Here is a 56,182-nt window from a genome sequence, read left to right as displayed (position 1 = left end):
GTGTATGTGTGTGGTGCATGTGTTGTTGAACACAGAGAGGGGAAGAAAGTGTGTGTCACTGTATTGTGTGTGTAAGTGTGTTTGTGTGTGTGTGTGTGTGTGTGTTTGTGTGTGTGTAGGAGGGGGCAGGGCAGGGGCCACTATTAATAGCCAGTTTTTCCCCTTTCTGCCAGAGTGCACTGGGCTTTCTGAGCCGGGGGCCGAGGCTCGTCAGCACTGGAGGAGAACAAGGTTTCTCATCAGCTGAATTCAGCCACACACACACACACACACACACACACACACACACACACACACACACACACACACACACACACACACACACACACACACACTTCCCACTGCTCACTACTTAGAGCAGCGTCGCCTCTCAGCAAGACAGAGGAACGATAATTGTTTTTAAAGTCTCCACAGCCAATAAACGACCTTTAGCACCATAACTCAGCTCTGAGTGGAAATCACTCGTGATTTGAGCTGCTTGTTGGAAGAAGCAGCTCAATACGTAAGAAAGAAAATCTATCAATCAGTTATCTGTTATTTTAGCACCTCGAAAAAAGGTAACAATGCTTCCCTAACATGTCTAAAATCGACAAAAACTCATTTTTAATATTTAGTTTACCCAGATGTTTCCAACTATTTTCCAAACCAGATAAATCCTTGGTTTTACTCAAGGTAACAGGATGTTTTATTTTGGTCGCCTTTTATTTTCGTCACATCTGCTTCAACAGCGGCTTTGTGCGTCCTGGCTAAAACTTCCGGACCAAACAACGTATGACGAAGGAAAAACACTGTTAGCCTGTTAGCCCATTAGCTGCTGTTCTTTCCTTCCACTGTACACTATCGTTATGGATCTCGATTATTCTATGTACAATGAATAAAACTATACGTTATCCATGGACATGATTTGAGCCTGAGCTGCGTCAGGTATGGTTTTCATTGCCGATGGTGAAGACAACAATTCCCATGATCCCACACTGCTTCACGATGACATCAAACTAGGTCTTTTGTATAAAAATGGACTTATTATTATACATTTAACAATAATACCAGGGATTCATTGTTCACTGCAGCTCATTGGCTGATTCACTTCCAGATGACAGCTGAATATTAACACTGTGCTTGAGTTAGAATGATGTGTAACCAATTCCTTTTCTATAAATAGGTAGTTGTATGAAACCGGCTGCAGCCTGTGTAGTCTGCCAGCGTCTCCCTCGGGAGTCGGGCCTCCCGTTCTCTCCCGTTCTCTCCTCACCCTTCTGTCTCCCTTCATCCTTCATCTCTGCGCCTGATGTTATGTTCATCAAAAGGCCAAAGAGGCATCATGATAGAGAAAGGTTCCCTACAGTCTCGGGAAGGAATCGTGCACCCGCTTCTCAAAAAAGAAAATAAATGCAGGTTAAAGGTCACGCAGCCGTGATGATTAGAGGTCGTGTAGCTTCTAACTCCTCAAGGAAAACTGTATATTTAACTGAAGCAGGGCTGGAAATATACTAAATACACTCAATCTTATCTCCTTGACATTCAAGCTACTTGCTTATCCAGCACCTTTCCGACAGAAATCCACTTCCTGTGAAGCTGCTGCTCGTGACAAACCCGTTTCATCTTCATCAAGGACGAATCAACGACAGCCCGTCTGTGCTGCTCTGCTGCTGAAAGCTTATGCTGGAGGTTATTGTGCAAAAACACTTCCCCACAAGCATCAGTGCTGCCTTTTAAAATCATCACTCTGGTTTATGTGCTGTGTGTTTCCTCTACATGTTTGAGATGCTCGTGTTTCTGGACCATGCGATATTTAATGCTTTTCTTCCATTTGAGACTAAAGCTGCTAGTCTGTTAAAAGCAGAGGCCGACATTTCCTGCACGAGCTGGAAGTGGTTGACCAATCACAACAGAGAGTAGTGACTGACCAATCACAGTAGACTGGGCTTCATCAGCATGTCGGCATTAAAGTGTTTCAGACAGAGGCTGAAAGAGGAGCTGCAGCAACGGACATTCTGAGGAGTGTTTTCTAAACATTAGAGCATGGAAACAATTTCAAGTGATGACACAAATTTAAATAATGAACCTGAATATGAGAAGAATATGTCAGAATATCATGCATACAAAACGCACACACTTCATGATCCTGCAACAATGCGTCAAGTTAAAGGGGCCGACACACGCGAGCGAATCAGGAGGAAGCTCTGCTCTGACTGTAGGGAAGGAAAAGGCTGAGTGTGGGGGGGGGGGGGAGGGGGGAGGGGAAGAGGACACTAGGAACCATGGGATGCAGAGAGGCACGAGCAGAAGAGGCTCTGGAGCATGAGTCAGGCGTGTTGCGTAACACAAGGAGAGGGGAGGGGACCGAGGCCGGTCGTGTCTCCCTACTGGCCCCCCCCCCCCCCCTGGCATGACACAAACCCAGTCAGAGAGGGGGGGGGGGGGCTTCTGAGGTAATTGTACTTTACTTAAAGTATCTTTAACACTAATGCTAATTTGGATCCTAGAGGGAAATATTGTAGTTCTTGTTCCAAACATTCATACATTTATCTGGCAGCTGCAGTGACCAGTTTATTTCGACCTCATGAAATATTGATGAAAACAAAATAGCTTTTCTCCCCTCTGTCCTTTCCCCTTCCTACAGCACCACATGAAATTCATGTGGCAGCAGCAGAAACACAAGCTGGGTCTCAACTCAGCCTCCTAAGACGTTCTGCTCTTTGTATTCAGTTCATGTCTGAAAGCAGCTTATACATTTATATCATATTATTTGGAGATCGGTTTTTATATCAACCTGTTTTGAGGTTGTGTGGATTTCACAAAAACACATTCAGTCAGATTGTGAGATACACGGCATCTGCTACATTCTCCGAAACAGCTTTCAGCAACCCCGCAGAGAACGGGTACGAGCTTTGCATGCTGGGAAACGATTCACATCAACGCTTGATGTCTATTTTCAACTGGAAACTCCAACGTACTCTTAATGGAATATCTCAGTGTGACGGCTCACAACATTTTATCCTGGAAAACACAAACAACCTCTCTGTGTATCTCTGTGGAGAAGAGTTTCCCTGCGTAGGTCCTGACAGGTTTACTTATATGTAGGGTTGCAAAATTCCGGGAATATTCAAAGTTGGAAACTTTCCATGGGAATTAACGGGAATTAACGGGAATATACGGGAATTAACAGGAATTAACCCTAATTATCCCTAAGCCTAAACTGGAAATGTTGTGGGTAACTTATACTAACTGTATTAACCTTGTCATATACAGACATAAATATAAACATTTTGTTGTGTCATAGGCGGATTTGAGCCCTGAGGAAACTTTGGGCACTTGACTTTATGCTTCTGCATCGTTGTATCATTCTTAACATAGGTCTTTGCACAGTATTTGCAAATGTACACAGCCTTTCCTTCTACATTGGATGGGGTGAAATGTCTCCACACATGAGAGAGTGCACGTGGCATTGTTCTGTAGAATAAGATGAGAAAAAAAATTGTACAAAAACACTAATGCAATGCCAGAGATATAAATAGTTAGCCAAACAATTGGAATCGTCTGTAAACATATTTTACAATTGATGGATAAAAGAATGGAAATAGGCTAGATGAACAGATGAACAATCCTCAATCAGCATGCTAATATATTTCCCCCAGTAATATCATCGAAAAATTCCCAAAATTCCCGAGCTTAACTTCCCATGGAAACTTTCCGGAAACTTTCCGGACATTTACCGGAAACTTTCCGCCCCTTTGCAACCCTACTTATATGTCAGTTCTTTATATAAATTAAACCCTATCATCTGCCCGTTGCTCCAACATTTTGAAAGAACTCACAATCCCCTTCGCACCCAGACACACAAACAGTCCAGCGAGCAAACAGCTGAACTGAATCGGAGAACATTGTGTTTGGATTGGCCGGAGTCGGTTTGATTTTAAAACGCTGCTGCTGCTCAGCGGCTGCACGGGCAGTTGACTCTTAAAGGGCTGTAGTTCCTCTGCCAACTAGGCTGAGGAAAGGCAATTACTGCTGAGTAAGCTGCGAAGGTAACGGCCGAGATGAGACAGAGATAGAATGGCAAAGGGAGCAATAAATGCCCATTGGAGCCACTGGGATGAAAATAAACAGAGAGAACGCACAGAAAGCAGCGGATGAGTGGAGAGGAAATGAAATAGTTGCTCAGACAGTAAAGCAACCGTCTCGTGAAACCTCATGTGTGTAATCCTCCGATTGTTTTATACACGTTTTTATGGTGTTGTTTGCTGCAGGTGGATGCATAGGGAGTAATGTCGGGAGCTCTTACCCAGCATGCCCTTGTTGGGCTCAGATAGACACATGTCCACCTGAGCGCTGGGCAGCACGAAGCCGACCACGAAGATCTCCACGCCGTCGGCCATCAGCGCCAGCCCCAGGACGAAGTAGAGCGTCCACTGGAACCTCCCGTGGCCGCACTCCTGCAGGATGGTCTCGTACTGCTCGGCCAGCTCCTCCTGGTCTTTCCTCCGCTCGCTCTCGTACGCCGAGCGGTCCCTGAACTGCTGCTCCTGGGCGACCGTCGGCCCGTCCAAGCCGCCGCCCTTGCCCGACTCCGCCCTCGGGATGCCCTGGTACTCGCCCTCGTAGATCTCGTCGTCCTCGTCGTGTCCCTCGGTGGAGTCGCTGTGGCCTTCCTCGTCGTTGGCCCGGCTGTCGTTGCGGTAGTGTCCGTCGTCGTTGCCCGCCACGCCGGCGTAGTCGTCATCGTCTTCCTCCTCGAAGCGCTTGTAGGAGCGCTTGGTGTACTCGTCGCCCATTTTGTCCACGCCGCGGCCCACCTTCTTGCCGACCTGCTTCTTGGCCACCTTGGCGATGTCCTTGGCGCCGCGGAGGAAGTCTGAGCGGCTATCTCTGTAGCGCCCGTCGTCCTCCATCTTGGATGTGTGGCGGTGGCGGTCAGTCGCTGCTGAATCAGGAGTTTCCGGAGCGGCCAAAGCACATGAGGGTGTGGTGGGGCTTTCTGTGAGCCGGGGAATTCAGCACCGCGGACAGCTCCCTGCTCCACTGCACTGTCTGAGCCTGAGGACGAGCAGAGGAGAGAGAGAGAGAGAGAGAGTTAGGATGATTCAAAACACAGAAACTTTAACACTGAGGCCGAGACGTTTCACACAAACACTTCAACGGATTACACAAATGCATAAGTGACAACACAACTGCAAAATGAACTTTTTTAACCCACAAACAACGGCTCACTAGACCACAGAAAGTAACTCTGACCATTTCATTCTTATCATATGTTACTTGTCACTTACTTACATTGTGGTTATGTTACCGTTGTGTGGCTTTTGCAGTTGTACTGTTTCTTTTGCCCTTGTGTTGTGGCTTTTTCAGCCGTGATATTGCCTTTGCAGTGTTGTTCTGGCTTTTTTAGTTGTGGCTTTTGCGGTTGTGTTGCAGCTTCTGCTTTTGTGTTTTCCATTAAGCCCTTGTGTGAGTCCTCTCCGCACTGTAATGCATGTGAAGAGGAAGCTTCCATGGTGAGCATTTGTTCAAACAATCTAAACCCGAACCACTTCACACTGAAACACGAAGGACCGCTGACATTCCCGTGGCGTTGACATTATCTGGCTCAGCACTAATGGCTGTAAAGAAAAACAGGACACGGCAGCTTTAAGGAGCTCGTGTCTGAGTGCAGGAGCTCCGTGGCCTCGGCCGACTGAAGAGCAGTCACTTCACATCTCTCTCCTCAGCACAAGGCACAGTGTGGCATTTACAGCAGCGCACCACAGAGCCCACATGTAATGGACCATGCTGCGACATGGGGACGTGTAATTAACAAGCCGGGCTGCGATGTGGAGGGATGTAGGTCAGAGTATATGAAAGGTAGAGACACTGCTAAGGTTAGTTTGAAGATTACAATCTGTTAACTCTGATATTCATTACGAAGTCTTTAGTTATCTATACAGGAATATAATAGTCATTTTGGGAGAGTACGAAATTAATCGTTTCTGTTCTTTTAAAAGATCCTCCCATTGTTCTCGTATTATGCGTATTGATCTATAGATCTGTGTTTATCTACATCTATAGATCTACAGGCATGTTTTACATCCATTCCTGTGTCATTCTTTCTCATGCCTCTCCACCATTACTATTCATAACGTCCTAATGACATTTCCTACATCCTTTCAGTCTGTTCATTATCCTCATCGAGTGGAGAAGAGAGGAGAAAAGGCTCGATCAAAACAGAAAAGGGCCATCATGAATCTATCAGCGGGAAACCTGCTCTTTTCACTGTCCCTCTGTCACTGTGATGCTGCTTGTGTTCGGTTCACTGACGGGAACACGCTGCGCCGAGGAAAAGGCTGCGAGGACAACAAGTGGGAAAAACAAACTCAGCAGGGGGAACGCCATGTGTTTCTGTGAGCGACTCACACGCTATCAATTGTTGACTCAAACTACAAATCACCTGCAGATGATAAATGCAGTTAACTCCAAAAAACAGCTCTAAGGAAACACTCTGGTATTTTGGGAAATATTCGTGTTTGTTGTCTTTCTAAGAGAAAAGGAAACCACTCTTGTTTCTGTTTGATAGATAAGCAGGAGACAGTTAGCTTAGCCTAGCATAATGACTGGAAACAGAGGGAAACAGCTAGCATGACTTAATGCAAAGGTAGGAAAATCTGCGATCCAGCACCTCTGAAGCTCATTAATTCATCCAGGGTATATTTAGTGTTTAACTCAGTGAACATTTAAAACCAACTTGTGGAAGCTTATAGTTTTCAATATTTGTTGCTACAGATGCATTTTGGTATTGACCCAATATACCACAGTCTACGGGTGGCTACATTGGACTGGTTGCCACACGACTAAAACTTAAAGAAGAAATTGTTAAATCTTCGTCTTTTGCTCTTTCTTAATACTGAAAACATTCTTATCTTTAATCCCTAAAGAAGAACTGAACCTCTGCTCATCAAACTTCTCCTGTAGCTGCAGTGATGCACAGATGCATTCGATGCTGCGAAATAACCGTTTCAGACGTGAACTCTGACTTGTTTACAAGCAGAGGGAACCATTTCTCCCATTCTGAAGCCCTAACTTCTACAGGCTCTCCACCAGGAACCATTGTTTACTCCTCATCTGCAACAACAACACACCTCCAGCCTGCATGTGCTCAGGAGACCAAGCAGAGACGACTTGCCTCTGGAAAACAGATCTCTGGGGCTCCAGCTGGAGCAAAGTATTCTCGGAGCTTCCCACAGTCTGTGTAAAGAGAGCAGCAGCAGCTCAGCAGGGAAGAGAGAGAGAGAACATGTTCATTCTGAAGCAGCCGGCAGCACACAACCCCCCCCCCACTGATTGAATACACTGCAGAACACTGACAAAGACAACAGCAGCGTCCAACCCTGTCTGACAGCCTGCTGCATTTGTTGTATATTCAGAATAAAGTGTTAATAACGTAGTTGTAGACAGATGTAGATATTTATCCACTTCCTTCCACTGTGCAAAAATGAAGCTAAATTATTCTGGGTACACGTGGTGCCATTTTGCGGCGATGATGTCATTGGGGGTGTGTGCAGAAGTGATGACGGCGTGGAGCTGTGGATTAGACCAATCACGACTTCACGAGTCAGTCTCCGCTGTAAATGACAACATTTCATTTCCTTTTTAACAGCATGAAATAAGTAATTAAAACCAAACTCATCGGGAACTTGAACACTCTAAGAAAAAGTGTGATAAGAACAACCTCTAATGACAGAACCCATCTTTGGGAAAAAAAATATTTGACGCTATGCTGTAGCCAGCCACCAGGGGGCGATCAATTTGATTTACTTTATATACTGTCTATTGGAAATATAAAAGTCCAAAGTAGACAAACCTGGTTTTGCAGCTTAATGTCAACTCATGTCGATTTTCCAATGAGAAAATACTTTAAACATGATAAATGACAGATGTGTTTGATATTTTGTGTAAAACTCAAACGGTTGTTGAGCCACGACTGCAAACAACTGGTTCAATTAAAAACTACAGCTCTTCATCCCCTTTCCATTCACTATTTCCCATTTCTTTTTCCCATTTTCCTTCTCTGCTTGTTTTATATTCCACTGGTGTTTTAAATGTCTTCATTGCGGCTCAGGGAGGATTCATTAAAGTCCGTTCAAGTTGAAAAGCTGCCCAAACGAATCTTGTTTCCGTTTAAAATATAACGCATGAGAAAAACCTCTCAATCTTTTCCTGAACGTGTTTAACATGGTGATGTCAACATGTGCTCTGTGTCCACTGCTGTCTGGACGTGGAGGAAGTGATCAGACTGTCCTGACTCGGCACCAATCAATAGATCAATGAGCCGTGTAATTAATATTGGTCCCGATGTAGAGGCGGTGTTAAATTACACTGGATAACCGCCAGAGTAACCTCGTTGACACTTTTACTGTCGTTGTTCCTGTTCGTTAAAATGTTTTTTAAACCTCCTCTCGAAAGTGCACAGTGATTTGATTACAGCAGGGAGACAGCAGGAGTCACAGGTAGAGAGGAGGCAGTGGGGGAGAGGGGGGGGGCAGGGGGAGGAGAGGGATCTCTGAAAGCTTCCTGTGTCGCCTCGGGGGCCGTCGGGCAGACACACACTTTACTGCCGAGCCAACATCACACGACCCAAAGGTCCTCTCCTCCGGGACATCTGACTTTCTAAGAACGTGTTCGCTGAAAGGAATCTGAAACTTAGACCCAAGAAGAAAGGAGAACATTTTGCTGTGGGGGGGTCTCTGCTGATCAGGAAAACACGATACGATAAATACAGAAGTTAACGAGACTTAGAATAAGTAGAGACTGGGGGGGGGGCAGAAGAATAAACTCCTGCACATGCAAAGAGAAAGAAGATTCTAAGAGTGCACCAGTGTTAGAGCCACATATATAACATTCTCACCATTATAATGCTAACATGCTTACTTTACAAATTTAAAGGTATTTAGTCGTAAATCAAAGTATATGACAAGTTAAATTTTTAATATGGGGGGGTCAAAAACTTAATCACAGGAACAAGCAGCTGGAGCTAAATCAATTTCTTCTGTTCATTGATGATTAGAGCTTCAGTGAATTTTCTAACCGCTCTGTCCAAAGTGACTTCTATAAACTTGTTTTATTATATTTACAAGAGTTTGAATTTTCAGCCTCACAAACGTGCTTCAGGCTTTAGATTAGATTTGGATTCAAATGCTCCAGGCCCAAGTGAGGCTGCAGCGTTCCTACTACTGTAGATCTGACATTATTTGGTTATCTTCACTTATCCAATCCATTTACCCTTATTTTGTGGTCATGTTATAAAAACCGTAGTTGTGCAGCTCTTTTGTTTCCACGGCTTCGCGCCGTCACAGGCGACATCACGAGCGAATGCTGTGAAAGACATTTGGAGCTTTGTCATCAGATCCTCGTCCTCCGAGCTGCTCACTTCAGTTTCACTCAGGGACCAGTTCCCTGGACTTGGAGTCTGTGGTTTCTTGTTTCAGGTCATTTTGTCCCATCAGGCTGCAGCTCCACCTCCTCCACCTCCTCCACCTCCTCCACCTCCTCCACCTGCTAGGTCTTCCTCTCTCTGACTCTAACACGTTGTCTATATCCATCTCCGCACAGCGACCCAATCAATTCTCTGACCCTCCCTGTGGAGCCCGACGATTGGTCGATGCTCACTCGTCACCATGGTCACGACCTTTACACCGGGAGACTCTTGAAGCCGATCTGAAAGCGATGCAGCAAACCCATCGCCGTCCGATCGGCCTTTCACAACCCGCAGCTACTGAGAGGGGAGTGGCTGTGAGTCGACTCTCTGCCTATGAATAACAAACACTTTACATGCAGGGATACTGTGAAGCCAAATCTCACCAAGATCACTGATTCTCACACATTCACGTTATATGAACAATGTCTTTAAATGCAACCGGTCCACTGAAGACTAATGAGAAAACAGATAAGCTCAGATTGTTCAGATTGTCTTTTTCCAAACTGCTCTGGCGTCTGTAATGAAGTGTGAATTGATAATAAATTAATAGTCGACGGGGGGGTTGGCTGGTTGTTTGCTGCTGATGAAAAGACTGAATTATGTAATCTCATTTTCTTCTGGTGAGCAGAGAAGACGCCAGAGGGATGGGAAGACACAACACACACACACACACACACACACTCACACACTAATGCAACACACAATGTGGCAGGCTAAAAGCATGCTAATAAAAGAGAGCTGGTGAAAACGTGTGGGAACGAAATGATCGACAATGTTTTACAGCTGCTTCAAGTTCACGCTACTGAACATTCACACAGATTTACAGAATTTAACAAGATCCAAATTGCAGACTACATAGTGTGGTAGAAAGAATGGTAGTAAACTAACCCTAAAAAACAAGACCAATGAGCAAAACCATGAAGAAGAAACATGAGGGAACAAGTAGCACTGTTTGGAAACATCAGGGAACCGAACAGATGAAGCGACAAAGAAGACAGAGACTAAACAAACTAGGAGAGTCGATGATTGGCCACACACTGGCAGCACTGGGAGAAGTCCAGCCCACATTGGTGGACCATTAAAACATCCACAAAGCGTTTTATGGTCGTCTGTAGATGGGTACATTTTGGCATAAACTAATTAGATACCACTTTCTCTGTGTATGTTCATACAGACCTGGCGGCTGTATAAGAGCATCATGCTTCCGTGCCCCCCCCCCCCCCCAATGACCAATCAGCTCCAGATGTGTTAATCATGTGACGATACCCTCCCAGGTAATATTCACACCAAGTTTGTCGAGAACCCGTCGATGCATTGTTGACATTTTTTGAAATCAGCAACCTCCTGTGTCGTTCTTACTTCGGTAATTACAAGAACAGATGAACAAATAATGACGAAAATGAAAGTATAACAGAGTTTGATGGAGCCATTAGTCGTGTACGTATAATATTATAAATACTGTATATTAACACAGAGCGAAAAGTTTCAAATAATGAGAAGGTACGGCTCTATTACCGTTTGTTTAAGTTGGGAGCTCATTAATCTTCTACATGTTCTGACTCTTTGATGAAGAGTCTGTCCACATCTCAAGGATCCACCTCAGAGGAGCAGGTTTCCAGCTGCCACTAACAGAGTCGTAACCACATTAGTCGGACTCGGACAAGACGGTTCCTTCAACCCCGGAGAATATTAACCTCTGCTCATAACTCGGGCTGCAGAGCCGTCAGCATTTATCTTTACTGCACCATGAAAAAAATTCAGAGCATCTGCTGAACTGAGCTGTTTAAACCACGTTTCCTCTTCCACCACATTTCATTTAGTGGAAAATACAAGAATCGTTTAGCGCTGGACAGTTTTTTGGCAGCGAAAAGGACGAGTCGGTTACTGGCCCAGCGAAGATGGATGAGGAGGAAGAAACCAGCAAACAGATCTTACACACGACGGTGACGCTCGCCCGAAACCACTCTCTGAATAAACTGGCTTTGATGAAATCCCATCACACTCACAGCTCCATTTGTTCTCCTGACAGCAGGAGCTACACACAGTTAATATCTTCTCTTCTCCCAAAAACACAACCAGGGCAGAACGTCATATGTTTATTATCTGATGCTATCACATGAAACAAGACTGAAAACCTTATGTCCACTTTGGTTCGTCACTTTGTGAAATTATATCTTTCCACCAAGATGTCGTCCCAGCATCTTAAAGACCAAAGACACACATTTTCATTTTTAAATAGATTGGAGCCTCTTTCATTCCTACTCTTCCCCTCGAGTCGGTTTCATCTATTCCATGAGACGTGACTCAAACTGCAGGAATCTGGCCGAGCAACATCAAGAGTGATGCCCAAACTGTAAATTAGTCAAAAAAGAGCCAAAATCATTAAAAAACAGAATTCCTCTTCACTATTCTGCAAGGAAACGTTTAAAATATGAAGAATTCAGAGAAAACACACGGTCAGACGATGCAAACTCCACAAAGAAAGGTTTAGGTTCAAGCCCAGAACCTTCTTACAGTGAGGCTAACCACTGTACCACCATAACGCTTATATAGAGAAGATGGGACAGTAAAATATCATCTTGAGAAACCAACAAGTGCAGAACTACTGTTTGAGAAGGCAACATTTTGACTATGAGCTCATGTGTTTACAGAAGAGCTCGATCCTTCAGGATGTTTTCTACTGGTGACACACCCACATTTCTCTGGGTGTGGCCCCGGGACAGATGTTTCTCAGGTGAAGTTCTTGCTGTTCCCTCTCAGGCCGGTTGGACCACAGCTGGAGCAGTTTGTAGAAATAAACGCAGGATCAAACAGAATTAAACACATTCATTTTGAAGATGCATCCAATTAGCAGCCCGGCGTTTGCCGTCAGGATGAGTCACTCCTGTCTCCAGATATAACCTCAGCTTTCATCACCACCAGAGATTCACACAACCGCTCGTGTACACAACACGCCAACACAACCTCATGCATTCATTATCACTCTCCCATTACGAAACAAATGATTGTGTACTAGAATAGGATGAAAACAAATTGTCTGTTAAAGTTTTGCAGATTCAAGATGATGGGATCACCTGTTTGTAGATAAATATAACCAGATTAGAAACATAGAAGCAGAATGAAACCAGCAGATCTTCACACTGGAGAAGCTGAGACGGGAGAATTTTGGATTTAGTTTGGAGAGTTTATACGGAAATTGATTGACATCTATAAGAATGTTTCTTTAATTTGTATTTAATTTTAATATATGCAGAAACCCCCCAAATTATCAAATGAAAGATCTCAGTTGGAGAGTTTTTCTGTTCTCATGGGTGGAACAGGTTGCATCCTGGGTCGGGTCAGCACACGTCTGCTGTCGTGATGGAGTCAAACTGTGCCTGTGATGGAGGTTTGTGTGTCTGTGATGAAGACTTGTGTGTCGGCTCTCTCGTCTTTTCTCCACTTTCATTTACTTGCTCAATTAAATCCCGATGCTCAGTCGACGCCACAGACGCTGCAGTTAGTGAGATGTGAGATGTGAGATGTGAGATGTGAGATGTGAGGGTGTCTGAGAGCGTGAACGTGTGCCCCAGAGAATCAAAGAATAGAAAAAGAAACGCAAGTGTGTGAGAAGAGTGAGATTACACTGTAAATGAATCGTGCGTGTGTGTGTGTGTGTGTGTGTGAAGTGGGAATGATGAGGTCACTCGTGGATCCTCCCAGCTGCAGATGGCTGCTAATGTCATGCAGCGCTGAATTAATTTCACTTGACATCTCTGATCGCTCTCTGTGACGCACGCGTTTCCTCCTCTGACAGATCTGAGACGTCTCTGAGTCTCAGCACAACCCCGACACTGATAACCGAAAGAAGATGTGTAGAGAAAACAGGGAAATAAAATATGATGAATTAATTCCCGAAACACAACAAATCCATTTTGACACCGAAAAAACAGAAACAAAACACAATCGGCGTCAACATTTATCTAATATTCACCATCTTTAAATATTAAGTATGTTTTTATGTTAATTTTGTGAGAGTGTAAGGTTTTTTATAGACTCTCTGTCAATTTGTTTTTGTAGAGCATCCTTATAGTCTCTTAGCAACACAAAACACCGCTATCGTCATGGTGACAGATGAGGTCTTGGTCATGTGTCCTGTCTGAGGTCAACTAGAGCAAAAGTAATTGAGCTGCATTATATCTCTGATTTATCCTGCTAACGAACAAAAAGAAACATGAAACTAGAACTCAGAGAGCGTAAACAGTTCCCTTATGAAACCACGTTAAAACTCTCTAGAACTGGACTTGTATTTGGATCTGCAGCAAATTGCATGACTCATACATTTCCAGTTTCTCAGAGAAATCAACGAAAATGTCGCAGCATGTTCCTTCATCTCACAATGTTGAAGACAGCGAAGAAATTGATACCATAATATGATCTATTCCACATCCTTCCACCCAGTTTCGTAGTAATCCTGCAAACTAACAAACAAACGCTGAAGAAAACATCACCTTCTTTTCAAAAACTGTCTCACAACTGGCTTTAAGTTCAGGTTTATCTGCTTCTTTTTGTCTTACAGTCATTTTTCTCTTCACAGTCCCACTGGAAACCAACAGGAGAGATTCCTGTTTATCTCTTTCCCCTTCACAACCCAACAAGAAGCACATAAAACTCTCCTGAACTCCTCAGACGTCAATAAAATCCTGCTTGTTTTCCTGCTCAGCCTCAGTTGGAGTGTTTCTCTGCTCTCCTGGGTGGAGCAGGAGCGTTGCATGCTGGGTCGGGTCAGCTCGGCCCACGCGCCCGCTCTGTTTGACGACGTCCCCACAAGACTCAGTCAACAAACACCCCCGCTCATAATAACGCACGCCGTCCGCTGCCATGATGGAGTCAGACCACAGAGGGAGATTACATCCAGCCGTATGTTCGTTTAAGATGCAGCAGCAGAGGGAGACGAGTCGGCTCATTGTCTTTATACGAAACATTAACTGATGCAGGAGGACGAACAAACTGCTGAGACACAGGAAACAAGCTGTTGAAACAGAGACGTAGATTTAACGTACTCTATATCAATCAATCAATCAAATTTTATTTGTATAGCCCATATTCACAAATCACAATTCGTCTCATAGGGCTTTAACATTATGAGACATCCTCTGTCCTTAACCCTCAGCAAGAGTAAGGAAAAACTACTAAAAACCCTTTTAAAAAGGAAAAAATACGTAGAAACCTCAGAAAGAGGGGTCAAGTTAGTAATATTATGTGTATATGGCTAGTATAATAAGTATAATGGCTAATATGTGGCTAGTTAATTCAATCTTATTGTTTATAGTGTTTTAAATCCCTGGTGAAATATCTCAGCAACCCATGGATGGATTGAAGAAATGTAGATATGCAGTTATTCATGGTCCCCAGAGGATGAATCCCTCTTCCACCATCCTGAGGTTGTGTGACTTGGACCTGGATTGTATTTGTTGTAGCGTTCATGTTCCAGGGTTTTAACTTAATGTCTCCTGCACTTTCTCGTTGGGATGATTTTCACTCACTCGAGCTCTCTGCTCGTCTGAGGCATCAAATATTAAATCAATATCATCTTCTATCAAAATAAGAGAGGCTCTCTGGAGGAGCTGGTGTAGAAACGTCCCCCCCTCGCTGGTTAAGTCAGTGAAAAGCCCACTGAGCTGAGGGAGGTGGAACATTTTGTACTATTTCATTTTACAGACACACGTTTATCATTCATTGGCTCTAACTCTCCATCCTGCCCTGAACAAAGCCTTTTCTCTGAATTTTAACCATCCTCCCATCATCACCATCCATCATTTTTCCATCAGCTACTCTGGCCTGATCTTCAGGGTGACCCCTGCTGAGGTTGTGTGTGAAGGATTCATCAACTATTCATGTCTTGTTTTCTCTCCACAAGGACGGAGGTGGCAGAGTCGCCTCGGCCGCTCAGTCAGCAGTGATGTACAGGAGCGATAAAAGAAACCGGCCACTTCCTTATTAAGATACATTTATTTGTCCCAAACACATGCACAGACATGCACAAGCCACTCATGCAAGGAGGGAAATTTAACCTCTGCTTTTAACCCATCTGGTGCAGGACACACAGAGCAGTGAGCAGCCATGTACGGCGCCCGGGGAGCAGATGTTGGGGGAGTAAGGTGCCTTGCTCAGGGGCACTAGACAGGGTAGGGAGAATCCTCTTGGATTTTTGGACAGATCAATCCAGGTTCGTCTTTTTGTTGTTTCTCCGTGGAGTCGAACCAGAGATGAACCAGAGACCTTTTCTGCCCATAGTCCAAGTTTCTGCCACTAGTCCACCGTCTCTCCTTCCTGCTCGTCTGCTCCGACCACAGCGTGACATCTGCACACAGCCGTGCGAGCAGTGACAGTGTTGTTCTGCTGCAGCGTGTTCCTTCATGGCTGGAGGCCCAAACAGGCCGAGTGCACGAGCAGCCTGAGAGGAGGGGTTTGACGATTGGCTGATAGACTCACTGGGTCACAGCTCCGTCCCGGCTGCACGTGCACGATTTCCCCTTTGGGAGAATCTGCAGCCGAGCGCGAGTCGCGTCACTGTTCCCCCCCCGGGGCCGGCAGCGTGCACCATCACCCCCCCGGTGGCACCAGGGCGGCTGGCAACACCGTGTCAAACCCTGTGACGTCAGCTCTCTGCATCCATTTTGGCTTTGCACGCTGCAAAATGGACTGAAGAGGAGTCAGGCTGAAGGGAATGGAAACAACACAGCTGTGTGCACAACCTCTCCCTCATCTCTCATTACTCTCGTGTTCTAATGTTCAGGTCGTTAGAATTCAAAGCCGGTGCAACGTTAATTGTGTTGTGAGCTGCAGCCGCTGCATAATGTGCTTCACACAGAAGGTGTGAGTGAGCAGCTGAGCTGAAGCCATTGAAATTCATTGGACACAACAGCCTCAAGCATGAGATAATAAAACCATTTACACCAGATTTAACAATTTCAAGATCCATGAATCGTTTCCTGGGAAATCGATGATCCTTCCTCCAACTTTCGTGGAAATCAGCATAAGGGGCGTAAACATAACCTCCTTGGTTCCTTGGGAAAGTAATTTGATCTGTTTTGAAAAAGAACGAGAAGCTGCAACTGTGGTTCTTTGAGATAATTTGCTGATTATTTGCTGATTAGGAATAAACACACAGAACTGCCACAAAATTAAATGTTGACCCGATTATGGCTCCAAAAGACAAGTTAGGGGGAAAACCAAAACTATTACAGTTCACCCTTGGATACACATCCTGGTAATGATGAGTGTGTCTGAAGCCTGGTGTCGTCATAACAACAACAACCAATCCCAGCTTCCCCACTCAGGACACACAACTGAGCCAATTAGCCACGTGAGCAGTGCACACAATCCTTAAAATAATAATAACCACCTCGCCAGGTTCATTAGCTCTTCATGTCAGGCAGGAGCTTCACAGGATTTGATTGGCTCGTACCTGCGATGCTGCACAATAAGGACGACAACACAAGCTAAGTGAAGCAACAGAACCACAATGTCAACCCCATCTTGTAGCTATGTTACTGGATCAGTGAAGAATTTGACCTGCTGGTGTTGGTAAATAAAGATCTGGAGGGTTCATCCTGCTGAGACCATGAATGTCTGACACCAGTCCATCCAGGAGATGTTGAGATATTTCACTGTGGACGAACGTGAAGGAACAACTTTGGACTTTTGAAAAAGAAGAATAAAGTCCTGACAGGATCCAGTCAAAGCAACGTGTTTGGTGCAAAAGTGAATTACGTCCTGCGAAGCACCAGTGATTCCAGGAGTGAAATCTTCCCACTGCTGCAGGGATTACAGAGACGGATTATAAAGCTTCTTCAGGAAAAAGTCACCACGCAGATTTGGTTAGTGTGCGGAACTTTGCAGATGCTCTGCTGCAGCTCTTCTCTCCCTGAGAACAGTGGGTGTGATGGGTTTTTACGGTTGTCTGAATCAGATTGTTGCCTCGACAAGCTTTGCTCTTGTTTCCCTGGGCATCAGAGCAATTTGTGTTTCAGCTGGAGTGTGTGTGTGTGTGTCTGTGTGTGTGTGTGTGTGTGTCACCTCATTACTGTGTAAAGTGAAATCTGAAGTGAACACTTTATTTTAAAGCAGAGCAGCAGAGAAGAGGAGATGCTTTATTTTACAGACCCCATAACAATCTACTAGAAAGGGTCTAATTAAGAGGTTTTTGTCATTAACGACTAATTGCAGGGAAGACAATGTTCTGAGTCAGAAGACAGTTAAAGGAATGGTTTCACATTTCAGAGAAAGGAGCTAATGAGCTTAGCCGAGCACAAACACTAACAGGGGAAACTATCGGCTATTCTATAGACCTGTGTGTAAAAATGGAGGATATGACTCCCCCCAAAAGACTTTTTTAATATGTCCCATGTCCCATCTGCTAACACGGAGAAGGAGTTTATGACTTGTACTGCAGCCAGTCACCAGGTTTCAATCACAAGGATTTGGCTTCACTTTTGGAGAGATGTCACGTCGTCTTATCTTTATACACAATCTGTGGTAAAAACTGACATAGTCAAACTCAGTTAAACTCAATGTGAGTCTCTATATTTGTGGAATTGTTTTCGATCCTGTAATTTATAACTATAGAGAAAGATTAGACAGAAATATGAGGGTTTTCTCAATCATTATCTGTGTTGGTTCAGGTCAAAGAATGTAAATTAAACTCAACAATGAATCCATTTGATCTGCATTTGATATTTAAATGTACCAAATTTAAATATCGTTCTATTCCAGAAACCTTGCTAAGACATTACAGTGACAGATCATTGATTTTCTATAGAATAATATCAGGAATGAAACCTTAATTTGTCCTGATTGATGTTATATGCAGAAGTATTTTAATTAGGAGACAAGAAAAGTGCAGTTTTATCTCCTAACCACATGTATTTGTTTGCAGAAGCAGAAGATGTCAGACACGTCTCGTGCCCTAAATGCACTGTCGCTTGTTAATGGAGAGTTATTGCTGCTTCGACCTGCCCCCCCCCCCTTATCTGGAGACCAGGGGGGGAAAGGTCACCACTTTGCTCTGTCACAGTAAATCTTCAGCTGAGAGGAATCTTTCAGCTGCAGCATCACAGGCTACAAAATAAAAAAAGGAGCTTCCTAGAAAAACGAAGCAGCACAAATGAAGCAGCTCTGATCACATCTGTGCCACTCGCTGATCTCCACCCAACCTGGAGGAGTTGACGTGGATCTATTCTCTTATTTCAGCTCCTGCACTGATCTACCCGAGCTCCGGGTGCTGCCAGCTGCAGAGAGAGGCGAGTTGTAACTTGTGACCGGGGGGGGGAATCTCTGCGGACGGACCGGAGCTCGGCCCAATCAGCAGGAGTAACGGGCAGAAAATGAGAACAGCAAACAGAGCAGCTCCCCTCGCTCCTCCTGCTGGGAAAGGGTTCAGCTGTGTGAACCCTCCTTTAAATGGGACTTTTAGTTTCTGGGCCACTAAATGTTTAATATCACACTGAGTCTGTTGTGTCGTCTGGTGTTGAGCGGTGGATCAGGTACAAAATAAAATCATGATCAATAAATTCTCTTCCAAATCCAGCCCTTAAAGATCATATACACATGATCCATAGATCCACTAACATGGACACAAATACTCTGGAACCAGCAAGATTAAGACAATTGTATGAATAAGGTCTTTAAGTTACACAAATACGCAAATGTGACGCGAATATTGCTGATCTCAGTTAAACTCTACGAGATGTGACGCTACAGGAAGTGACTCGCTTGCACAGGTTGGAAGAGAACAGGAGGAGAAGGTTTGCCACATCCTAGACATTCAAGGATATGTGACATAAACAATAAGTAAACAATAACAATTAAGACATGTGGAGTGTTCTAACCTCAATTGCATTATATGTAATTATCTTAACCTCAGGACAAAGAAATGGACATATGTCAGTTAGCGACTACTCAACCTGGACGTAATGTAGATGTGAGTCACAATCAGACTACGCTCGGTAGGATGTAAACAATATCTAATATCTTCTTCAGATTAAGTCAATAATAGAAAATATTGTCGTCCATGTAAACGCACAACCTGATATCATTGATTCCAAGAGACAAGGGCGGCAGGTACTGATTAGTTTCATTAGTAACTCATTTGATTAATTTCCCAATTAATCACTTGTTCATTTGTACAAATGTTCCTTTTAATTCCTCGCAGCCCAGATTGATGCGTTTAGAATCGTGTGCACGGGAACCAAGAGTTTAGAACCAGACATATGTGAAAGAGAAAAGTATCAAATCATCACATTTCACATCCTTGTCACAGTTACATCATCTCCACCAGGATTCCAGCTGAAACCCTCTGTGGTGTTCAGAAACTCTGGGAAGGTTGTGGGTTTTTCCTCCTTCTAATCTACACACAGGTAGAAACTGATTGCTGCTTTATCCCAACACAAGAGCAGGAGAATCCACCTCCTGATGAACTGGTGATTTCTGAGTGTCTCATTCAGGATCTGCTCACAAGCACCAATTTAAAGCAAAGAAGAAAATCAACACTCTCAACAGGAAGCGTTTGATTGTATTGAACCGGAGCCATATTGTTGTCGCAGCCTAATAGAGACTAATTAAGAGGCTGAGAGAGCATCAGGCTCGGACTTGTACAATCAGACACTATAAATCACACACTGTCAGGAGAGGAGGGCACAGTGTCCTGCAGCACACACACACACACACACACACAGAGAGAGAGACACACACTGAGCTGCAGTGATGGCTGCCACAGGAGCATCACACATGTAAAGTTGTAAATCGCATAACCTCTAAAAACACAAAATTCGACATGGATCCATTTCCTGCAGCTGAATCAGCTCCAGTTTAAAACATTCAAAAATCAAATATAAGAACACAACATCACACAAATCAACACAAAAAGGAGTTTTTTTTCAGCCTCACTGACAGAAAAATCCACCGCACAGCAACACCACAGCATTTCATCATCACTCCTCCTCCGTCATCTTCTCCCCGCTGGGTTTCTACAAGGTCATCGAGGCGCACGACGCACGACGGGACGCACCCGCACGGTCCAGCTTCTCCTGGGGTCGAACGAATCAAATGTCACCGCACACACAGAGGAAGACTTCTTTCTTTTTAATAAAAAGGTGGAGAAAGTGCGGTTATGACATTAAGATCCGTGTATTGGGAGGAGAAGGAGGAGCTGGAGCCGGAGAGGGACAAGGGCGCCGGTGCCAGAACCCATCAGCAAACATTCATACAATCATAAACCTGGTTGCATGATGGGAAACTGGAGATATGAGATGTTTAATGGTATTAAACCATCACAGTCTCCTTCCTCCCTCTCTCTCTCTCTGTCTCCACCCTCAGAGTGAATCCTCTCCACTGGGATGGATGGATGATGGTGATCGCTCCTAACGCACAAGACCTCCCAGCAAGAGCAAGAGGGACGCGCACACATTTCTCCCCCCCCACCCACCCACACCCACACCCAACAGTGAGAATATCTTTAAAAAAAATCCAGCCTGGTTGTGATATTTCTGATTATTAATTGATATTTTTCTCCACTTGTGCCTCGGGTTCCTCCGGGCTCAGGTTTAGGGGTCATCACGCAGCGCAGCCAAGGCCCATAAATTGTCTTTTAGTGGTAAATAAATATCGAGTTGGATCATAAAACACGAAGGAAATATTCAGAACCGTCCTCCAGCTGCTGCTTGCAAACCGGGAAACGGACCCAGCCGCGGAAATTGACGCTTTAAAAATGGATGTTCAGGTGAAATTCACGCATTTAGAGGATGTTTGATTTACTCACCTCTGGAGGGAATCTCAGCTCGTGTGACCGGAATTAGATTCTTCTCCTCTTCTTCTTTTTTTTTTTTTTATTGGCTTCCTGTGCAGGGAGTCACCCCGAGTCCTGGAAGAGGAAAAGGTCCTGTGCGCTCCTGTGATGTGCACTGACGTAGCAGAGCTGCACCCTCCCCCCCCCCCTCCCGCCCCCTTACGCACCATCCTTCCTGGATGGAGGGATGGAGACACCGCCCCCTCCTCTTCTTCCTCCTCTTCCTCCTCCTCCTCCTCCTCCTCCTCCATCCCTCTTTCAGCAGACACCACTCCTCCTAGGGAGAACATAGGGGGGGGGGGGTTGATTTACTTTGGTGACTCTGGACATTAGAAGGTCACACTGCGCACACAGGACTGCGCAGGACCAGTGGAACCCGGGTCTCCCAGTCTCCGGGTCCCAGTCTCCATTAGCACCAGTGGGTTGGTGCAGTGAACTGTGCAAGACGAGCCTCTCATTGGCCTCGTTAGACAGAAAGAGAAAACACTGCCCACTGATGCCCCTGGTGGACAACAGCGGAAGTTCCATTAGTCTTGTTAGGGTGGTGTCAAAATACACTGCTCAAAAAAATGAAAGGAACACTTTGAAAACACATCAGATCTCATTGTGAAAAAAAATTATGTTGGATATTTACACTGATATGGACAGTTTAATGTCTTAGGAGCAAAAGGATGCCACATCTTTGATGGAAATAAAAGTTTTCAGCCTACAGAGGGCTTAATTTTATAGACACCCCGAAAATCATAGTGAAAAAGTGATGTGGCAGGCTTGTCCATTTTGCCAAAATTCAATTTCTGCAACTCAAAATGCTTCTGAATATCTTGTGTGGCCCCCACGTGCTTGTATGCATGCTTGACAACGTCACGGCATGCTCCTAATGAGACAACGGATGGTGTCTTGTGGGATGTCCTCCCAGATCGGTCTAAGGGCATCAGTGAGCTCCTGTAAAGTCTGAGGAGCAACCTGGCGGCGTCTGATGGACCGAAACATAATGTCCCAGAGGTGTTTTATCAGGTTTAGGTCAGGTGATCGTGAGGGCCATTCAATTGCCTGGAGGATGAATAAATTGATGAAATTGAATGGCATACAGTATATATCTGTTTGTGTTTCAGTGACTTAGTCCAGAGGTTTTCTTTTATAGAAGATATCAAATACCACAGGGACCCGTGGAATAATTTGATTTAACCTGTTTTGTACACGAGAGAAATGCATTAGAAATATGCTCAATAAACTTAAATATATCTCAATAACCTTTGCATGTTGTCTGGCACATTTTACACTTTGGTTTTTAGGTTTTAAAGCCAGTTTTTGTTTTATATCTGTTGTGTGTTTCATACTTTTAGTGTTTTATCATTACAAGTGTTATTAGGGGTTCACCAGCTGCTGAGAAACATTTCCATCTGCTTCAGTTTGTTCCCTGAGCTGCTTCTGAAATTTTCTACAATAAGTTTTAATAGAGGAGGTGATGATCCAAACATGCAAAGAGTTGGTTTTCTAAGAAAGACTTAAAATTGAGTTTAAAAATCATAGAAATCCTTCATTCATTCATTCATCCTGGAAATCTAAATGCTTCTGCACTCAGGATGTAGATATGCTCACCTCTGATGGATCTAAAACCACACAGTGACTCCTCCTCCCCCCCTGTGCCTCCATCAGGTCGTTCAGTCAGATCCACTCGGACGCTCCAGCTGTCGTCGGACTGTCACCAGGATCTAATGAGCTCCGTCATCTCGCTCCCGGCCTCCAGCTGCTCTTGTCTCTGTGGGTCATCTATTGATCAGCTGCTATCTGCTCCTCCGCCCTCGGTCCTGCTCAGGCTGATGAGTGGATGTTAAAAGGGTTAAAGTTTCATTAGCGTCAACATGTTCCTCAAAACCACAGCAGCAACATTACAGTAATTTTTTATCACAGTTCTCCACTGGGACATGGTACATGGGACTTGGACACTACCAGGACCCGGAGGACACGAGGTCCAGGGTCCTGGACTCATTCATTACTGAAGGACCAAGGAATGTCTCATGAATCCTAAAGTGTGGAATTGTCCCTAGATGAGTTCTAGAGATACAGGGTAGAGTATTTGTGTCCCTCTGTTTTACCCATGATGCAACATGATTCCCTACCACTCATGAAGCGTTGACTATCAGTTAATTTTCCTGTGTATTATCTTTATGAAAATCAGAATCCTGGCTGAACGTGAGGTTCAATTCTTCAATGGCAGAAACATAATTCTTAGAATTAAATTAGGGAACAATGGATTGCTTTGGATTTTGAGCACTTGTCACCACCTGGTGGTCACTTAATGTATTACTGATGCCTAATTAAACATGAAACCAGGAATTCTCACATTAATGTACATTAAATAAAACAAACAACTATAAAGCACCTCCCTTAATGTGACACTAATCAAACTTCATAAACATATTGTTTTGTACTTCACTTTATATCAAAATATAAAACAACACACACTGGTTTGTTTCTTTGGAGGTTATATATATATATATATATTTGTAATTATTATTATTATTATTATCATTATTATATGATATGCTGTTTAAATGTATGTATGACTAAAATAACTATCTATATTTGTGTGCGTCTGATTGGTGCAAATGAAAGCGCCTCAGCTGCGCCCCCCTGCGTCCACAGTGTGCAGCTGCAGAGGAGGAGGAGGAGGAGGAGATGGAGGAGGAGACACCAGCAGAGAAACCATCGACAGATTCACACACACACACACACACACACATGAAGACAGAGCTGCGTTCACCTCCTGCACAGGCCTGCAGATGATGATGAAGATGAGGATAGTGATGCTGATGATGAAGATGATGATGGCGGCTCCTCACCCTGTCCACTCGCACATGTGAGACCCAGGGAGCAGGAGGAGGAGGAGTGCTGGTCGCCTGGTTGTGCAGCTCGTTGTGGATTCAGCTCCTGACTCAGATTCAGCTCCGGTGACGTGTAGATGGACTAAGATGCTCCAGGAGGAACCGCTTGTTCGGCCATGAGAGCAGGAGGCAGCATGGATCTGCTCTGGAGGATCCTCGCTGCTCTCAGCTGCGACTGCTTCAAAGACTCCTCGTCCTCCAGGTGAGAGAGAGAGAGCTCATTGTTCAATTACTCAATCTTCACCCGAAGATCATCCACGAGGTGTCTTCACCTCCTGAGGTTCCGATAACAAACAGGATTATTCATCTCTTGTCATAAACTGGATAATCCCCAGTTGTGTAATCTGCCCTGCGAATGACATCAGGCAAAAGCTGAATTGTTATTTTATTTTTTTAAATCGAGGTCAGATTTTAAACCATGATTTCGCAGTTTTTAGTCAGATTTTTTTTTAATATTCTAAGGGTGAAATATCCTCCATCGCTCCCCAGTTGTTATGACAACAGGTTTTTCTGAGTCACTATTTGCTCTCGTTTTCTCAGTGAGATCCGATCATATTACACAACCTGAATATCACCAGAAACCATTAAATCAGCCTCAGTGCTGCAGGTTTCCACTGCAGCTGATGAACGCAGCAAAGCAACAGGATGAGCTGTGAGGATTCAGATTCTTACATGAGACAGTGAACCTTCACTTCTACAGTTTTATTATTGAGCAATCACCACATTAACTCCACCTTAAACTGTGCAGATTTCAGGTTTTACCAGTTAATTAATTCATTGCCAGGGACAAATCACAGCTTGTTTTATTGCTGCTGCTGCTGCTGCAACAGATTCTTGAGGATATTAATGATAATTATTCTCGGGATTATTCAGGGTTTGTGTCTTCAAACTGTTTTAGCAAGCAGAGTTTTTTTGTTAAAATATCAGAGGACACAGTGGAATGGCATGGAGCCACATTTCATTTCACAAGATCCCGATTTTTATTTGGATCAGCACCAAATTTCACAATCTCCTACATATCAGCTCCACTGGATATGATTTATTTCCAAAGGCAATTATTGTCTGAGAAATTAAGGTCATAAGGAAAAACGCCCCGATCTCAATGATAAAGTAAAAATAAAATCCTGGATGCTCTGCGTCCTCCGGCACCACAGTAAAATGTAACAGGTTCTTTCATGTCCCATCTTTCTACCAAGTTCCATGGAATTCCATTCAGTGTTATTTGCATAATCCTGCTGAGGAACGCACACACCCACAGATTGACGGAGGTGAACGTGTAACCTCCACGTCCGACACAATAAAAGCAGATCATCCTCTCGTTTGAAAAGCTGGAACCAGAAAATGTTCCAAATATTCTCTTGAAGAACTAGAGCAGCTCTCAGTAGATCACAGAACGTCTCCAAGGCCCAACAGCTCCTTCAAATTCAATCAAGCTGCATCTCACACACTCAGACATCAGTCCACTGGACGGGCCTGGTTCCATCAAGATCCATAAATCATCTAATAAAAAAATCAAACATGTTAAAGCAAGTGATCCAGATCTGTGCAGAAGTTCTGAATTTATGTTCTTAAAGTTTGAGTCCTTTCTTGGCCCATCCTTCCAAGTTTCATGTTTGTTTGTTTTTTTACACATATTTTTATTAGTTTTTTCGTTCACATACAGCAATAATTCAAACATACAGTGTATACAAAAATTCTTAGAGGTAGAAAATAGCGGTAGGATGTCTTACACGATGTATGATGATAACAACAATGTGCTTAAACTGAGCCAGAACGGCTTCTATGAACCACAATTAACCCTTGACCCTTCCCAAAAACAGTTAAACAATTGCATCAAGTTTCATGTTTTAACAGAGTAAATCAAAGATCTGGATGAAACAAATCAAGAATATGTTAGGAAACTGATATTAATGAAAATCTAAATCTGGATCGAGTGAATTTAAATCTGGTTTCATTAGGGGACTGTAAGTTGTGCTCTAGTTAGTCGTTCTAGTAGATTATATGATTGATTAATTGATTGATTTACATTTTTGAATTAGTTTGATCTATTTTAGTGTGAATTTTATTCTAATATAGTGTTTGAGAAAATCCCAACAATCCTTTTGACGAGCATATCAACCCAGAAAAACAAATCTCTAGCTCTTCCAGATGAATGGATTATTAAAGTAGTCTTTCTTCCATTTATTGACGATGTCATGAGTCGTTTCATCTCCTGTGTCTTGTCCGTCCCCTCCTAACTGTCCTGGTCCCTCAGGTCTCCCACCAAGCTGAGCTCCAGCCCCCCCGGCAGCCTGGAGAGCAGCTCCCTGAGCGGCTCCCTCTCTCTGGGCCCGGACCACCGGCACTGCCAGTGCTGCATCGCCTACGAGACCCGTCTGAAGCGCCTCTCCTGCGGACACCTGTACTGTGACCCCTGCTGCGACCAGATCGTCAACCTGGCCTTCGAGGACATCGAGGGCCTGTCGGACTACCCCTGCCCCGTGTGCAAGTCCATCCGCCAGCTGGGGGGGCTCGGACCCTCCTCCTCCGGGTACCTGTGCGGACCCTACAGCCTCCTGCAGGAGCCCCAGTGCTCGGGGAAGGAGCAGGGGAGTCGCTGGTGGTGAACTCTCAGATGATGGACTCCTTGTCTCTGACCTGGTTGGTTTTCTTTTTAATGCTCTGCCATGAAGACCACGTGGTGACCTTGGACTATAAACAGAAGGTCGTCTCTCTCTGTCCGGTCCTGCTCGGTCGTCAGGGGAAACGTGACGATGCATGACGTAGGTTCAAAGTGCCAAAATGTGCCGAAAAGTGCATGTGAATATAACAAAGGATGGAAGAAGGTTCCGTTATGTTTTGGTCTATTTTATCTCAAAATACAGCAATGTAATGATCGTTCCTACTTTTAACAGCAGGAAGGTTTTCTACAGTTGAAAATGAATCTAATGTGTGGAAGCGACTGTGCAGTGAGGGTTTTGTGTCTTTAACGTTTCCTGTCGGGACCTTGTTCTTACTTTGTACGTTTCCTGTTTTCGTGTCGAGCATTTTGCACATTTGACTCTCAGATAGTTTGACTCTGACTGGACATATCATGCAGGACGCTTGGATTTTAACATTTTAATCCTGTACATTTCCACGCTGCTTTTTAAATGTTTCAGATAATATTGTAAATATTTATTTTGTTAAAAAATAAAGTTTGTGAGATGTGTACGAGAAGGGGACGTTTTTTTTTATTCAAATTCTGAAGACACGGGTGAGAGTTTATGAAGCGATAACACTTTTTTATTCATCAGGATGAAAACATGCTGATACAAAAAATATGTACATCTGGCAAATTGAAGTGAAGCTCGTACCAAAAAACATGACGTCATACAAAGACACAGACAAACGGGTGGAAGCAGGAGATCTATAAACGTTTCTAAGCAACAGGACGAGGAGCTTGTGGGTTTTTTCTTCTGTGGAATCACACCTGGAAACTTCTGGAACTGAAGCCGATAGGAACATCGATGCATATTTACAACAAGTGAATAATTGGTAGTGCTTTCAAGTGAGGTACCTTCAGACGAGAGAGAAACTCGACATCAACACCCGACGACTGTTCTCCTGCTTTACACCATCTAGAAAAACATGCTTATTTAAATACACAATAACTAAATACCATTCGTCCGTGGGGATGACGATGCATCACGCCAACGCCAACCTTTTTGGATTTAAAGGCGCAGGAGCCGACAGTGAATGAAACACAGACAGACACGTCCAAGTCCTTGACCTAAATGTCGGCTGCATACTAATACACCCCGAGAGGAGAGGGGGGGGAATACGCTTCTCTTTGCTTCCAACACCAACGTTCTCATGGTAACGTCTCATTTTCAATTCCAACAAAAATGATTGGAGAAATGTGTCAAATTAATACTAAATCTGGCCGGAGATCGCACAGGACATCAAATATTGACCGATTATTATGATCAGAAATACTTCATCGTTTACACAGGATTATATAACTAGAGCCCAGACGTGATCCCGGTCATTAGAAGGCAGTAACGTTCTGTGAGCCTCATCCAGACACACAGAGGTTAACACAACACTGGACTGAACACAGGCCTCTCCCCACAGGAGCAGAGATACGAGAGCAGAACCAAAATAGCTCTCATGCCCTAAATTCCTCGGTGAAGTCGCAGGTCGCAGCTGCTGCAGCTCCAGAAAAAACCAGGCTTTTCAGAAATTATTGATTCTCCAGAAACGATATTCGGCTTTTCTACGAGCTGAAGAGACAAGAAATGAGTAAATCTTTGCACATGATGGTAAAAAAAAGCTGAAGCCTGATGGTCACAAGGGTCGAAGGTGAATCCGGTGAAAAGCTTTTGTCCAGTTCTGTCAAACCGGCCTCAGCCACCACCTGACTCCACTATCTCATGTCTCTGGAACACCTTCAGGATAAGACGCTTAAAATGGAAACGAGTCGTCTTTCTGTCTTGAAGCGTGACGTGACGATCACAGAGTTTCAGATCCTGCAGTTTGCTTATGAACAGTTTGTCTCAGTCATTATTATTATTAAGCATCTTCTTTTTGCTTGTCTGCAGTTGGATATATATATATTTAATTAGAGGAAAAACCTAACACGGTGTTTTGTTTCTATAAAATATAAAACAGTTGTCACATTTCTTAAATACAGTACAGACGATAAATAGCAGAGTAAAGGGCTGGAACGTGTTTCCTCCTCCTGCACTGGGCTGCACGCTGGGGTTTATTAAAATTATGTTTGACAGGAAACACACGCCTGCGTCACCTCAGTTCTCGAGGGTCACTTTTGTTTTGGTGTCGTGTGGTGCAGACAGGAAGTGCAATGGTCTGTATCGCAGTGATGACGAGGCTCATCAGGAAGCTACGGACCCGTTGCTCTTTGGCAGCTTGGCGTTACTCGGCACCGGGTAGTACCGCTGCTCGGGCCGGGCCTCCGCTGAGGACGAGTGCCCGAACAGGAAGGTGTGCTTGCTGCTGCCGCCACTGTTGTCCCTGTGGCTTGGTCTGGATGGTGGCGCTGCGGCTGGCGGAGGAGGAGGAGGAGGGGCCCTGGAGGTCTGGTGGTTGGTGGAGGTAGGAGGGGGCGTCGCCCGGGTCACCCCCGGGCCGTGAGGCCTCGAAGCCGGGAAGAGGAAGGTGCCGTTGTTGGTGTTTTGGTTCAGGTTGGTGTCGGGCCGCCGGCGCTCGGCTGGCTTGACGGGCGAGTTCTCCTCAGTGGAGGCGGAGACTTGTGCCAGTTTGTCTTTGAGCTGCTGCACCTCCCGGGCCAGGCGCTCCACCGGGTGGGGGTGGTTGGCGGAGATGGGGTTGGAGAACGCCTGGGGATGAAGAGCAACACGGTCAGAATATCACTCAAATCAAATCTCCAAGACTTCTGGTGATGTCTGGTATTGTTCGTTGTTCCTACCTGTGCGTGCAGCGCCCCCCGGAGGTAGCACTCCCTCCACAGACCCATGCAGGGCCCCATGAGGAGGGGCAGCAACGGTTCGTAGGGGTCAAGTGGCCCTTGAGGTCCAGAAGTGGAGGCGGGGCCCTGGGGAAGCTCCGTCAGGGACCAGGACTTCAGCAGCCGCTCCAGGCCGGGCACGCTCTCGGAGGACGGCGCCCTCCGGTGGCTCTTCTTGTAAATGCCCGAGCTGCCGCTGCGCCAGGGAAGCAGGTTAGCAGGACAGGAGAAGGTTCCTCGAGAGAGGAGGACGACCGAGCCGGGGACGGTGTCAGTCAGCTGAGAGATGAGTCACAGGGGGGGGGGGCAGAGACGGTAAAAGGATTTAATTCAAGCCACTTACAGAAAGTAATTTCCTTCACAGTTAAAAGCTTTTGTCTTGTGGGTCTCAGACATGTTCTAGAGAATGTGAAGTGTATGAGCTGCAGGTTTTAAATCTAAAAGGAATATATTACCAATCTGCATTTCTCTATAACCCGATCAATCATGTACAGAGCTGATGGTAAGTTACATAATCATCAACCTGATACCAACAGAATCAACCTGAATTAGATGTTTTTTGTTTTGCTGGGTTAAAGACACAATTTCCCAGTAACTCAAGTGCTCAGATACCGAAAACCCATTAAAATGTACTGACTATATTTTCACATTTATTAATCTGTGCAATATAATGTGCTGATCTAGAAAAATGATCTAAACTAATATTTGTGTCAATGTACAAAACAGATCTCATGTCATATATTGGTATAATTACTATCATATATAAATATATATTATGTTATATTATATACTATATATACTGTACTATTCTTATATACTGTCTAACAATACCATTACCATCATATCATCAGTACTATTACCATCATCTTGACACCTTATCTACCTATTTTATTGTATTTTATCTTGTGCTTCTGTTTTTTTATTCTTTCTACCTCAATATTTTTAATTCTATTCTATTGTATTTTATTGTATTCAAATATACCGGCTGCTATGACAACTTAATTTCCCTTCGGGGATGAATAAAGTAATCTATCTATCTATCTATCTATCTATCTATCTATCTATCTATCTATCTATCTATCTATCTATCTATCTATCTATCTATCTATCTATCTATCTATCTATCTATCTATCTATCTATCTATCTATCTATCTATCTATCTATCTATCTATCTATCTATCTATCTATCTATCTATCTATCTATCTATCTATCTATCTATCTATCTATCTATCTATCTATCTATCTATCTATCTATCTATCTATCTATCTATCTATCTATCTATCTATCTATCTATCTATCTATCTATCTATCTATCTATCTATCTATCTATCTATCTATGCCCGTGACTGTTGAACTGACAGATCCCAGTCGTGGCCACCAGAGGGCGTGTTGCATCATGGGAAACACGGTCCTACCTTGTGTGTGTCTGGGTTTGTGTTGAGGTTTCCGTTGAGCAGCGGTTGCAGCGGTGGGGTGGGGGGGACGGGTTGGGTGAAGCGCTCTCTTCTGGGTTTGCTGTACTGCAGAGCCCAGTCCCACACGGGAGGAAGAGGAGGGTCCGAGGGGTCTGAGGAAGAGTCCGGGGGAAGCACGTCTCTCCAGCCGTTGACAGGCGTGTAGGACTGCCCATTGTTCTGGGTAGAGCAGGGAAATGAATACAAATTTTAAATATAGCACAGAAAATGTAATTCTCAATGAGAGGAAGATAGTAGAAATACCAATAAATGACACAGAATGATTATAACCCTAATGCAGGGGTTTTCAACCGGGGGTCCGCGGCCCCCTGGTGGTCCTCGACGGCATTGCAGGGGGTCCGCAAAATTTGCTCTGATATTTCGACACATTTCCTGATTACTCTTGAATATCGTGAAAAATATATATAATAAGAAAAGTATAATATAAAGGTGCTGGTGATCATGAATTTAAACTTAAGTAGGCCTCAATTGTTTGTGTTATATTGTATGATTATCATTTGTGACATATTCTGCATTACTTTGTCATCTTCCCTCTTCAGTTGTAGCCCCAGTTTATGTTGATTGTTATTGATCACCGTTACTTTAACGTTCTCTCAACATGTCAGCTACATGTCTGTACATTTAAGTCATGAACGTTATATATTGATGTTCATATGGTTCTGAGATGCAGTACAACTACAAACTGCATTTTAATTTTGTTTCCAATTCTTAATCACTGAAAATCAACCGTTTTTGTTGTTTTTAACACAGATTTTTCTAGATTTGTTTGAGGTTTTTAAATAAAACCAACATAAAAAACCAAATGTTAAAACTTCCTTCTATCCACATGCACACAGGCACACACGTAGGCACGTGCTCGAAGGCACATCAGTGGGCCGCGGATTACTTTCTAGTCAGAATGGTCCCTGGGACAAAACCAGTTGAAAACCCCTGTCCTAATGAATCAATTCCCTTCTGGCCCTTTTTCAGTCGTGAGACCCCTCTCAGGGGTTCGTACCTGGGAGCGTTTGCATCTCTCTCGCTGGCAGTTGCCCAGGAAGCTGGTGAAGAGCGGCAGGTGGATGCTGTCGTGCAGCGCCAACAGGAAGTCCTCCGTCAGCTGGAAGCGGGAGGGATGCTGGGACCACAGCTGCCAGACGCAGTCCAGGAAGAGCAGGAAGACCGGAGCCTACAGGGAGGGAGAGACGGAGGTTAGAGGTCAGGACGATGAGGTCGGGGTAGATCCAGTTCAGTATCTTAGTGGGGGGTGAGGCAGAGCGGTTGAAAGAGTCACAGGGAATCCAACACCGGCCTGATGTGTCAGCGTCTCACCTCCTCTTTGTCGTTGTCCCGGTGGTAGTTGATGCGGCTGTAGAAGCGGTGGCCGGACATCACCCACTCCTTCTGCACCAGGCTCTGGAAGCCGTACTGGGTCCGACAGTGGGGGTCACACATCACCTGCACCAGGCTGGACACCACGCAGCTCAGGTCCCGGTCGTCCGCTTCTGTGACGGCAAAACATGGAAAAGAAAAACCAGTCAACTACCGAAATCAGTATCAACCTGTGGGAGCAGCGTGAGCAGCCGGAGCAGCGACGTGTCAGGAACAACAACAGCAACACGTGGAGGTGAAAGTCGAAGGCCCGGCGGACCGGAGGTCACCTTCACCACATGTTTAGGTTTCTGTCCAGCAGCGTTTCCCTGTCACCTGATCCTCCTCATTATCAGCTGATCAGTGGACACCTCGGCTCCACAACAAACAACAGTCGGCCTCCTCCTCTTCACAAGGAGGTGAAGAGAGGAGACAAACACACTCAGACCACTACAGACCTTCGACAGTTCAAACCAGTTCAAACAAACTGAAAGCTTATATTCGACTTTTTCCTTTTATGCAAAAGTCTCGAGATGAATTTATCACAATATGTTTTACTTCGTGTAATCAACGTGTTTTGTCTTAACTCTCATTCCGACTCCAGCTTGTCTCTCACCTGAGCAGAGCTCTATTGTCAGTGTGCATGTAGCCTGAGCAAGTGTGTGTGTGTGTGTCCCTGTTGCTGCTTCAAGGCCAAACCCTGATGTGGGATTAATGGGAGGGAGGCTGCGTGAATAATGAATGGATTGAATAATATGAGCCGGGCTCTGTGGTCACGTGACTCACCTTGCAGAGCCACGGTCAGGTGACCACCACGAAGCAAGCAGGCAACTTCTGATGCCTTCCTCAAACAGGACCTGGAGACAGGGGCAGGTTGATGTGGATATATATGAATATATGAACAAATCACATGACTGGACTAATTGTACAAACACAAATAAGGATTTAACAATTAAGATACTATTAAGAAACAAAATACTGCATTACTAATGTTAGAATTCTGAATGCTGAGCAGCTTTAGATACTTTCTAAAAGGCTCTAAATGCAACTTCATTTACCTTTGGTTATTTTTAGAGTGCAAATATGTATTAACCAAATATCTGTTGCATCATATTTAAAATATTTTAAAGGTAAAAATTACATAAAAGGTACCTGAACATTTAAATAACAATAATTCAAATTCCATTTAGGTCTTAAAGCGTTTTCAGGTTTCATGGTTTGCGATTTACTGTATTATCAAGTATTTCAGGACATGATATCACTGTTTTTCATCAGTCTGAGATGAAAACTTTAAAATAAATAAACTGCAAGTCATGGACAGAGCTGTTACCTTGTGTAGTCCAGCCAGTGGGTGCTCTCCAGGGTAGACAACCATTTGTCATCAGGCACAGACACAGATGTGGAGATATCTACAAGTCAAAACAGGAATAAAACAGATCATATTCAGACATTATTCCGTCTCATAGAGCATGAGACGTATGAGAAGAAGGAATGTGTGGATAAATGATGACTTGACCACAGCCACAACAATGAGATGAGATCTGGATGAATAAATGTGACAGACCGTTAGAAATGGATCGGGTCGACTGTGTCCATTCTCCAGTGAAGATCTGTACTGTTGTGTTCCAGACAATAAAAAGTTCCTTTTCCAAAAGTTGTGTGCAAATTTGTAAGAATTACTACTATAAGTTACAATTTAAAGTCTTAAATTCCTCTTCTGAATGTTTATTAGTGTTTTACCTAGACATAATAGAGATTATGTGACGCTCACTGTGGTCATTTTTATATCTAAATCAGTACATTTAAATACGAATAACTGCAGTTTACTGGTTTGTGAAAGAGCAGCATTCATCTATTTAACCACATAAAATCTGAGAACTTCACTACCTCCTTTAAATGAATCATCAATATGTGTCTTAAATGGAACCCAACATGTAAAGTCATAATCATTTTGTCTTCAGCTGCCTCGAAGATTCAAAACACAACGAGTCATCACTAAAAACATCTGTGTGAACAATCCACTGAGCCATGAAGCACTCGGCCACAACAGACACAACACCGAGCTGACGAATGTGTGAACTGTGATAATCAGTAACTTCTCCTGTGTGTGTGTGTGTGTGTGTGTGTGCGTGTGTTTGTGAGAGAGATGGGTCAGCATTTCAGTCCCAGGGCCAGTGGTTGTAGACAATCGTGGGTTTTGTAATCTTTGTTCTTACTCGACTGTGGAATGTGCCGTCATGACAAAAACCAACAATCAAGTCTGAATCACAAACCCTGTTGTCGTGAGCTTCCACTAAACCACCGAGACCCTAAACAACTATTTATAAAGTAATGTAATTACTTACAAAATGTGTGTGCGACTTAAAGTTAAACATCACATTCTGAGGTGCAACTTAAAAACAGGTCCAGTTGTGTGTGCTGTGTGTTTCCATGGGCGTGTGTGTGTGTGTGTGTGTGTGTTTGAGCTCATGTGTTGTCCCCACCTCCCAGACAGAGGGCGCGCAGGCGGCTGTGAGCGAGCTGGATGTCGGCGGGCGACGGCAGCTCCTCTCCCAGCTCCACCACCACACACAGAGACGACTGGCAGCCGAACAGGATCATCTCCAGGTTCCTGCAGAGAGCAGAACATCCAGCTGTTTAACATCTGCAACCAGCCTGGGTCACTTTGAGATCTAGAGCCGTCTCGTACATGTTGTTCAGTTGTTTTTTAAGTTTGTCCCCAAAGTTTGACGTTTAATTCAGAGCACATTTCCCTGATTATACTGAAATACTGAAAATACAAACTCATTAGTGAACGTTTACTCTGCTTTTCTGAGGCCAACTGCAGTTTGAATGATTCATGATGAACGTGCTTGACGTGTTCTCTCTGTAAATGCTCCACCTCATGATTCAGGCTGAGATAATAACTATATTTTAACGTTTCCCAAAGTCCCAGCAGTTAAGGCCAAAGTATAAGTGTTCAAACGTTAATGTTACCTCTGCAATCAACATATAAACAGTAAAAATAAGCACCAACCTGATGTCATCTTTCTCATGATAAATGTTGTTCTGGAAACTGGCCATTCGCAGTAGATCACTGCCTCGGGGGTGTCGCCAACACCAGCGCTGCAACATGAACAAACGGCTTCAGGCTCCATGTTATTCCCCCTGAAGGAATTCATCTTGTAATTTGTGTCACAGGAATGTTAATAAGAAGGGGAAACACTGTGGGAGAGGATTGCAGCTGAGAAAGCTTGATACTATAAAACATAATGATATACACTTGGGGAAGGATGCGTGCTTATTTGGAGAAGATTTTAAAGAAGAAGATTTTTCTCAGGTCACAACATTAAGAATTAGAATGTAATCATCTCCCTTCAAATCAAATCAGTGCTACAGCGAAGTTCCAAAGCAAGAAAACCAGGAGTCAAACTTGTTTTTGAGCTTTTAGGCGCTAACCAGGTTTGTTCTATCTTTGTCTGCTGTGACCTAGAAACTGTGTTTGATGCAGAAAATCCAATTGGGTGCTCTCTAATGCACTTTGAGTGGGTTTTCTGAGAAGCACAACCTTTTATAGCAAAACGTAGAAGAAGTTCTTAACAAATACAGGAATGAGACACATTTAAACTGAACTTCTAAAGCCAAGGACCGTATAGAAAAGAGAAATATGTCAGTGTGGCTGTGAGAATATTGCTCACATGGTTAAGAAATGACTTCATGGACAAGTGTCAAAATGAAAGGTGGTAAATTAGGTGTCAGGCTGAATCAATATCTCGTTGCTAAGTGCACTCACAGGGATTCGACCTTCGTTGAAGTGGGCGAAGCTTTTCTTCAGCTCGGTGTCCAGTACTTTGTGTGGAACCACGAGGAACCTCGGCAGGCTGAGGGGAAACAAAACACTCGGTTTTTAACGATGAAGTAGAAACTGAAGAGATGTGAGAGATGCTTTTTTAATAAACACCGACAACTTGGAGCTTTCAGAGCACATTAACTCAGAGTGGTCTCATTTGTGTTGTTTCTACAAGATTGTTCTTGGCTCTGCTGAAGATTCTCACTTAGAAAAACACTGCTTCCCAAATGTTCCCATCAAGGACTCGCAAATATATGCATCCACACATTTCTTAAAAACCTGTTTTGTCAGTGGATACAATTTGATTCATAATTTCACGTTTGCCTGTTTGCTGAGGCTGCAGCACATAGAACAGCTTGTTTAAAACTGTTCATTCACGACACCTCATATTCAGTCACCTTCCAGCTCGGGGCTGAGTTTACCTGGTGGACATCTCGAAGCGGTCGTTCACCGAGCTGACTCTCCAGCCACTCGCCCCACAGCGCTCCAGCTCCTGCTCCAGGTCCGAGGCCGACTCCAACCAGTTCATGTGGGCGTCTCGACGGCGGTTGCTTAGAAACTGCTTCATTTCTACAGAACGGGAAATGATTCAAACACATCGGTTGAGCTGTTTGTTTTTTCAGATGAATAAAACATCTTGTGCAAATACTGTTCTGGTTGTTCCTGTGCAGAGGCGGTAGAGCCCAGATACAGTTCATGATTATACTGTTTTTCATCACGCTTCATATGAAACAGAATGCAGCGATTTTGGGAAGACGCCCTCACGACACCCTGGACAAACTTGACCCGTAGGGCAGAGTTGAACCATAGGTTATCTAACAGCTTGCATTATTTATCCAGCAGCTGACAGTGAGTCCACCACAGCCTGATCAGCTCTAACATAGCATGATGTATTGTGCAGACAGGCTCGTATTTCCCTATATAGGTTGAAGAGAAGAGCCGGTGGAGTTTCTGTAACAAGACGTACGTACAGCGTGTCCTATTTGTTGAAATAGATTCGGACTGATTCCACAACATTACATTTAATTACAGAGGCTTAACCTTCCCGAATCACTGTGAAGATCAGCCCTGAAAACCCTGAGTGAGCCTCTGTCTCAAACCACATCTCACATCTGGACATGGTTTCAAAGACACTATTTTCATTGCGTCATCACCCGAGAGAATGTGTCTGGACTGCCAACCAGAGGATGTGAGCTTTATATGTCATTATGGGCTGCACAGAAACCAGGATGTTTCCTGTTTAATATTCTCCTCAGTATTATAAGATATCTGAGGGTATTTAAGTCTGAAGGAGAAGAACAGAACAAGGAAGTGAGTAGAAGTCAGGGGGAAACAGTGGTCCCAGTTTCTTTTGGGTACATTCTGTTCATTCTGGAGCTGGACTGAGTGAAAATCTAAATGTGAGCAGACTTGGTGAAAAACAGGCTCTAACACATTCATGCTGCGTTCCAGAGTCATCTGGGCACGTGACTCTCACTTCCACTGAGCGGTTATTTCATGAATATTCATCGCAGGAAAATATGCACGGAAAAACAACAACAGAATGATGGACAGATTGAACGGCAAATATTTGAGTTCCTCAACCCACAATCATTTCATTGTCATAAACATCCGAACAGACATGAAGGCTACAGAGCACAAATAATATTAAAATTATTTATAGAGATGTTTCGATATATCGGCCGATTTCAAGTTATGATCTAAAGCAGTGCATTTAAAAAATAAGATATGTATTTTAACAGTTATATGCTACTAAGCCTGCATGGAAGTCATGATCATTGTTAAAGGCCTGACTCAGGTTTAACCCTTTAAAAAACAAATACACACAGAGAGTGAATACCCATAGCACTTCGAAACAAATACATTTGAGAATATACAACAAGTACTTCCTTTATATAGATAGTAAAGTGCAACAATATGACTTGCATGCAGTTCATATCTCTGTGAAATAATGCCGAAGTGCTGATATTATATTACTGGCTAAAGCGACACTACCGGAAGTCTCTTCTTCTTCACCACTGTGCATCACTTCTGAAATTTCAGAGGCATTTTTAATCTGGCATTGGTATCGAAACATCTCACATCATCTGTCAAATTGTGTAGCTATCCGCTTTTTACAGAATATAGGTTGGTATATCAGGATCAGAGTGTAGAGCTGTCAGACTGATGAGGTTTTGTGTGAGACCCAGACTGGGACTGGCAGGTTGTAAACATGTGGATCCAAACATCACTGCACTCACCTACACTGCCCAGAGCAGCGTTCTGGAAAGATAAGACCGACCCTGGTTTCAGAGGCTGGTAGGTCTTGGCGATGGTGTAGGTTATCTGAGGAGGGAAACCACAGAGAGCGCATCAACATGACAAAGGTCGTCAGCTTTCAAACATGGAGGGCACCGCATCAGATCTATGGCACAGATCGGCTTCTCTAGGCAAAGGTCTTCAGGCTCTGAAATAACTGATGCACAGTGGGACAGTAACCAGAGCCTGGGATCGACGCCAAAACACACACACACACACACACACACTCAGCCTGGGTTATTAACCAATTCCTCCATGTGTTAGTTCTATATATATCAGCTTGTGTCACGACTGCAGTGATAACACTACATTCCTAGATATAAGCAGGTGGGACACACACACCTCTAGGACCTGTGCGTCAGGAGTGAGGCGATCAAACAGGAAGCAGACGACTCGCATGTCCCGGCAGTAAAGCACCAGCTCCTCCGGGGTGAACTTCAGAGAGGAGTTCGCCGTCACCAGCTTCGTCCTGTTTGGTCCGACTGCAACACACGGGGGACAGGCTTTAAATAAACACATTTATATTATTTAGCTTATATACATACTGTACCTATAGGTCTTAGTTTCCAACTACTTAAAGTTTTTATACCACTGCAAGTTGGACAATATGACATTTCCTGAATTAGCTTGTCCCTTATTATTAGTTTCAGCCTCAGCATTATTCCAGCAGAAAGCATAATATTCTGTACACGACTCTGTGTTAGAACCCACACAGGGAGTGTCACATAGTCAATAAATCCTGAGTCACAGCACAAATTAAAACACTTTCTTTCCGTTGCCAGTGAAATCTTGTGCACATGGTTTTACTCACCAACCACAACCTTCTCTATCGACGCCAAAGCCACATCGTGATCTCCCAAAAGCACCGGGTCTGCATTGTCCTGCATCAAGATTATTTACAGAAACGTCATTTACAACATTCGTCACTTCTGAAGGTTAACACATGAATTTCTTTAGGATTAAACTGTAAACAACAGAGTGTGTTTGTGTGTGTGTGTGTGTGTGTTGACTCACATCAGGCTTGGGAGCGTCCTGGGGCACGAAGGCCACTCTGAAGTGAGTGCAGAAGAGAGTCCCAGACAGCCAACCTCTTCCTTCCCTGGCACTCAGCTTCTTCCTCACCATCACAGCTCTCTGGAGAACACACTCACCTATAGTGAGGACAAAAGGCAGGTGTAGATCAGAGGCTTTATGGGTAATGCACGTCAGGAAAGGGGTTTTAGTTTGGTCTGTTTGCCTCCGCTTGTTTTCAGGCCCTGTGTATTTGTTTGTATGCTTGATTGTAAGCAAGATTATGCAAAACGACTCAAAAATTAACATGAATCTTGGTGGGTGGATGTGGTCTGCGTCCAGGAAGAACCAAATTAAGTTTGTGTGGGTCGAGGAATTTTTTTAACGCTGTATTTTCAAACATTGTCCTTGATTTCATGAGTCTTGATGAAAAAAACTGGCATATTTAGGCGACTGATTTCTATGAGTGTGTGGAATTTGGTGCAAATCCAAATAAAATGTCAGATCTGGAGAATTTAAATGTGGTTTCATAATGGGACTGTCGTGCTTTGGCAGGAGATGTTCACTCTGCTGAGAGCGCCATAAGAATTATGATTATGTTTGACCTCTCATCTTGCATAGCTGCGTGTGTATCGGAGGTGGGTGGGGTAGATTCTGGTGAGGGGAAATAACAGGAAGTGTACGGACAGAGAAACAACAGGCAGTGGAAGTTCACTGAGCGCAGGCTGGAGGGAGTGGGTGGAACAAGCCCCCATAAATAAAAAGATGTGTTCTCCTGTTGTTGCTCATTGTCCTCAGGCCTCAGTGGACAGGTAGGGAGGAGCAAGAGGAGCAACAATCACACCACATGACAGGAAGTGTTGGGTCTGAATTACATAACAGCAGAGTTGTTGTCAAAAAGCCACAACTACAAAAGTGAAAAACAAATTCAAACGGCCTCTGGTTTTCAAATGTGCAGCTGAATCAACACATGACACGAAAAGAACCACATCTTCTAACGTTCAGGAATGTGATTTAAATGTTGTGATCTACAAAATTGAATTGGGTGGATATTTTGGAAAAACGTTAACAACATTAACTTGTGTTGTGTTGTGTAAGCAAAGATCAATGACAGAGCAACACACAGCGGGTCCCCTCAGTCGAGAGCAGGAAGGAAGTGGATGAGTCAGATGACATCAGCTTCTGTGTGACAGCAACTTCAAATGAAATCTTAAATATACAGATCTTCAGACCTGACCAAACTTATTTTAGCTCGACTTTGGAATGCGAAACAATCGGAAAAATATGTGTTGCATGCGTGAAGGACTTTGTTAGTAATCTACAGATACTGTGAGAAAACAAGCAACTGAAATTCCACAACTAAGATTCCCAAAAGACAAATCTTACACACAAACACAGACGTGCAATTAATCCTCTCAAAGAAAACAGAAAGGGAAACTATAACAGCGAAGCCTTGACCCACTGACACTGTGCACACAGCAGTGAGACGGCACATTTACAACAGCCTCTTGCCGGGATACAAAGCCTATGCCCGCTAGAGAGTGGGTTTCCATGGTAACATAGTCTGGGCTAGGGTAAAAAAATGAAATAAAAAAGGACTTTTTGTCCACGACAAGCTAAGAGCAGCGATTTGTCCTGACCCACGGTGAGGAAGATGTATTTCATTTTATTTCAAAAGACCGGGCCGCTGTTTCCTCTAAAACGAAATGTAACATTCTGAGGAAACAACACAATCATTGGTTGCACATGCGGAGTCGTCTCGGCCCTAAAACCCTGAACTGAGCCCAGTCTCTGCAGAATTCTCTCAGCCTAATGACTGTTTTGGGGGATACCGTCGCACAAACAGGAAACAACCGTTTTTACACATGAAACAGTTGCTGTGTAATCTGAGAGCGAAGGAGGAAGAGGAGACTTTACTTCCAACACCATAATTCCCTTATTGCACAAGAGGAGTTTAGCTCTTTTGGGCACGGTCTGTTATTATGCTTTTTATATCACGGATCAAGATCAAAACCTGAGGTTGGACTTGTGAATTAAACCTGACCACACATGATGTAGCAACAGAGATTTAAGATGTGAACACAAGTGAACTCTTGTTGAGAGTTTGGGTTTTAAAAGGACAATCTGTGGCCTTGCGTGCATCATTTTTAACAACTTCCCCGGGAGCAGCAGAGCACAAAACAATCCTCTGGCCTGGAGATTCAAGAGCTGGAGGAGAACGGGAGAGGAAGACACGGGACAGAGGCCGCTGGTCCTGTTTGCATTCTTCAGTGAGAGTTAGAAATCTATGAGTCAGCTGAATAATTGAAGGTGTTTGATGTCCTCAATAAATAAAATGTTTTATGTTCTTTCTGCAGAGCTGCAGTTCGAGTGCTGCACTAATAAAGTGTCAAAGACTTTTTGAGTTTTGATTTGTTTGCGAAGCAGAGAGAAGAAAATAAGAAGAAATGCTGTGCCTCAAGGAAATAGTTTTATTTGAACACATTTACTGACTTCTCTTGTCTTTGATAAACAAGGTCTCACCTGAAGCAACAAGGTCGAGTCTGACAGGTACAGCTCCTATTACTCTTCAAGAATAATAAATCAATTCAAGAGAGTTTTTAGAGAAGAGCTGAAGAACTGGTTAATACGCTCCTTTGTATTAGATGTGTACATGTATATAATATGTTTTTCCCACAGTTTCAGCTGTTTCTGTTGACGTTGTGGTCACAGAATCGGAGGAAAGACGAGAGCGACCTGGAGGAATCAGCCTGAGAAAATACAGCTGAGAGACATGTGAACCACAGCCTCTGTTTTATTTGTTTTCATCCACATTTGTTCCTCATTTTGAACTAGAATGCGTGCAGACTGCAGAGCGAACGGTCTCGCTCCTCCTCAATCCTCCACGGGGATGAAGCGTACAGAGCAGGAACAGCTTATGTTAAATCTATAGGGATACAGTACTCAGTCAGTAGATAGAAGCCACTTTCACTTTGTGCTATCAGCGCCAAACGCTAATCATCAGGAGATACCATCCCAGTTAATATTCCCACCAAGTTAAGAGAAAATCCGTCAATGCGTTTTTGTGTTATTTTGTACACAAACACACAGTCAGGGGTGAAAAGAGCACGGTGCATGCTGGCACAGCCGGGATCAACAGATAAAACCCTCAGTGTCTGTTGTGTTATAAACAACACAACATTTAAAGAAGACCACTCAGTTTACTAAATACTGAGCAGAGAACCCAACAAACTCAATTAACTGCAACAGTTTGAAGTTCCTCTGTTTTGTATTGATTATCAGATACATACTGTGTCCTGCTTCTGTCCAGTTGTTGAGAACATACTGCAAAATAACAAAGATATCCCAGAAAGACAAAATAATAAAGTGTCTGAGTGGAGGTTTATTTTGGCGGTCTACAGTTGTCTTTGCTGGTTTCCTGTCTCTGTTAAATCTTGAAGAAAAAAGGAGCGATGGGATGACATCTCTTTTTACGTGAATAAACTTTAAAAATGTAAAAAATTAGAACCAGATTTTGATGATTGAGTCCCAGAAACAACAGAGAATTAAATACCTTTTTCCATATTAAGACCGAGATCTATGTCAATGCTTTCTTGTCTCTTGTCCATCACTCAACGAGGTTTAATGCTGATTGACAGCTGATAAATCCCACAGTAACATTAGCCCGTGGGGAAAGGGGATGGGGGAGCTGCTCTGAAGGGGTCCGGGCCTCTTGGCATTGTGTGTGAATGAACAGCCCCTTTCCCCACTCAGCACTGGAAAGGTACACGATCTACTTCTGGCTGCTGGAGCTGTCCTGACCTGTTGGCCCTCCCGTAGGCCGGCTCGGTTTCTGCCGTCCTGTGTCCCTGTGTCACATGAGAGGGCCGCGGATCCCTGAGCCCTGAGCTCCGCCTCTTAACCACTGACAGAACGGGACGACTTCTGCAAACATATTACTGATTCGTCATCCACGTGGTTTCACAACTTGTCACCACTTCTCGTTTGAGGCTGCACGAGTTTAATTTAATCCTTAACACGACCTAAGTTGCTCTGGTTTTATTGATATGAGATAATATCTGTTTTGACAGTTAGTTGGAGAGAAGACTCCTCTTGCAGAGAGTGTGCATGTGTGTGTTTAAGAGAGAAAGGGAGTCCACAGGTGCAATGTGAGCTCTTTCACTGACTAGCGCCTCCTTTGTGTCTGAAAGGGAAATTGTTCTCACAAATTGTCTCAACACTTAACACTGCAGCGGGAGCACGGAGCCAGGTTTCCCTGCTCCAGAATCTGAATCCACTTTTGGAAAGAAATGTTTCATATCCTGCAGTGAGTAACTTTAGCTCAGAGTGGAGCTAATAAAGAAAAATGACGAAAGAGTCTAAAAGAGAACAAACGGGCTGCCAATACACATCTGTCCTCTTCTTGCTCCTAATGTTCAACAGGTCCTCGTGGATGGCTGTGTTTATAATCGGCCTGGAATGAAGGTGGAGAGAGGAAAGAATGAGACGGCAAAGAGAAGTTGACAGTGTTGTTGGAGATGGAGATGAAGCTGAACGCCCAGCAGGGGAAAAAATGTGAAGTAGAGACGGTGGACATTTCACAGTGAAATGTTAACGGCTAAGAATAGGATCAGTGTGAGGGGCTGTGGAGCAGCAGCAGCGTCTGGAAAGTATTTGATAAAAACACTCGGCTGGAAAACAAATTAGACTAAGTCAATGGAATAAGGAAGGAAGTGTGTGTGTGTGTGTGTGTGTGTATGTTCAGACAGGAAAATGTGTGCAAGTGTGACGTTAGTGCATATGTTGGAGTGTCAACAATTCCCACTATGCATCATCTAATACAAAAACACTGAGATGTTAAAATCCAGCTTCACTCGGCGAAAAAAAACATATTTATTGAATAAATAAAAGGATTTTAAAGATGAACGTATGAAAAAGAAAGAGAAGGAGGCGTCAGTAAGTCGTAAACTTGCCTCACACATGTTTACAGGTTTTCTCTCCAGTACCAATCAGGTCACTACAGCTCCTCCACACACAATGAACCAGAATGTCTCTCAGTAGAGCTCATACCTGCACCAAGGCCCAACCGTCTCCTCAAATTCAATCAAGCTGCACCACATTGCACAGACTCATAAATATCACTCCCTTAATGGCTGCAATTTATGATTCATGCATTGCCTGTTTGGAAAGCTCACAATATTGAGTGAGGAGCGATTCATGGATCCGCCCAGCAGATGATTTCTCATCTCAAAGTCCAGCACACCTGCCGTGACATTCCTGCTCCAGGTGTGGCTACAGCTGAGATACGCTCATTTCAAACCGAGCATGATGCAGCAGCAGCAGTTTTCTATCTAGTGTTATTGAGTGTTGATATTTAATATGATGCTGAGGCAGCAGCAGCTTGTTAACCAAAGTCCAAACTGCAAGGTGTTGTATTATTCAGCACCTTTACAGGCCTTGTGAGCTTGATTGGTCACGATGTCGGCTACAGACTGATTCACTTGAACTGGTGTTTGTTCAGTCCACGCAGGATGTGTGGATTTCTGTTTTTACTACTGTAATACCTCGCCTATAGTGTATTCATATTTATATTTTTATCCTGCTCATATTGTATTCATCGTTCCTATATCTTACAATTCCTGTTAATACTGTAATATTCCATATACATTTCTTACTGTACAGATCTTATTTATTACATTTTCACTTTAATATGCACAATACTCATGTACTTCTTATTGCCACACACTGCCACACCCCCTCCTCCAACCACTGATCATTTGAACATTTGTACATTTGCACTACTGTTATTTTTTTTTTACTACTGTATTACCTCGCCTTTAGTGTATTCATATTTATATATATTTATATTTTTATCCTGCTCATAGTGTATTCATCGTCCTTATATCTTACAATTCCTGTTAATACTGTAATATTCCATATATATATTTCTACTGTACAGATCTTATTTATTTACATTTTCACTTTAATATGCACGATACTCTGCACTTTTACTGCCTTTTTTTGCACTTCTGGTTAGACGCTAAACTGCATTTCGTTGTATATGTACTTGTACTGTGCAATGACAATAAAGTTGAATCTAATCTAATCTAATTTGTCAGAAGCACAGGTTTACAAAGGATCCTGACGTAGTTGAAGGCACGATCTTACCTGGAAGGCAGCGCAGTCCAAACACATCTCGGCTCCTCGCGTTCGTCCCGCTCTGACTCAGCATCCTCTCCTGCCAGAGAAACACACATCTGACAATCAGCGTTTGGTTTCCACAGCAACTGCCTTTACTTACTTTACATATTATTGCAACAGACGGGAGAGGTTAGGTGCTTAGATTTGTTAATTTAGGCACATTTTAGAAGCTGCTTATTGCTTTTCATGTTGTGTTCCGGATGAGAAAATCAATACCACATGATCGTCTGCACATAAAACACGAAGCTGGAATAAGTTACAACAGGTTTTTGCTTTTTTCCTTTGGACTGAGCCAGGACTCACTGTTTTCAGTCGGAACCAAGCAACTAAATAATAAAATGATATTGACCTTTTCCATTCAACTCTCGACAAGAAACCAAAAAAAGCTTATTTACCAAAATGTGAAACTCTCCATCTCAAGACACATCATGTTGTTCAATACCTCACACGAGCTCCAACACCCTGAATGTGAAAGCAGTGTTCATTTGAGACAACAGACCTTTTTAACCTGTGCTATTTGTTTGCACAGGAAATACACATGTAGACGACCCAGCACACACCCGGCCCACGGACAGAGCCTCGTGTCACCTTTGGTCTCTATTTAATTATATTTAAATTATAGCTGCGTCTGCTCATGTCAACAAAGCCCGGCTGGTCTCAGTGGACTCATTCTCAAAGACAAAGAAACAAAGCAAAACCGCACAACGCTCCGTGATTCTGAAGTTTCCATGTTGTTGTTTGCTCTGTTTGTTCCTGCTTTTTCTATAAAAAGGCATAAAGTCCTGCGTACTTGAGTCTGTGCAGCTCCACGGAGCCGCAGAGGTTTCTATAACCAGACTGCTGTGAGCTCACTGGCACATATGCTTCCACTTAGCTTTCCTTCTAACCCTCTCTTACGAAGGCCATTTACATTTATCGGCTAGAAAACCCAGTAACGTGCCAGCCCCCCTGCAACGTGAGACGAGGATATGATTATACAGGTGGTGAACAAGCTTTATATTAACACAGAAATAGAGTTAGAGCCTTGAGTCGGGATCCAAGAAAACTATACGTTTCACAGCCTTTTCTCCGTGTCCCACATTGAGACCATTATTCATTGTTGCGTTTAGGGCACCGGCTTTATCCCGAAACATCAGTGTTTCTTTGAGTCAGCAGGGATGTGTGAACAATAACAACGAATCCACTGAGTCGCCAAAACTGGGCTAACAATTCTGCAGCGTGGGGAGTTGTGTGTTAGCAGCCCTGCTCGTGAAAACCTGACACTTTAAGCTCGTGGCCCTCCTTGAAAACACACAGGGAACATTCAACAAAGACGACCTTTGATCCCCATCAAGGCAGCAGAATCACACGTATTCATACCAGGTGGTTTCATGCATCTGACTGCTTCATTGAGGGATGGAGAGATTCTGCAGTTTACCAGACTGTTGTAAAACTTTCCATAAAATCGTATGTAATGCAAAGTGTGTTTTAAACTATTAACTGACCTTTTCTGCAATTCTTATAAAACAAAAATAAGACTTTAAACTTCAGATTCAAAGATTGCGATGTCATAAGCAGAAATAAACAAGTTATCAACACAACAAAACTAAGAAGCTGATTTTTCGGACGTGTATTGAATTCTTAAACTTTCCAGAGCTCGTGATGACAACAACATCTGAGTCCATGTGAGAATACAGAAGGAAAACTCCCCATAAACTCACAGCAAGCGGACGTGAAACTGGAAGAATACAAATATCTCAGGATGAAAAAGATGAGCAACACACATGGAAGACACAAAGACGACGTCCACATGGAAACACACAAAAAAAAAGGAATAAGCCCAAAGCATGGACTTCTCTCCTACATATAGTTTAAGGCTGTGATTATTCCAATAACTTCAATATATGTTTACAGTTCCAACACTTTAACTGACTGAATTTAAAGGCAGAAAGCTGTGTCAGCACAAACCACCAGAGCTTTTGTTCCACTATAAGAGAGAACACTAAAATCTTTACAAGACTCTTTGCCAGAGCATTGTTCTTTTATTGTTTTTCATATGGTTTTAAAATGTGTCCTGCTTTCTCTCTGTCTCTCCATCAACACCCACAGGAAAACCCGCGGCTGAATTCCTTTCTCCCCGTTTAACGACGTCAGCAGCCGCTCAGATCTGGTTTTATTATTCCTCTCGTGCCTCCAGTCGGTTAGATCCGTCCTCTAAAGGTTGTCGAGAGTGATACACTTGCACCTCAGGGTCTTGTGAGGCAAGTAGATAACACTGCCACTCACAAGGTGAAGTACAACCAGCACTCGGATATGTACATAACGTGATTACGAGAGATGTGAGCGGCTCTCCCTCCGGTAAACAAGCCCAGACTAGATTAATGGATGCTGTGAATGTGACAGTTTAATAAGAGCTACAGCAGCAAAGGCAATCATTTGTGGGTCGCAGGCATTTCTGCTTTGCTTGCGAGTTTTTATGCTTGAGAGGTAAAGTGGATAAAAGAGATAAGGAAAAAGGGAATGAGATAATGGTTTGGCATTAACTTAAATATAGTGTGGTTAAAGTAAGACTGCACTAGAGTCTCTGAGTCACAGGACTGGGTTTTTCGCTGACGTTTCACTTTCACTGGCTTCAGCGTCCCCACGATATCGCTTTCAGTGCCACTCTCCCCTCCTTCTGCCTCTCTGCCCCACTTCTGTCCTTCCCTCATAATCCCCAGGGACAATAGCCAAGGTTTACTGCAGTTTCCATTGCTCGTGGCTTCCCCTTTGCTACTGTGGCCGGCCAGGCTTCTGCAGTGAGCAAGCTTGTTTCTGCGTCTGGAACATATTTCTCTTTCCTCATAGAACAGGCGAAACTCACAAGGAGACACTGGACTTCTGTTGAGACCCTGAAGAAGCGGCTGTATCCTTCTTTATCCCTTAAATGCAAATCTATTGTGTGTACAAATCTTATTTTATGTGGAACTATAAAGGCTCTGCAGCAGCAACATAATAAACAACAAATCTTAACCCTCAAGCAACACAGCAAAAAATAGGTTTCTCTCCAAACAAGGCTCAATTACTAAACTTATTATAATGACGTCCCAAAAAACACAGAGGACCAACAACTGTTTTTCAGACAGACAAATCTGCTTCTGAGTTAAAAGCTCGTCCTTGTATAAAAATACACATGAGCTTAAACCCGCTATTCACTGAACTAAAAGTGACACAGCCAGTTTATTTGTGTTGTTCACGTCACTTCCTCACTTGATTGGAGACGGTCTCGCAGCAATGTGAACTGACTTTGAAGCAAAACGAGGGCTATGAGGTTGTGTTGCTAAATGTGGCTCACTTTGAAGCATTTCCTCTTATTCCACTCAGAAGAATGTACGAGTTCCCTCACATGTCTCGGACCTGTGTAGCCGTTTCTTTGCCTTCATTCCTCGTCCTTCCTTTAGCTACAGTCCAGCAGTGATAAACTTTAATTGCTACTAATGAAACAGAAGACACGTACTCTTTCTGAGACAAAACCGCCAAGGACAAAGCAAATGAACAGAAAAATGCATTGAATGTTATCAGAGGTTCACAGTGGAATGAAGTCCTTGGTGGAAATATGCTGCCTAATCGAGTGTAATAAAAGAACAAGTCCTGCAAAAGCTGAATATCGGCCTCGATATGAGAAAACGCAAAAATTACAGAAGAGATCCCAGCATTAAGGATAGAATAACAAACTAATGTTTCATGAGTGACAATTCCTGCTTCAAACTAAAGTGAAAATCTAACTCTACCATTTTCCTGCAAAACACTGCAGCAACTAGCACAGCAGCATCAGTCTAGACTTCTAGACGCACAACAAACAGGTCATTACTGGTTTTCTATAATTGGAGTCCCTACTGATTTATAATGTAAAAATAGACTGATGATGTATTGTAAGGTACAGAAAGGTTCAAAGGTCACCTTTAGCTAAATAAAGCTGTGTTTGAACAAGATTAAGATTCTATTTACATCAAACATTAAAGTGTGTCTCATCTGCACAGGTCCAAAAGCAGATAGAAGCAGAAGAATAGAAGCAGACACTCCATGAAGCTGCGTGATTAGGTTTGCTTGTTGTTGTGTGAGGAGGAGAAGTCGTCTTCTCAACTGGTCTCATCTTCACTCCATAGCTTAGGAGTGAGGAGTTGTGTGTTTACTGACGAACCCTGTGCACACACTGCCATGTGGCCCCGCCCAGCAGTAATCCTCATTAACTCTTCGCCTTCTTAAAAACGTGCGGCTGCTTGAAAGGCAACATCCAAGTCATCAAAGGCTGAACACGCTGGAGAAGAGAAAGCTGCAAAACGTGCCATTATTCAAAAACTATAAATCCTATCTGTGAAATAAAATCAACGTGAGAATCCAAAAACTTTGCCGAACACATGGATATATTTTGTATTTGTTAGAGTTAAGAAATGGGGCTGTGTTAGAAAAGTTTGACTGATTTGCTCCTCCCAGAAATTACCTCTCAAAATTAGCATTAGACCCAATAGAGAGGCATTGGAGAACTAAAGTAAGACAAATGGATTCAGCCATATGTTTAGCTCTGATAGATTTCATAGTGACATTCCTGCGAAGCTAATGAGTGTTTCTACGTTTTATAAAAAAAAAAATCCTGTATGACAACCTCTATTTGTGGCTTTCGGAGCAGTTTAGACACAAAAAGGAGCTGAAGATCTGTCCTGCTCCACTCTCGCTCTAAATGGGCGAGAGACCTTAAATCCCATTCATTTCTTCCCGCTGTTTTTGGTGATTTTCGAGCAAACCGTTTGGCGAACGTCTTAGAGAAACAGATAGCACACCGTTCCCGACCGAGCCGCACATTTTGATGTATTTCCTGTGCATGTACGTGCATGGGCGCACATAATAACAGGGCACCATTAGAGGGGAGGATGTCTTTATGGCTTGAATAATGAAAACGATGAATATTGGACATTTTAAGTGGGGCATTAACAATCCATCCATTATCTATATCACTTCTCCTTTTGAAGGTCCCAGGGGGGGGAAGTAAGAGCCAATCCCAGCTCACGTTGGGCGAGAGGCGGGTCACACCCAGCGTATCGCACCACCAGCATCCAGAGACAAACAACCGTTCACTCTCACGTTCACACCTACCCCCAATCTGCAAGCCGGAGAAAACCCACAGAGACAAGCCTGGTACATAATCTGACTCTGAGAGGTTATGATGACAGTAATCTGCTCTGACAGCTCGGCTCCCAGGAGGGGAAATTACCAGAACCAGTCTATACACACTGAAAACAGACAAACAGACAAGAGACTCTCCAGACACGGCTCTTTCTCTGGTGAATGGTTCCACCGGTTAATTATCGCCCACTGCCCGATCGATGCAGCCGCTAATAGAACCATAAATCTGCTCGGGTTTTAAGAGGAGCCCATTGTTGTGTTCGCTTTTAAAAGGCTCCAGCGGTTCAGTGGCTGCGGGTGAATGTGACGCCTGGATCCTGTGGGAGTGGGAGTGGGAGACTGGGAGACTGGGCCGCTGTGGTTCTCTTCTATCAGCCTCAGATCTGGAGCTACTCTGAATAGAGCTCAGATGATCCCTCCTCTGGCATTTTTGCTTCTGTGGAGCTTTGTGCTGCAGTTCCTTTCATGCCGGCTGCTTCCAAGCTGGGAGATGCAGATAGAGTGAACTCGGGGGGGGGTGGATAGTCGGTCACAGACAGAGTAAGCCTCTATTAATAATAAGCCTTATGTAACATTTATGTACTGCTGGCCTTTTGTTCGTATGACACGAGTTTGCAAAATATTTTCAACAAAAACTGCAAATATTTCCAAGTTGAAGCTGAATCATTGCACAGATTTGCTGGTTTTCTAATGTTAATGTTTAGATCTTTTTAGATTTACTGGAATTTGAAGATTTCGCCTTGTGATTCTGAAAACTTAAAATGACAAATTATCTTTAAAAAGCAAGAGTTAAAACCTAAACGTATGTGCAAATGTTTTCTTATGTATAAATGTACTTGTGTATAAATGTTACCTGTTCAACTAAAGACAACAATAAACAAGAGAAACTACATCATCAAAAAAAAATAAAAAGATTAAAAATGCATTAGTTTGATGGCACACTTTCCTTCACCAACCCCCACCCTGAATATCTGGTAAACAGTCAGAATCAGGTCCAGCAAGTCAAAAACCAGCGTTTATCTCAAATATTCAACCAGAAAACCTTTAAAATATGAATAATTCTAAACAGAGTTTTGTGTATTTGTTACAGCGACGACTCTTTTGGTTCAGGAAGCAAAGGATCATGGGTTATATCCATCGTTCAGTTCTGCTACACACTCAGAACTCCACTCAACACATTGATCGGCTGTTCTTTTCTCTATACATGAAAACCACTTAATTGCTCGGACACAGAGTCCAACAGAATCAATCATCTGGGATTGCTGAGTGCGAGTAAACATTACAAATCACAGTGTTGCATAGAAACAAATGAACTAATTAATTAAAAAAAAGTATAATTGGTCCTATTTTATAGCATCCAAAATGGCTTGAGTGGCTTAAACTGCTAAAGGAGAAGATTCACAGCCATCTGGTTCAAATTCAGCCTGTGATTGGATGTGATTTTCGAAGTGTTCAGTCCTAACACATGCTCGTGGAAGTGAAACCCACAGGATGGTGTGGGTGGCCTGTTCACGTAACCTGCACAGCCTCCTGCTCCTCATCACCATCTCTGAGCCTCAGACACATTCTGAAACAGGCTCACACACACATGGGATTCCTCTGGTGAGCAGCTGTGGGGATTTCTGTGCACCTAATTCTGAGGTTATCGAATTGAAAACCCCTCAACGGCTGTCTCCATGGTGACAGCCAGATGTTAGGCAGCGCACATCAACCCCCCCTCATGAAAGCCTTGCCCGAGGGCAGAGTAACGAGGCATCTGTTACAGTTTCCCCCTGCGGCTGCTGAAAATAACCAGGAGGGAAACAAACAGCCGGGGCAACACAGAGCCGAGCCAGGAGGCGGATCCCAGGAGAACCAGGCGGCTCCTGAGCACGTTCCTGCCGTGTGGATCCAGTGCTTTGTTTCCATCTATCAGACCAACGAGTGCTGCTGGCCTCTGTCCTCCGGGACACGAAGAGAGGGACCGGTCCTCTCTGATCATTACCCTCCATCACGGTTTTCATCCCGGTCTGTTCTTTCTGTCAGAGAGATTTCACGAAGACTACAGGACAGATTCCCCTGAAACTCAGAGGACGGATGAGATAAGGACGGAGAAAGAACCCAGTACATTTAGGAAGGCATCTCTTTTTCTCTTTCTTTTCTACCTCTTTTCACCAAATTTCTGGGGAATTCTTCATCAATTTAGGAAGGCATCTCTTTTTTTCTTTCTTTTCTACCTCTTTTCACCAAATTTCTGGGGAATTCTTCATGAATACTTCATCAATTTAGGAAGGCATCTCTTTTTCTCTTTCTTTTCTACCTCTTTTCACCAAATTTCTGGGGAATTCTTCATGAATACTTCATCAATTTAGGAAGGCATCTCTTTTTTTCTTTCTTTTCTACCTCTTTTCACCAAATTTCTGGGGAATTCTTCATGAATACTTCATCAATTTAGGAAGGCATCTCTTTTTTTCTTTCTTTTCTACCTCTTTTCACCAAATTTCTGGGGAATTCTTCATGAATACTTAATCAATTTAGGAAGGCATCTCTTTTTTTCTTTCTTTTCTACCTCTTTTCACCAAATTTCTGGGGAATTCTTCATGAATACTTCATCAATTTAGGAAGGCATCTCTTTTTTTCTTTCTTTTCTACCTCTTTTCACCAAATTTCTGGGGAATTCTTCATCAATTTAGGAAGGCATCTCTTTTTTTCTTTCTTTTCTACCTCTTTTCACCAAATTTCTGGGGAATTCTTCATGAATACTTCATCAATTTAGGAAGGCATCTCTTTTTTTCTTTCTTTTCTACCTCTTTTCACCAAATTTCTGGGGAATTCTTCATCAATTTAGGAAGGCATCTCTTTTTTTCTTTCTTTTCTACCTCTTTTCACCAAATTTCTGGGGAATACTTCATGAATCTTGATGAAAAGATAGTGTGTGTAATATGGTGCAGTGTGATTGTTGAGACTTGGCAGCAACACATCACCAACACCTGAAATCAAATGAAAGTAGCAGCTCTGGAAATTAGGAGCAGATGATACAACCATTAGGTGCCGTTCAGCGTCTGTGCCAGACAGTCTGTGAATCCTAAATGAGGGAACCCCGCCCCCCCCTGCCAGGAGCGGTGATTAAGATTCACCAGTTATTCTCTGGCCTCTTTAAGACGTGCAGCCACAGACAAGGACAACATGTAGGTTTTCCAATCCAGCAGGAGCTGTACATGTGTAGTCCAGCGAGGTGGATGATGGTCCGGTGTTTCCTGCTTCATGACAGTGTCAGCTTCCTGGTCTCGTGGTGTTTCATCACATGAGGAGTAGGGGATGAGGTCAGCCACAACACTGGTGGATGGGAGGTCAACTGAAACCTCAGACCAGACAAGAACTCCAAAGAATATCCACAGAATAAGGTCAGATCCCTTGTGGACAATATCAGGAGATCATCCAGAGTTTAGTGCAGAGCTCAAACCTTCACCTGAACGATATGAAAACCATAAATCAACTGCATGATGTCCCTCAATCTATGATTTTATATCCGTGCAACTCAAAGGGCTCAGGTGCAATCCACCACACTGTAAACACACCACACTCTTCTCCTTATATTCATATTTCAATGCATTTATATTGAATGTTAACTTTTATATTACCTATGTGCATTTGTTGCTGTGCTTCTGCAACACAACCTTGGGACAAATAAAGGATCATCTCATCTTATCTTCTCATACTGAAGATTGCAAGTCCCACAACAGAAAAAGGTGTGCAAAATATGGTAATCCTGGTTTAGCTGCATCTTATCTTAACTTATCAAATATTACTTTATCTCAACTTATCATACTGAAGCCTGGAAGTCCCAGAACAGAAACAGACTGAAAACAACATGGGTCCAAAGTGATAAACCTCCTTCTTTAGCTGCATCTTATCTGAACTGAGCTCCTCCAGTTCCATCTCCTCCTTCTACATCTGAAGTCCCAGAGCAGAACCAGGAGAAACCGAAGGCTTCTCGCTGCCTGGTTCCTCCTCTAAAGGAAACCTCGGCAGGAACCTGAAGATTGGAAGTCCCAGAACAGAACCAACTAAAAAACAACATGGGTCCAAAGTGATAAACCTTTCTTTAGCTGCATCTTATCTTATCTTATCTGAACTGAGCTCCTCCAGTTCCATCTCCTCCTTCTACATCTACATCTACATCTTCAAAGTCCCAGAACAGAACAAGGAGGAACCATGAAGCTTCTCGCTGCCTGGTTCCTCCTCTGAAGGAACCTCAGCAGGAACCTGAACAGAAACAGACTGAAAACAACATGGGTCCAAAGTGATAAACCTTTCTTGAGCTGCATCTTATCTGATCTTATCTGAACTGAGCTCCTCCGTTCTCTCTCCTCCTTCTATCTTCAAAGTCCCACAACAGAACCAGGAGGAACCGCAGGCTCATGGTTCCTCCTCTGAAGGAACCTGAAGCTTAATCCCAGAACAGAACAGACTGAAAACAACTTGGGTCCAAAGTGATAAACCTTTCTTTAGCTGCATCTTATCCTATCTTATCTGAGCTCCTCCAGTTCTATCTCCTCTCCTCCTTCTACATCCTCAAAGTCCCAGAGCAGGACCAGGAGGAACCGCAGGCTCATGGTTCCTCTTCTGAAGGAACCTGAAGCTCCGGGTTCGAACCCTGACCAGCAGCTGCTCCGCCTCCGGACCCGAGGACAAGCGGGCAGATCGTGGATCTGACACCGGGTCTCCACGGAGCTAGTTAGCCGCTGACTCACCCTGATGTCCGGGAGCATCTGCCTCACTTTGAACGTGGTCTTGGATCCGGTCAACATGTTGGAAAACCACGACGACTCGGATCCAACGAGCGGAATCGAACCCACGGAGAGACGAGACCAAACAAAAGGCGGGTTGTGGGTGCTGGTTGTCGGCTAGCGGGTTGTGTTAGCTTCGTGTAGCCGGGGACAGCCCGCTGCACACGGGGGACAGGGAGCTCCGGGTCCCGGGTCTGGTTCACCGGCTCCGGGGGACGAGAGCAACTCTTCTGGGTGTTTTCATCTCTGCTCGGTCAGTGAGAGGCTCGAGTCCCGGTTCATCACCGCCCACTGGTGGAGGAGAGCCCACCCCCATGGAGAGGGTCCTCCTCCGGACACACACATATAAACACACACTCGCACACACACACACACACACACACACACACACACACACACTCTCACACACACACACACACACACACACACACACACACACACTCACACACATACACTCTCACACGCACACGCACGCACTCTCACACACACGCACACACACACACACACACACACACACAC

General features: G+C 43.8%; 2 protein-coding genes across 2 annotated transcripts in view; both read right to left on the bottom strand.

The window, feature by feature from the left end:
• sv2a (synaptic vesicle glycoprotein 2A) overlaps positions 1–4,892 on the bottom strand; it is a 19,741-nt gene extending 14,849 nt beyond the window's left edge. The window contains exon 1 of the mRNA XM_061081588.1: positions 4,286–4,892. Within this exon, the coding sequence (XP_060937571.1) occupies positions 4,286–4,892 (607 nt within the window). The remainder of the gene's footprint in view (positions 1–4,285) is intronic.
• A 22,504-nt stretch (positions 4,893–27,396) lies between these two features.
• On the bottom strand, positions 27,397–55,684 carry mtmr11 (myotubularin related protein 11). The gene is made up of 17 exons (XM_061081579.1): positions 55,628–55,684; positions 45,723–45,792; positions 39,579–39,715; positions 39,376–39,445; positions 38,907–39,046; positions 38,507–38,591; positions 36,689–36,836; positions 36,210–36,297; positions 35,454–35,542; positions 34,921–35,048; positions 33,768–33,846; positions 33,224–33,294; positions 32,399–32,571; positions 32,085–32,255; positions 31,028–31,246; positions 29,571–29,888; positions 27,397–29,481 (listed from the first exon to the last, which is right to left on the bottom strand). The coding sequence occupies exons 1-17, from the start codon at positions 55,682–55,684 to the stop codon at positions 29,017–29,019; spliced, it is 2,508 nt and encodes an 835-aa protein (XP_060937562.1). The 3' UTR covers positions 27,397–29,016.
• Positions 55,685–56,182: the final 498 nt, after the last annotated feature.

Source organism: Limanda limanda, chromosome 11 (assembly GCF_963576545.1).
Source record: "Limanda limanda chromosome 11, fLimLim1.1, whole genome shotgun sequence".
NCBI classification, from domain to species: domain Eukaryota; kingdom Metazoa; phylum Chordata; class Actinopteri; order Pleuronectiformes; family Pleuronectidae; genus Limanda; species Limanda limanda.
This window is presented reverse-complemented; position numbering and strand designations above follow the sequence as displayed.

Bases quoted from the DNA above. Each gene is read 5' to 3' on its own strand.
- mtmr11 (XM_061081579.1), bottom strand. From the start codon at position 55,684: ATGTTGACCGGATCCAAGACCACGTTCAAAGTGAGGCAGATGCTCCCG. The intron at 36,837-38,506 runs GTGAGTGCAGTG...CCCGTTCTGTAG, and splicing joins CGCTGCTCTGGGCAGTGTAG to AAATGAAGCAGTTTCTAAGC. The intron at 29,482-29,570 runs GTAGGAACAACG...CTTCATCCCCAG, and splicing joins GGGGGGCGCTGCACGCACAG to GCGTTCTCCAACCCCATCTC.